At 47.4% G+C, this 70,265-nt stretch overlaps 2 protein-coding genes across 13 annotated transcripts in view; both read right to left on the bottom strand.

Annotated features, from left to right (window-relative positions):
- Nucleotides 1–8,940, bottom strand: part of LOC118092209 (uncharacterized) — an 11,918-nt gene extending 2,978 nt beyond the window's left edge. For 4 of the 8 annotated variants that reach the window (XM_060280522.2, XM_060280524.2, XM_088653960.1 and 1 more), the window contains exons 1-7: nt 8,860–8,940; nt 4,656–4,748; nt 3,520–3,570; nt 3,193–3,252; nt 2,129–2,209; nt 1,001–1,063; nt 668–733 (exon numbers count right to left, since the gene is read on the bottom strand). In XM_060280522.2, the coding sequence (XP_060136505.1) occupies nt 668–733; nt 1,001–1,063; nt 2,129–2,209; nt 3,193–3,252; nt 3,520–3,570; nt 4,656–4,748; nt 8,860–8,922 (477 nt within the window). In that variant the 5' untranslated portion in view covers nt 8,923–8,940. The remainder of the gene's footprint in view (nt 1–667; nt 734–1,000; nt 1,064–2,128; nt 2,210–3,192; nt 3,253–3,519; nt 3,571–4,655; nt 4,749–8,859) is intronic. The other 4 variants (XM_060280525.2, XM_060280526.2, XM_060280523.2 and 1 more) reach the window with 3 other exon arrangements.
- Nucleotides 8,941–18,513: 9,573 nt separating this feature from the next.
- Nucleotides 18,514–70,057, bottom strand: KRABD3 (KRAB domain containing 3). Of its 5 annotated transcripts, none has more exons than XM_060280458.2 (26): nt 69,658–70,053; nt 56,696–56,849; nt 55,258–55,362; nt 53,891–53,980; nt 53,019–53,171; nt 52,232–52,375; nt 51,453–51,632; nt 49,280–49,501; nt 48,267–48,440; nt 46,243–46,371; nt 42,646–42,801; nt 41,736–41,885; nt 41,509–41,592; nt 40,675–40,827; nt 39,564–39,728; nt 39,245–39,406; nt 37,947–38,120; nt 36,404–36,568; nt 30,772–31,002; nt 28,182–28,478; nt 26,814–26,990; nt 24,908–25,072; nt 23,341–23,523; nt 21,794–21,937; nt 21,353–21,511; nt 18,514–20,534 (listed from the first exon to the last, which is right to left on the bottom strand). In XM_060280458.2, exons 1-26 carry the CDS (start codon nt 69,739–69,741, stop codon nt 19,561–19,563), a joined length of 4,974 nt encoding a protein of 1,657 aa, XP_060136441.1. In that variant the 5' UTR covers nt 69,742–70,053; the 3' UTR covers nt 18,514–19,560. The 5 variants fall into 5 exon arrangements, with proteins under 5 accessions (XP_060136441.1, XP_088510078.1, XP_088510080.1 ...); XM_088653952.1 differs by having other exon boundaries at nt 49,280–49,444; XM_088653954.1 differs by lacking the exon at nt 23,341–23,523 and having other exon boundaries at nt 69,658–70,057.
- Between the last annotated feature and the right edge of the window lie 208 nt (nt 70,058–70,265).

The following is a 70,265-nucleotide window of genomic DNA, read 5'->3' as shown; positions in this document are numbered from 1 at the left end:
CTTCCCCTCTTTCTGCCCGCTGGTTTCTCTCTCCCTCCGAGTCTTTCCCCTCCCCCCGGCTACTTCAGACTGCTCCCCATGCTTGGCGAGGTGGACGTCAGGATGATGGGGGCTGGCTCCCTGTAGGGAGTCACCCTTACATAAGTGTTTCGGTTTGCGAACATTTTTCGGAAGCCGAGCATTCGCCGTTTTGACTGTTACACTGAGGTCTGTCTGTTTTTGCTATTTATTTTGTGTTTGCGCCTTTTCCTTTTCCTTTTTGTGACTGTGTGGAACGCAGTTCAACTACTGATTGATTGATTGATTATGTGACTACAGTACATTTTTTATTGCTTTCATTTGATGGATAAATGGTCTCGTTAGATAGTAACATTCATGTTAAATTGCTGTTTTAGGAGTGGTTTTTAAAAGCCTGGACCAGATTAATCCGTTTTGCGTTGCTTTCTATGGGAAAGCGTGCCTTGGTTTTGGAATGGACTTCCGGAACGGATCAAGTTTGAGAACCAAGGTACCACTGTTTTTCCATGACTGTTCCTTCATTTACCTTTTCACACCCACTAGCTGCCAATCCGTCTCTGTGTCCACAGAGGAGCAGCTCAGAGACAAGCTCAGCACCTCTCCTCCTCTTGGTGGAAAACTAAGCTCACGACATTCCCTTTGTGCTTACCGGTACCTGATGAAGAGGTGAGAAACAACTGGGACAGAACCTCTGCCTTCGGGATTCTCTTGAATCCTGTTCACGGAAGGAAAAGAGCATCAAAGTGCTGCTTTCACTGTTCACAGCCAGCCCAGGAACAGGCAGAGAGAAATCTCCGCGTTGGAGCCAAAACAGAGCCAGGGTCAGGGCAAGGTTTCCAGGCCTTCTCCTTGGGCTGCCGGATTGTGAAGCTGACCCAGTGGACATCGAGGGGGCTTTTTATGGCAAGGGAGTGAGGGGACTCCAGACAAGGCAGGGGAGCTCCCGCTGCCCACCTTCCAGCCCCCACAGCCCCAAACATACCTGGAGGCTTTGTTCCACACCTGGCAACTCCTCCACCGATCGGACATTTCTCTTGGCAGCCTCCTGCAGAAGGAATGAAATTTAGAGGGCCATACAGTTCCACAAGAGAGCATCGCATTTCAACCTTGCAAGATACTGAGACGAAGCTTGGTTGTGGGAGAAAAGAAAACTTTTCCCGAGCGGCTCCACCACTCCTCCATCTTCTCTCCTTTGAGGGACGGCCCTGCTGTGGATTCACAATCTCTTGAGACACAAACCCAGAAGCCACTGGCTCCCCCTGTGTCAAGGAGAATCTGGCAGCGCCAAGTGTGGATTGTCTAGCCTTGGTTGCCGTCAGACAAAGCTGTGTAGCATCCGAGGCAGGGATTTAGTCTAGGGGGAAGGTGCACCAACCTGCCCCCACATTTGAAAGCAGCACGGACCCCACAGAACTCCCTGCCTCTTGATGCCAACCAAGCACCTTCGCCATGCTCTTTTTGGCACCTGCTTAACATTCTGGCTTGGACAAGCCTGTCCGGATGCTTGGAAAATCAATGTTTGTTTCAGCCTGTTTTCGTATTAAACTTTTCCACTCCCATTGTGGATTTGTTGATTAATTGATTGTTCTATCTTTTGTAAAATGCTTTTTAGAAAATAATAATCGAGCAATATATAATTTCTACGAAACAAGCCCAAGCTCAGTAGTTTCATATGATTTATTAAATCATTGGTGGATTACTGGGGGGGGGGAGAGGACTAAGAGGCAAGGGGGTGGCACTGGGGCACAGGAGGTGTTGATGACCATTGGGCATTAAAAGAGGGTGGAGGAGAGGCCTGTCGACGGCCACTAGCCACAAAGACCATGCTTTGCCTCCAAAGAGGCAGAGATGCTTGTGAAATACCTGTGCCTAGGAAGTGTGCCACAAACAGAGGGCTGGATGAGTCCTTTCTCTCTCCTGCAGACTCTGGAAGGCTGAGATTTGCCATCACCTCAACCTGGAATAATCCCCTTCCTTGCCTCCATTCCCACAAGGACTCCTATTTCACCCGCGAATGAGAGCCTTGCCAAGCTGGGCAAACATCTCTTTCTTAGGCTGGGCTCCCCCCAAGACAGGGATTCCTTCTCCCACCCCCCAGGCCCAGACATACCTGTTGGCTTCGCTCCGGGGGTGGAAAGGTGGGAGCCTGAATCCACAAGCGAACTGGGCGCTGCTCTTCCAGTGGAGGGCGCTGCAATTCAGGATGGTATAATGATATAACGCTTAGGCCACGTGGATGGGTGGGGGGAAGAGAGTATTTTATGAGAGATACCCCCCTCCCCAGCTGTCCATCTTCTGTCCTCGGAGAGGCAAACCAGCCGTGGGTTAAGACGCAAAGCCAGAAGCCGCCGGTTCCTCGTTTGCCAAGGAGCAGCTGGCTGTGCAGAGCACTGATTGGCAAGCTTGGGTGGCAGTCACACAGCCATTCCCCGCCCACAGGGGATATTCTCCAACGCCCCATTTAAAACCCTGAAGAATTGGCATTTCAGAAAGAGGTATGAGCCCGTGCAAAAGAGCATCTGCACAGAATGGAATCTTTCCTCCCATTACAGTGGTAACTTGGTACTCAAACAACTTGGAACCCAAACACTGCAAACCTGGAAGTAAGTGTTTCGGTTTGCAAACATTTTTCGGAAGCCGAACATTCGCCGTTTTGAGTGTTACACTGAGGTCTGTATGTTTTTGCTATTTATTTTGTGTTTGCGCCTTTTTCTTTTCATTTTTGTGACTGTGTGGAACTCAGTTCAACTACGGATTGATTGATTGATTATGTGACTACAGTACATTTTCTTTTGCTTTCATTTGATGCATCAATGGTCTCGTTGGATAGTAGCAGATAAGTATAAGTATGTAGATAGTAAAATTCATGTGAAGTTGCTCTTTTAGGGGTGGTTTTTAAAAGCCTGGAACGGATTAATCCGTTTTGCATTGCTTTCTATGGGAAAGCGTGCCTTGGTTTTGGAACGCTTTGGTTTTGGAACGGACTTCCGGAACGGATCAAGTTTGCGAACCAAGGTACCACTGTTTTTCCGTGACTGTTCCTTCATTTACCTTTTCACACCCACTAGCTGCCAATCTATCTCTGTGTCCACAGAGGAGCAGCTCAGAGACAAGCTCAGCACCTCTCCTCCTCTTGGTGGAAAACTAAGCTCACGACATTCCCTTTGTGCTTACCTGCTCAAGAGATGTGTAACAACCAGGACAGAACCTCCGCCTTAGGGGTTCTCTCGGCACCTGTTCATGGAAGGAAAAGAGCATCAAAGTGCTGCTTTCACTCTTCACAGCCAGCCCAGGAACAGGCAGAGAGAAATCTCCGTGTTGGAGCCAAAACAGAGTCAGGGTCAGGGCAAGGTTACCAGGCCTTCTCCTTGGGCTGCCGGATTGTGAAGCTGACCCAGTGGATATCGAGGCTGCTTTTTCTGGCAAGGGAGTGAGGGGTCTCCGGACGAGGCAGGGGGGCTCCCTCTGCCCACCTTCCAGCCCCCACAGCCCCAAACATACCTGCAGGCCTGGCAACTCCTCCACCGATCGGACATTTCTTTTGGGAGCCTCCTGCAGAAGGAATGAAATTCAGAGGGCCGTACATTCGCACAACAGGACATCGCATTTCAACCTTGCACAATACTGAGAGTTTTCCCGAGCGGCTCCACCACTCCTCCATCTTCTCTCCTTTGAGGGACGGCCCTGCTGTGGATTCACAATCTCTTGAGACACAAACCCAGAAGCCACTGGCTCTTCTCGTGTCAAGGAGAATCTGGCAGCGCCAAGTGTTGATTGTCTAGCCTTGGTTGCCGTCAGACAAAGCTGTGTAGCATCCGAGGCAGGGATTTAGTCTAGGGGGAAGGCGCACCAACCTGCCCCCACATCTGAAAGCAGCACGGACCCCGCGGAACTCCCTGCCTCTTGATGCCAACCAAGCACCTTCGCCGTGCTCTTTTTGGCACCTGCTTAAAACATTCTTGCTTGGACAAGCCTGTCTGGATGCTTGGAAAGTAAGTGTTTGTTTCAGCCTGTTTTAGTATTAAACTTTTCAACTCCCATCGTGGATTTGTTGATTAATTGATTGCTCTATCTTTAGTAAACTGCTTTTTAGGAAATAATAATCGAGCAATATATAATTTCTACGAAACAAGCAAACAAACCCAGTGCGGAATTTGCTGAGACGATGAGCATGATGGGAAATATTAAAAGCCCAAGCTCAATAGTTTCATATGATTTATTAAATCATTGGGGGATCCCTGGGGGGGGACTAAGAGACAAGGGGGGCACAGGAGGTGTTAATGACCATTGGGCATTAAAAGAGGGTGGAGGAGAAGCCTATCGATGTCCACTAGCCACAAAGACCATGCTTTGCCTCCAGAGTCAGGCGCAGAGAATCTTCTGAAATACCTGTGGCTAGGAAGTGTGCCACAAACAGAGGGCTGGATGAGTCCTTACTCTCTCCTGCAGACTCTGGAAGGCTCAGATTTGCCATCACCTCAACCTGGAATAATCCCCTTCCTTGCCTCCATTCCCACAAGGACTCCTATTTCACCTGCGAATGAGAGCCTTGCCAAGCTGGGCAAATATCTCTTTCTTAGGCTGGGCTCCCCACAATACAGGGATTCCTTCTCCCACCCCCCCAGGCCCAAACATACCTGCTGGCTTCGCTCCAGGGGTGGAAAGGTGGGACTCTGAATCTGAAAGTGATCTGGGTCGTAGAAAAGCTGCTCTTCCTGCGGACGGCGCTGCTGCAATTCAGGATGGTATAATGCTTAGGCCAAGTGGGGGGAAGAGAGTATTTTATGAGACGTACCCACCCACCCCCCAGCTGTCCATCTTCTGTCCTCGGAGTGGCAAACCAGCCGTGGGTTAAGATGCAAAGCCAGAAGCCGCCGGTTCCTCGTTTGCCAAGGAGCAGCTGGCTGTGCAGAGCACTGATTGGCCAGCTTGGGCGGCTGTCACACAGCCATTCCCCGCCCACAGCCCCATTTAAAACCCTGAAGAATTGGCATTTCAGAAAGAGGTATGAGCCCATCAAAAAGAGCATCTGCACAGAATGGAATATTTCCTCCCATTACAGTGGTGATTTGGTACTCAAACAACTTGGAACCGAAAAACAGCATACCTGGAAGTAAGTTGTCAGAGGGTCGTCGTGGCTACTCTAGAGTAACTCCGCTTGAGTCCAGTTTGTCTATAAAGACTTTTATTGTGCATAGTATTTACAGTGCAGAGATAGCTTAAAACATGACCTCTCAGTCCGAACCAGAATCCGGCAATGGCGTACGTCTGTTTCTACGCCAGCAAAGTAGTCGGGGCGCCCCAAAACGCCTCCCCCTTGACCTGCGTCGTGGCGCTCTCCTTAACTCTTGCGCTGGAAGAAGCGATGTCCTCTCAGCCTCCTCCCGGTCAAGGCGGTGGAAGGGCTCTCCAGCATCCTTGAGCCCTTGCCCGCATCTCTCCTCCCCTGAGCCTTCCCCTCGTTCCGCCCGCTGGTTTCTCTCTCCCTCCGAGTCTTTCCCCTCCCCCCGGCTACTTCAGACCCACTGCTGCTCCCCATGCTTGGCGAGGTGGACGTCAGGATGATGGGGGCAGGCTCCCTGTAGGGAGTCACCCCTACACAAGTGTTTCCGTTTGCGAACGTTTTTCGGAAGCCGAGCATTCGCCGTTTTGACTGTTACACCGAGGTCTGTCTGTTTTTGCTACTTATTTTGTGTTTGCGCCTTTTCCTTTTCCTTTCTGTGACCAACCTGCCCCCACATTTGAAAGCAGCATGGACCCCACGGAACTCCCTGACTCTTGATGCCAACCAAGCACCTTCGCCGTACTCTTTTTGAGACCTGCTTAAAACATTCTTTATTGGACAGGCTTGTTTGTTTGTTTCAGCCTGTTTTAGTATTTAAATTTTCAACTCCCATCGTGGATTTGTTGATTAATTTATTGTTTTATTTATACCCCACCCTCCCTAGTCAAAACCGGGCTCAGGGCGGCTGACACCAGTAAAATTACAATAAGACGTAAAAGAAAGAAAAACAATTAATTAAAATACGGGTTAAAATACAATTGAAATTTAAAATTTTAAAATGCAGCATCATTTTGAAGTAGCCCAAATCAAAACCATAAGGGAGGAAAACATAGGGGTCAGACTGAGTCCAGCCCAAAGGCCAGGTGGAAGAGCTCCGTCTTGCAGGCCTTGAGGATAGATGTCAAATCCTGCAGGGCCCTGGTCTCCTGTGAGAGAGCGTTGCACCAAGTCGGGGCCAATACTGAAAAGGCCCCGGCCCTAGTTGAGACCAATCTAACCACCTTATGGCTCGGGATTTCCAAAATGTTGTTATTTGTGCGCCTTAAGGTCCTCCGTGGGGCATACCAGGAGAGGTGGTCTGTTTGCCTTTCATTGGGGCCGTGGCTATGGGTCTCCTTTGCGTCCGAATTTACCACGCTACTGCTGCTGCGTGCGGTTTAAGGCTCTCCTCCAGTAACTCTCTCTCCTGCATCTTCTGGGCAGCCCCCTATTCCCCAGCCCACTATCCTGGTAATACTACTTATAATAATTTTATTACTTTGACCCCGTCCATCTAGCTGGGTTTCCCCAGCCACTCTGGGCGGCTGTCCCTGCGCTGTCTCCATTCCTACAAAGACTCATTTTTTTCTGGGTCCAGGCAGCCTCCGCAGGCAAGCCTGAGCTCTAGCGCTGAGGTGCCGTCCCTTTCACGAATTGCTGTCCAGAGTCCCTGGAAGAAGGTGCGCGTGATTGCACAAGGCCTGCAGGCAGCGGCAGGGTCAGGTAAATATCAGAAGAGGTGCTGGACAGTCTGTCCTCTCCCTCCTGGCCCTGGGCTTTCTGGGGACCTGGCATGGTGAAGCAGGGGCCGGGTGTGGGAAACCAGAGTCGCCCAGCCAGAGGCAACATTCTGATGGATTCTTTCCTGTGGGTTAAGATGGGCTCAGACTAGCGGGTCATATTGGGGCTCTGTACCGAGGAAGAAGCGGTAACAATAAAGGACATCTGAGCATGCACAGAGTGCTTTCGCCTCTTCTTCGCTGAGAAACCACGACCGATGCCACTTCGTTTTCAGAACTGGAGAGCACAACTTCCATGACTGAGAACCCAGAATTTCTTTTGGTTAGGAGCTAAGAGAATAAGAAACGTCTGGCTGCTGGATCAGGCCAGTGACCCGTTGAGCCCAGTATCCTGTTCTCACAGTGGCCAGCCAGGTGCTTATGAGAAACCCACAAGCAGGATCCGAGCATGAGAGCCCTCTCCCCTCCTGTGGCTTCCAGCAACTGCCACCATGGCCAGAGGCCACTGTTAGCCTCCTCCTCCTCCTCCTCCTCCTCCTCCTCCTCCTCCTCCTCCTCCTCCATTAATTTAGCTAATCCTCATAGAATCATAGAATTGTAGAGTTGGAAGGGACCCAGAGGAGCATCTAGTCCAACCCCTTGCAATGCAGGCAGGGGCGTACCCAGGATCAAAACTGGGGGGGGGGGGACAAGAGAGGGGAAGAGAGAGGAAAGGAAGTGAAATATACTCGGTGTCGAGAGAAGGAAGGAAGGAAGGAAGGAAGGAAGGAAGGAAGGAAGGAAGGAAGGAAGGAAGGAAGGAAGGGGTGGGTGAGAGAGAGAGAAGGAAAAAGAAGGAAAGAAAGGAAGGAAGGAAGGAAGAAGGAAGGAAGGAAGGAAGGAAGGAAGGAAGGAAGGAAGGAAGGAAGGAAGGAAGGAAGGAAGGGGTGAGAGAGAGAGAAGGGAGGGAGAGAGGGAGAGAGAAAAAGGAAGAAAGAAAGAGGGGGGAAGGAAGGATGGAAGGAAGGAAGAATGGAGCTCCTGTCCGCCCCCCCCAGCTCAGGCTGCTCCTCCCCCCCTCCCATGTTCCTGTTGCTGGCTGCAGCTGCGGAGGTGGCGGAAACAGCCCAATTTCCATAACCCGCAGCGACTTTCCCCCTTCAGTTTTCGGAGGGGAAAAGTGTGGGTTATGGTCCGTAAAATAGGGTGATTTTTTTCCTTCGGGGGGGGGCAGCTGCCCCCCTGGCCCTTGTTGGTACGCCCATGAATGCAGGAATAAAAGCGTATTTTGTAAAATGCACTTTGCATATTATGTATTCTCATAGGTGTCTAAGATGAAATATTATCTGGAAGAAGCACCACGGACAGAATAAATGCCACACACAGGAAGACAAGGATACAGTTTGAGTGCCTCACTTGTAGTTTTATAAATCACTTAATGCGTCGATACGAAGGGAAGTTGTTAATGTTGCAGTTGTTGTATAAGGGATTATTATAATGACTGGAATGTAATTGAAATTAATAAGATTTTGGAACGCAGAAATAAAGAAAATTCCATCAATTCTAGCATGCGGAGGACCACCTTATCTAAATTATATAATTTGGTTGAACAATTGGTATTACTAATTGTATTATAAACAGGAATTGGTATAATGAGGCTATTATTGGATCATGGTTGAAAACTAATAAAAATGATTATAAAAAGACAAAATATTATATTGATTGTGGTCTTTTCTAGGTTCTTGTAAAGCCATCCAAGTTGATGGCCGTCGCTGCCTCTTGTGGGAGGGAGTTCCATAGTTTAAACTATCTGCTGCATGGGAAAGAATGTCCTTTAGTCCATTCTGAATCTCCCAACCTGGCATGACGTTCAACGCCTATGAGTTCTTGTCTTTTGAGAGAGGGAGGAGAGGTTTTCTCCATGACTTTACAAACTTCTCTCGTGTCGCCTCTTCCTTTCCTTATCTCTAAACTAAAAAAAGAGGGAGGGAAACTTTCCTCTGTCCATTTTCTGTTCTCTGTGCACATGCATTTAAAATACTAGAAGAGTAATAACAGCGTTGCAAAAAATAAGCTCACCTGCCCTGTGCCAACAGCTGCAAAGGCGAAGAGAGAGGCCAGGACCAGCCCAAACGTCTTCATGGTTGCCAGTTTGTCTCTGTTTTCAGAGCCTAAAGCTGGAGGGAAGTGGATGTCCCTCCCACTGTCTATGACCCTGGCCTTTGACTCTTCATTTCCAGTAAATTTGAGGGGGGTTGGACAAGCGGAAACTCTCTGCCATTTCGTTCTTTCTAAAAGTATTTGTATACTGCGAAAAGTTAAAGCGTTGAACAAAAACAAACATAAAACAAAACCCAAGTAAATAAAACACAGGCATGGAAGGTAGTGACTGGAGCTATTTATGATTAAACAAGACAGGGTTACAAAACATGGACCCTATAATACCAAGGGAAAGTACTGAAGGCCATCTATGTATCGCTTAAAGGTATATAATGAAGGAGCCAGACGAACCTCCCTGGGGAGAGTATTCCCAAAACGGGGAGCCACTGCAGGAAAGGCCCTGTTCTCATGCTGCCACACTCTGGACCTTTCATGGAGGAGACCCATGAAGAAGGGCCTCAGAGGATGATCTCAGGGTCTGGGGCGGTTCATATGGAAAGAGATGGTCCTTGATGCTCAAACCACCTCAGACCCTCCAAGTGCCCCTATTTTCCAGGGACATCCCTGATTTAAGGAAGCTGTCCCGTTTTCTGATTTGATCCCCGAATGTCCCGGTTTTCCTTTGTTGTTGTTGTTGTTTAGTCGTTTAGTCGTGTCCGACTCTTTGTGACCCCATGGACCATAGCACGCCAGGCACTCCTGTCTTCCACTGCCTCCCGCAGTTTGGTCAAACTCATGTTGGTAGCTTCGAGAACACTGTCCAACCATCTCGTCCTCTGTCGTCCCCTTCTCCTAGTGCCCTCCATCTTTCCCAACATCAAGGTCTTTTCCAGGGAGTCTTCTCTTCTCATGAGGTGGCCAAAGTATTGGCGCCTCAGCTTCAGGATCTGTCCTTCCAGTGAGCATTCAGGGCTGATTTCCTTCAGAATTGATAGGTTTGATCTTGCTTAGATTGGAGAGTATGGAGTTATCCGACCCCCGAGCTATCTGAAAGCAATCCTGTATAGGGAAGATTTTTTTTAAAAAAAAAAAGTTTGGTGTTTTATTGTGTTTTTATATATGTTGGAAGCTGCCCAGAGTGACCGGGGCAACCCAGTAAGATGTGTGGAGTATAAATAGTAAAATTATCATTATGGAATGCGACGTCCCTATTTTCATCGGATAAATGTTGGAGGGTATGGTTTCGTAAACAACTGTATATAAAACCAGTGCTTTTTTCTATTAAAAAATGTTTAGGGGTACTCTCATTTTCCTACTCATATTGAAATACTGCCCCTCAATGAGGCCAAACTCACATTCACCTGTGTACCCCCAGAAAAAAGCACTGCATAAAACCATGTGATAAAAACCATATTAAACAGTTAACTGACATACAAAACCAGCTTAAGCAATTTATGGAAAAATTGGGGCTCTTTGAAATGTTTTAGAATAATAAGTTTAATGATAATGTTCAACCTCAACAACAACAACAACAATAATTTCATTATTTATACTTCAACCATCTGGCTGTGTTGCCCCGGCCTTATGCTGATGTCAACTTGTTGAATCAATTCTGGGTATCGGTTCCGGTTTCCGCCTGCAGGAATGGCGGACCTGTTTTCCATCTCTCTGACCTTCGTAAGGAATTTGGCGGTTGCTAGGGGAGTAAATGGCAAACCCCTACCCTCTCCGGGGGTTACGGAGAGGGGCCGCTGGCCCGCGATGCCCCCAGACCCACTCCGACTGTTTTTGGAGTGGGGGGAGCTTGGGCTGAGCACTTACGAGGGCCAGGACTCCCGGACGCTAATCTGCATGGCGGGGATTTCCATGGTTAAAGAAGATAATTAGGCTTAAATCTATGGACATACTTCAGAAGGAGGGGAAGAAGCGCTGTTTACTGCTGAGAAATTTATGCTGCTGAGGGAGAGGAGTCAAAGATTGTACAGCATCTGGAAGAAGGATTGATGGGGACGGAGCGATAAGGGAAGTGAGTTTTTATTTTTTTTTCTTCATATTGTTGCCTCGTACCTTCCCGGACGCGATGTCCTGGCTTGTTTGGAGTGAAAGAGAAGCAAAAGACTGTGTGAGTTGAACTTTATAACTGTTGTTACTGAGCATATTTTTTAAAGATGTGGAGTTGCCGATGAGAAAAGCCCCCCCCTAGTCGGACGGAAGGAGTTCTGGACGCGTTCGGAGGATTTATGAGCTGTGACGCACTTTAAATTGGAGCAGCGACCTGAAGCTAAGTTCAGCTATAGGGCAAGGAGATCCATTAATTTACCAAGAGTTTATGGTTTGATGTTTGGGTCTCCTGCCTGGAAAAGCTGTAAATTCTATAATGATCGTAAATCTTCATGGCTATGAGAGGAAACGAAAGTGATTTGAGTTTTTTAAGATGGCGCTGCTTCGTGCTGCTTCGACGCAACAGGGAGCTCCATTAAGAAGATTTATGGGGAGGCTGGACTGATTAACTCACACAGGAGAAAGAACATCTGTGAAACTTTGTTTGATATTTATCTCAGCAGCTGGGAAACAATCGGATGAAAGTGGAAAACATCTATGTGACTGTAAGGGGAAGATCTGGATTATTATGAACTTGGAGGACGATTTGAACTTTAGAAAAAAGACGGCAGTGGACAGTTGCGAGGAATTCCCAATTTCTTGAAGCATGGGAACCCAAATAAAAAATTCTTTAGATGATTTGGCATAACATTCGGTTTGATTGATATATATATGTGTATAATTTGAAATATTGAATGTGATATAATTGGTTTTAATTGGAAAATTAATAAAAATATTTCTTAAAAAAAAAAGAATCAATTCTGGGTATCTCTTTATGGATTTTATTGAATCCAAATCTTTTTTTTTTTGAAAAAAAAGGTTAAAATCAGAAATCATATAACTATTGTGGAAAGTTGTGCCCTTCATTGCCTTCTTGAGCTTGAGGGAGTAGGAAGGCTTTCAGCCGGTGTTTAAAAGTTGGCACAGAAGGTACCTGCTGAATTTATAGTGGCAGAGAGTTCCACAGGATTGGGTCGATGACACTAAAGGCTCAGTCTCTTGTTGCCAATGACAGTGAGGCTGAGCATTGCACAATTCAGGAAAGATATGAAAGGCAGTTACAAAAGCTTGCTGGTTCAGCAACATATGGAGCATTGATTTAGTGGGGAAATGGACAAAGAAATTAAGAATGGCCGGGGGGCGGGGCAGGATGAAAGTCACATTTAGCTCTGAAAGGCTTTGATTTTGCTATGTACATCAAGAAATCTGACATTTTTTGGTAGGTTTAAAAGCAGAGGTGCGAAAACGCCATCGTTGCAATATGCTGATCTTTGGAACTTCGGACTGTTTGTTGATGCTGTAATATGTATAATGGCCTCAGTCATGCCAGATGCCAGAAACAGGTCAAATAAAACCACTGGGGGAAATCTTATAAGCAGAACGTCATCTAATGACGCACCTTGGTAGGCTTGGCCAGACAAAAATGTTATTAAGGAGGCGCCGAAAAAGAGTACAGTGAAAGCACCTGTCTGGATTCAATAGGCAGGGAGTTCCAAAGTGTTTTAGCGCTGCCACACTAAAATATTTGAGTTGCTCCAGTTGACAAATGGGGGTCATATGGAAACGGTAACAGTGCCAATTCCGTCGGTCGAAGGAACTGAATGGGTGGCCCTGGGATAAAGTGATCTTGCAGGTAAATTGGTCCCAAGTTGAAACAAAATAAAAAAATTCCTTCCAGCAGCACCTTAAAGACCAACTAAGTTTTTTATTTTGCTATGAGCTATCGTGTGCAAGCACACTTCTTCAGATACACTGAAATAGAAGTCTCCAGATGCTTATATGTAGAGAAAGGGTGGGGAGGGGTATCACTCAGAGGGTGGTGGAAATGGGTGATTGACCTGTAAACGACTGCAAATGGAATTGCATGAAAAAGCAGGTTGTGTACTAATAGCATACCCTCCAACATGTTGCAACAAAAAACTGGGACACCATCTTCCATGAGAACGCAACCCCCCCCAATGGTGCTTTTGGGGGCACAACACCGAAAAACACATGTTTCGGGGGGCGCTGTATGAAACCACGGCTCCGAAAAAAGCGTGAGATCACAGCATGAGATTGTGGCGGTCAAAATTCCAACATTTTTTTTAGGGGGGGGAATGGGTTGTCCCGGTTTTTCCTGGACAGTTGAGGGGTATGTAATAACAACAGCTTGAACTTGGCCCAGTAGCAAATAGGCAGCCAGTGCATTATCTCTGAGCACAGACCTCATCTGTTGACAAGGTCTTGATCATGTCAGCAATCGTGCTGCAGCATTCTGCAAAGGCTCCTCCGTGTCAGAACGTTCCCTCTCAGGATAATTGGTTCCTGGTAAATGGCAGGCCAAATGGCAGAGGTCTCATTGTGGAATCTAGTCTCCCTTGAACTGGGGAAGACATCATTTCCATCTTCTCTGTGGGTTCCACCCGGTACAGATTCTCTCCTGTTTCGGTTATGAACTTCTAACAGGTCACCTCATCCTCACCTTTTCTCTAAACTAAAAAGCCCCACATGCTGGTAACCGTCTCCTTCCTTCCTTCCTTCCTTCCTTCCTTCCTTCCTTCCTTCCTTCCTTCCTTCCTTCCTTCCTTCCTTCCTTCCTTCTTTCCTTCCTTCCCTCCCTAATTTCTTCCCTTCTTTTTCCAGCAACTGGTACAGTGGAACCTCGGTTCTCGAACGTCTCCATTGATGAATGTTTCGGAACCCAAATGCAGAAAACCTAGAAGTAAATGCTTCCATTTTCTAATGTACCTTGGAAGTTGAATGGCTTCCACAGCGTTTTTCAATTTTCTCAATTGAATTTTCCAACAGCCCTTGGTTTTCCAACATTTCGGAAGTCGAGCAGTCTTTCGGAACAGATTACGTTCAAAAACCAAGGTTCCACCGTATTCAGAATTTACTGCCTCCAAGACAATGTGGCATTTTCCCTAGTTCAAACAAAGAGGCGTTTGTTTGTTTTTACTCCTCCCCACGGTCTGAATGAGCCAACTTGTCTATCTCCAATTTTCATATCAAGGAATGCAGGAAGGGAAGACAGATCCGGTGGCATCAACCAAGCCCCGAGGAGGCAAAGCAAGTCATCCAGACAGCCAAAAAGCTTCCGATGAGTTGTGGCTTGCTGGAAAAGGTTACAGCTGTCGTTCCTCGGAGAAAGGAGGCAGGTGACAGGCTGAGGAAGTGATCCAGGCCTAGATATTTAACAGGGGTAATTGTTAGGAGAGCTTTATTCCCCACACCAAGCCACAATTCCCAGGGGGGATAATAAAATCATAGCATGGTAGAATTGGAAGAGGACCCCCCCAAGGGTCATCTAGTCCAACCCCCTGCAATGCAGGAGTCTCAACTAAAGTATATATGAGATTACATGGGCGGTTTAGATGCAGAGGAATGGGGAACCCCCCAGGGAAGAAGGCTCAGAGCCCAGGGAGGGGTAGTGGGACCATGATGGGTGGTCAGAGGGAGAAGACTGGGAAGAGGAGATGCTGGGATCTGAAGAGGCAACAGGGTTTAGTGAGAGGGGAGAGTCTGTGGCAGAGAGAAGTCCAGACTTCGCAGAGTCAACCTCTCTCTAAGAATCAGCGCCCCCCCCCCCGAATGAGATATTTGGTAGAGTCAAATGTTACAGCAGTCTTGTAACTGTCGGGTCAGCCAGGGGCAGGAATGATCCACAGGCATAATGCAGAGACGAATCCAGGCCGTCTCTCCCATCAGCGTCCAGCTCTAGAGAGTTCCAACAGCCCTTTCCCGACGATTTATTACGACCTGTGTCTTGGAGGCGCTGAGTACATATTCAGAGTCCAGCAGAGATAAAAGGCAGACAAAGCCAGGCTGAGGTTGTGTACTAAAAGCTACTTTATTAATCCTTAAGGCAGAACAAAAGAAAACATGTCTCCTCTCTCTGAGAGACGTCTGAAGGGGGGGAAAGCAAACAGAAACAGAATACAGCAAACTTCCGCTCCTGTGATTCTAACAAGCTTTGCTGGAATGCATAACACAGGCATGTGACCTGCACAGTGAGAGGAATAGAAACTTAACAGTAACTCCATCCATAAAAACACGGCCGCCCCTGTGTCTGCACAGGCCTCTTAGTAAACTGAGAAACAGGGGCGAGCTGTCAAGGAGCAGCAGAGAAGAGCCATCTCTCTTCAGCTGTAGCTCAGGAGTAGAGTATCTGCTTTGCATGCAGATTCAAATCCTGCTGGAATCTCCCGGTAGGGTTGGGAAAGGCTCGTGTCTGAAATCCTGGGGAGCTGCTGCCAGTCAGTCTAGACAACAGTGAGCTTGGGGGACCGGTGGTCTGACTTGGTACAGTCATACCTCGGTTTAAGTACGCCTCGGTTGGAGTATTTCCAGTTGAAGTACTCCGCGGACCCATCTGGAACGGATTAATCCACTTTCCATTACTTTCAATGGGAAAGTTTGCTTCAGGTCAAGTACGGACTTCCGGAACCAATTACACTCATACCTCGGGTTAAGTACGCTTCAGGTTGAGTACTCCACGGACCCGTCTGGAACAGATTAATCCACTTTTCATTACTTTCAATGGGAAAGTTCACTTCAGATTAAGTACGCTTCAGTTTAAGTACTCCACGGACCGTCTGGAACGGATTAATCCACTTTCCATTACTTTCAATAGGAAAGTTACAGGTAGGTAGCCGTGTTGGTCTGAGTCGAAGCAAAATAAAAAAATCCCTTCAGTAGCACCTTAAAGACCAACTAAGTTTTTATTTTGGTATGAGCTTTCCTGTGCATGCACACGAATTTTTTAATTTTGTTTCAATAGGAAAGTTTGCTTCAGGTTAAGTATGCTTCAGGTTAAGTACAGACTTCCGGAACCAATTGTGTTTGTAAACCGAGGTACCACTGTATAAGGCAGATCCCCATATTCCTTAATATGGGTTCCAGGATCAGTTCCCAGCTTACCTGGAGAAGAGAGTCTCAGGTGGGAGGTGAAAAGTATATACCGGGTGACATGGCCTGGTTGGACACAATGGTGAAAGGAACCAGCTGGGGGGAACCCCCAGGGGGGGAAGAAGGCTCAGAGCCCAGAGATTATTGGTGGGATGACAGTGTGGTCAGAGGGAGAAGATGGAGAAGAGGTGTTGGAAGCTGAAGAGGTACTGAGCTTAGTGAGCGGGGAGAGTCTGTGGCAGAGAGAAGTCCAGAATTGGAGGCTGAGGCAGGAGAGGAGGGAGGCCAAGAGGCAGAGATGGGTCTGGCTGGTGCAGAGTCACGGGTGTCTCCTCCTGCTGCTGCTGCTGCTGTGACAAGCTCTCCTCCTGCCTTGTCTCCCAGAACTAGGAGAGGCATGAACAGGGCGGAGGAGAGGTTGGCACATGCAGGCGCAGTCTCCCCTGGAGAGGAGGAGACTTGGGCAGCTGTGTGGCGGCAGGGTCTTCCAACCTCAGCAGCTGCTTCACGGGGGCAAGACCTGCCGGAGTTGCTGTGCTCATTAGGCCTGACGCTCCTGTCCAGATCCTGCTTATGCTCATAAAGAGTCAACTCCCAGGTCTGGGAAGGGAATAGGGGTCTCCTGGCCACTCTCAGAACCCACAATTCTTTGGGAGAAGCCATTCATGGTGGAGGACAGGGCTATCAACTCCTAGCCAGGATAGCTTTGCTCTGTCCCCAGAGTCAGAGGCAGCGTTGCTTCTGAATCCCAGTTGCTGGAAACCGTAGGAAGGGAGAGGACTCTTGTGTTCGAATCCTGCTTGTGTGTTTCCTACAGGTATCTGGTTGGTCATTGTGAAGACAAGAGGCTGGACGGAGTGAGCCATTGGCCTGATCCTTTTTAATATATATATATAATTTGTTATTAAATTTTATTTTACAACACAAACACACACACACTCACTCACTCACACAAGTAAATATAAAAATAATAATAAACAAAGAAAAACGAAAAATGAAAATGAAAAGAAAAACAGTATCAAAGTAATATACAGAAAATTATACAAAACGAATAATAAACAATATATATATACCATATTTCAGTTCTTATTTTCTTCCAGTTGACTTCCTTCATCCTCAGCACAATTCTATTTTTATTTTTGGTAAACAGTTTCCATCTCATTTCTTTCTTACCCCTTTTTTCCGTTTTTAACTTTTACACCATAATTTGCTTTGCAGAAGTTAATTGAAACAAGTCCAAGTATTAATTTGAGGGCACTACTTTTTAAGGTATTCTATTTTTCTCATTCTTTTGGAATTTTTGCTTGGGCTGCCCCCTAATAGCCTCTGTCAATTTAGCCAATTCAATATAATAAAATAATTTGTCTTGCCATTCTTTTTTTTTTTGGTCGGTATTCTTTTTTCCAGTTTTTGGCAATTAGTGTTCTTGCAGCCCTGATCCTTACGTTCTTATGATGGTTTAAAGTTGTATCCTAACGTAGAACTTTAAATATATGGTGTGAATGTGGCCTAAGATGAAGCAATAAGGTTTTTCTGAAGAACTCTCGTCATTTGTATCCGTCAATATGGCACAGGCCGATCATCTGTTGGGGTGATCTTTGCCTGGTGGGGATGGGAATTCTGGGGTTCCGTTTCCCCCCTCAAACAGCACCATGGAGGTGATCTCTGGTTTGCAGGACTGCTTCAGGGGAACACAAGGGTGTCCAAAACGCCTCTCCAATGATGTGACCAAGCCAGGAAATTGCCTGGCACAGTAGGCAGAGATGGGGGTCTGTGTCTGCTCCTATTTCTTCACGGCACTTGAGGCTAAAGACCAGCAGAAACCCACTTTAGTTCCACTTGAGGGAACCGGGGGCCTGGGGAGAAGATCGCGGGGCTGGCTGCCAACATGTTTTCCTTGGCAATCGTCCTGCACTTTTAACAAACTTCAGACAGGATGCAGTAAGCAAAGGGGGCTGTCAGAACTCCAGGGCTGTGAGGGTTTTTTAAATTGTCTTTTGGTTTTGCCTGCTGTAATAGGAAGCTGATGTTTGAGACGGAAGAATCAGGCGAAAAGGTTGAGGCCTCCACCAGAGCCACTGCTCATTCCCTCCATCAACTGCGCTGCTCGGAGGGGGCAATGCTGACGGCACCTCATGCCCCAGAGGTGCCCTTCGTTTAGGTGGGATTCCTGCGTTGCAGGGGGTTGGACTAGATGACTCTTGGGGTCCCTTCCAACTCTAAAATTCTAGGATGCTACCGTACTAGAAATCGGGCTTCTAGTGTTGCTGCTTGAGCCCTCTGGAATCAGTTCCCAGCTGAAATCAAGTGGAACGCCCAGGAAGAGAAGTTCTCTGTGTGGTGAACCTAGGGCCCTCCAGATGTTGCTGAACTACATATTCCCTACTTGCCAGGTCTGATGGGAGTTGTTGTTCAGCAACATCTGGAGGGCCAAAGGTTCCCCACACCTGACCCAAAACACCTATGAGCCTCGTGACTCCCCCCCCCATCCCCTACATGGGTTCTTAAAACTACATATGAGTACATTCTCATATGTAGTTCTCATGAGTACAGGACAATGTCAATAAAGATATCTTATATCTTATCTTATCTTATCTTCTCCACAGTTTTCATTCAGAGAATCTCACAAAATGGTTACACAAACTGTTTGCATGTAAATTTTTAATGAAAATAAATAAAATATGTCAACAACAAACAAACAAACAAACACCTATGAGCCACCCAGAAGCTGCACACACCCTCTGAAAATAACCCTTCCGAGAGGCACAGATATTTTCCCAACTTCATTTCTTTGTTACAGGTAGGTAGCCGTGTTGGTCTGCCATTGAAACAAAATAAAAATAAAATAGAAAAATTCCTTCCAGTAGCAGCTTAGAGGCCAACTAAGTTTGTCATTGGTATGAGCTTTCGTGTGCATGCACACTTCTCTGAAGAAGTGTCTGAAGAAGTGTGCATGTACACGAAAGCTCATACCAATGACAAACTTAGTGCTACTGGAAGGAATTTTTCTATTTTATTTCATTTCTTTAATGTTCATATTTATAGCCAAAGACTCTGGGCGGGCACGTTGACAACCACACCTAGAAGCAAAATACCCATATAAAATATTGGTTCTTTAAAAAATATAAAAGCAACACGTTTTAAAAACACACGTTGACCCTGAATTGTCGCCAGCCAGCCGAGGCTTGCCTAGACCAAAAGGTCTTTAATATAAACACAAACAAAGGGCTTCACTGTGCCTTAAGAGGAAGAGAGCTCCGCCTCCACAGCAAGGGGGTGCCCCCCCAAACCCTCCTTGGTGTGTCTGGGCTGCCGTATCTTGGATGGATGGTGCATTTAAGGGGGGGGGGCATTCTCAGCCTGAGAGACCATGACGAGGCACCCTCAAGACGGCGGACCTACCCTCGAATGGTGTCCAAAAGATTTTGCCAAGCAGCTCCGGAGAAATGACAAAGAAGCTGGGGCAGAAATGTGGGGAAGGACCCCGGAGGCAAAATGGCGGCCACAGCAGCCAACTGGGCTGGCAGCCGAGCCTGACCAGCTGGAGGGGTGAAGGGCAAGATACATGGCCACCAATAGTTTGCCGCCTGCTCCTGCAGCACCCGCCGCCTGAGGACAGGCCCTACCCAGAGCAAAGGGCAGGAGGAGCAAGCCAACCGTCACCACCCTCTGCCAAGAACCCTCTTTCCCGCATCAGGGGTTGTTGTTGTGTTGCTCGCAGCTCCCTGCGGAGTGGCACCCCCCACAATGCACTGGGCCGGGTGACGTTTCCGTGCCCCAGTTCCCCATCCCCGGTCCTCTGGGAAGCCGGCTTTCTCTCTCGCCCCTCAGGGCCCCCGAGCTGGCCAGAGGCTCCCGTAGGCCTGGCGCCCAGGCGTAGCAGCAGGAGGGGTGCCGGGAGCCAAAGCAGAGGTCCGCCGGCCATCGGGTCCTCCGGAACGTCCCAAAGGGAACCCTCCTTCGCTGTGAGAGCGAGGAGCAGAAGTCCGGCAAGATGGTGACCTGCGCGCCGGCATAGCTGAGAGGCCGCCCACGGGCCGCCTGCAAAATGGCCGCCCTGTCTCCCGAGCGCAGGAGCTGGAGCACCAAGGGTCGGGGCCTGCCGCTGGGGTCCCAGGACGTGCCCCCTTGCACCCGGCGGGCGCTCTCAATCTCCAGGGGCGGGGCTTCCGGGGGCAGGCCCAGCAGGGTAGGCAAAGTCTTCTGCAAGAAGGCGACCGTGTCACTGCCTTCGCTCCCCTCCGGCAGGCCGAGGACGCGCAGGTTGTTGCGGCGGGAGCGGTTCTCCAGAGCGCGGAAGCGCCTCTCCATGCGCCGCACACACTCGCTCAGGCTGTGGTTCTCCATGCGCAGCGCCGCCAGCTCGAGGACCCAACCCCGGGCATCCTGCTCCAAGCGGTCCACGTGGCTCTGCAGGCGAGAGACGTCCCTACAGACAGCGCTCATGTCCGCAGAAAGGCGGTCCAGCTTCTTCGACAGGGCTGGACCCATGCCGTCTTCAACCTCAGGGCGGCATTCCTGAGGCTTCCCGTCCCCCCAGGTGCGGAGGGCCGGATTTGGGTCTACATTGAGACACCTTTTCTTGCGCAGATTTCCTGACTCGGCATCGCCTTGCAGTTTGCAGCTGTAGGACGAGGTGCCTGGAGTTTGGTCCTCACCTCCCTGTGCTGCAAATGAAGGATTTTTTAAAAAGCATGTAAGAAACGGCCCTTCTTCGTAGATCTTTCCCCCCGCTATGTTCTGGAGTGGTTGGGTGTAACCCCGATTGTGAAATATGCATCCAGAACTCATCTTCTTCCCCCCAAGTACCGCACTTAACATCCAGCCTAACTGAGAGTTCTGGAAATTCTGCTCAACATCTTGTGATGTTTTAGATCAGGGATGCTTTTATATGTAGAATCTTCATAACGGTGTGCATTGCTGATATTTTCACTGTTTGGTTGCTCTGAGATGATTTGCAGCAGTGTTTCCCAAACTTGGGTCTCTGGCTGTTTGGGGACTACAATTCACATCACCCCTGACCACTGGTCCCATTAGCTAGGGAGTTGTAGTCCAAAAACAGCTGGAGGGCCAAATTTGGGAAACACTGGTTTACGGGAAGTAATTCATAAATAATAATACTGGGTGGGGGGTGCTATTGTTTTGCTGGTTTCATTTCAACTATCTTTCGATGAAGGATGGTATAAAAATAAATAATAATAATAATAATAATAATAGAAGAAGAAGAAAATAAACAGAAGTTGCTTGCTTGTCTCCTGACCTAACTATGTGTGCACACTCTGCATATATCCCAAACCCCCAGATTTTTTAATTTACAGTTCCCATCAACCTCAGCCAGCCCTCCTTGCTTTTCCATCCAAGATGGGCAATATCCTACCAGCAGACACAACTAAGAAATGATCGACAGGATTGAGATATTTGCCGAGACTACAAAGGCTGCAGCTTCTCAAGCTTCCCGATTCACGGCTGTCCTTTGGGGATTTACCTGCCCCCAGCAACCTTTTCACCCCACTCTTGGGGGAGCTGGAATTGCTCAGCCTCTGAGCACCGAACTTGAGCGCGGCGGATCTCCCTCTCGAGAGGCAGAAATGCCCATTTCTCTTGGGGCAGCTGCCCCGGGCCAGAGTGCTTGAGGGGGCGGCTCCTGAAAAGAACGACAAGAGACATGGGCCGGCGTGAGCTGGAGATGCTGCTGTGGCTAAAGGGTCTTTTATAAAATAAAAGAGGACTGGATAAATTTAAGGAGGAGAAAGCTATCGCTGTCTGCCAGCTCCACAGTCTGAGGCAGCAATGCTTCTGAATCCCAGGATACGACACAGAAGTGTGTGCTCTTGTGCTCAGATGCTGAGCCCGTCCAATGGACCCGTGAGAATGGGAAGCTGGATTTTAAGACTCTGCGGCTGCTGCACCCCTTCTGTTGACTCACCTTGATGCTCCCTGCCAGCCTCGGGGGTCGGGCTCCTGTCCCCAGCCTCTATCTGTGGGAGAGAGTCACTCAAGGGCGTGGTGGCCGGACCGTCACTGCCCAGCGACCTTTCCTTCAGGCGGTTCCTCTGACCTGTTTGAAGCTCTGCAGGGGGAGAATATTAGGCTCAGACTTTTTGGCACCCCAAGATACGTTTCAGCAGTGGGCTATCATTGATTTAAATCAGGGGGTCACCAACCTTTTTTGACCTACGGGCACGTACAGGTTTTTAGTGTGTGCCACTGAAACATGGTTATTTCTATCCCTCCTACCAGGGATTGACCCCCTCCCTGCACCACAGAGAGAGAGAGAGAGAGTCAGAGAGAGAGAGAAAGAGAAAGAGAGACGGACGGACGGAAGGAAGGAAGGAAAACATAACACCGGTGCTTAAAGACATACATTGGCTCCCAGTATGTTTCCAAGCAAAGTTCAAAGTGTTGGTGCTGACCTTGAAAGCCCTAAACGGCCTCGGCCCAGTATACCTGAAGGAGCATCCCTACCCCCATTGTTCAGCCCAGACACTGAGGTCCAGCTCTTAGGGCCTTCTGGCAGTTCCTTCCCTGCGAGATGTGAAGTTACAGGAAACCAGGCAGAGGGCCTTCTCGGTGGTGGCACCTGCCCTGTAGAACGCCCTCCCATCAGATGTCAAGGAAATAAATAACTACAGGTATATGACTTCTTGAAGACATCTGAAAGCAGCCCTGTTTAAGGAAGTTTTTAATGTTTGATATTTTATTGTGTTTTTAATGTTCTGTTAGGAACTGCCCAGAGGGGCTGGGGAAACCCAGCCAGATGGGCGGGGTATAAATAATATTTTTTTTAATATTATCATTATATAATATTATTATTATCATCATCAATATTATCATCATCACCACCACGACCACCACCACCTCCCAAACTTTGCTTTTCCAAGGGATCTGGGTCAAAGTCAGATCCGATAGAATCTGCGCCTTGAAAACCACACACAGAAAAGAACAGAATGTGGGAAAGAATGTCTCTCTTCCCCACTTCCTCCTTCACCTCTATGTACTTTCCTCAGCCCTTCACAAATAAAGGGGCGATGTAGGTGCTCAGGGGCTTTCTGGGCACCAGCGGGAGATGCCCAGGGTGCCACAGCACCTACTGGTGCCATGTTAGTAACCTCTGATTTAAGTGTACACCTGCCCTACGCAGAATCCACAGGACAGAAGAAGAAGAGTTTGGATTTGATATCCCTCTTTATCACTACCCGAAGGAGTCTCAAAGCGGCTAACAATCTCCTTTCCCCTCCTCCCCCACAACAGACACTCTGTGAGGTGAGTGGGGCTGAGAGACTTCAAAGAAGTGTGACTAGCCCAAGGTCACCCAGCAGCTGCATGTGGAGGAGCAGAGACACGAACCCGGCTTCCCAGATTACGAGACTACCGCTCTTAACCACTACACCACACTGGCTCTGACACCACACTGACACTACCATTGCCTGCCCTTGCCACTGCCTTGCCAGAGGTGCAGCCCCAGAGGCTCACCTTCCTGGGCTGCCCTCCTGGCCTCCGCCTCCTCTTCCTTGGGACGTTTGCACCTTGGTTCTCCCCGCGTGCTTCTGGCCGGGGAATTGCTGGATGACAGGCTGCACGGACTGGGGCCCCGGGCAGTGATCTCCTTCAGGCACCTGAGCAGGCCCTGGAGAGGGCTGCTCTCACTCGCCCCTTCTGCGCAGAGAAAGGCAAAAAAAACCCATTACAAGGTGGATCTCAAAATTCAGTAAATCAGAGGGCCTTTGTTACTGAAGGCCGGCAGCTCCTGAGCGGCAAATTATTTCAGTGTATGCCACTTTCTTCCCTAGCATCCTTCTCCAGAATCTGGCTTTCCTACATGGCCTGTGGACAGATCTTTTCCCCAGCTGTGATGACCACAAATCTTATAGCAGGAGTAGAGGAGGCTTTCATAGGGACACGGGTGGCACTGTTAAACCACAGAGACTAGGGCTTGCTGATCAGAAGGTCGGCGGTTCGAATCCCCACGACGGGGTGAGCTCCCGTTGCTCGGTCCCAGCTCCTGCCAACCTAGCAGTTCGAAAGCACGTCAAAGTGCAAGTAGATAAATAGGTACCGCTCCAAGCGGGAAGGTGAACACCATTTCCGTGTGCTGCTCTGGTTCGCCAGAAGCGGCTTTGTCATGCTGGCCACATGACCTGGAAGCTGTACGCCGGCTCCCTCGGCCAATAACGCGAGATTAGTGCCACAACCCCAGAGTTGGTCACGACTGGACCTAAGGGTCAGGTCCTTTAGAAGAGGCTTTCAGGGCTGCTAGCCGGCATCACTATGCTCTGCCCAGGGCTGGATGAAGACCTTTAGAGGTCATAAGCAAACTAAAGATTTTGGTGCCCCCATATATATCAAATTCAAAATATAAACCATAATAGACCGTCAAATAAAATGTTGCTTTTCGAGATGAAGTGGAAATTTGGAAGAAGGAATACAAAAATCAATGTCAGAGCTAAAAAGCTAATCTACCCTGTTTCTTCGAAAATAAGACGTAGCCATAAAATAAGCCATAGCAGGATTTTTAAGCATTCAAGGAATATAAGGCATACCCCAAAAATAAGCAATAGTGATAGGCGCAGTAGAAATGCCGGCCGCGGCAGCAGAAGTAGGAAAAAAATAAGACATCCCCTGAAAATAAGCCATAGTGTGGGTTTTTTTGAGGAAAAATAAATATAAGATGGTGTCTTATTTTTGGAGAAACACGGTAACTAAAAACACAGGCCAGAAAAGGAAAGAAAGAGATAGGAAGATAGAGAAAGGATAAAGGGGAAAAGAAAAGAAACAGAAAAAAGAGAACTTCTGATTTCTTCATCTGTCTGCTATATATAAAAATCCAAAAACAAACCCACTTTCTATAGACCAGCATTATATTCAGTCCTCAAAACCAAATATCACAAGTTCATTTTCTCTTTCACGCAAAAAGTCTATGTTTCCAATCTTGACCATGACTTCTTTCCGATTAAACATGTCAACTTGGATGTGCCACTTTGGAAGCTTACAAAAGCTGCCCTGGCCTCTGGCGCCAGGACGCTCCTGCAGAGACCCTCACCTTCCTCAGCTGAAGAGACGCTCGCCTGCACTTCCCTTTGCTCCGAGCTGCCCTGGGCCTTGCTGGGGAGCGGCTGAAAGTGACCAGGAGAGTTGACGGGCCTTTCCGCCAGGAGATTCGCCAGGCCTTGGAGGCAGGAGCCGCTTGGTGCCCGTTTCCTCGCAGCTGCAGGAGCAAAAACAGGGGAAAAGGAGGGGAGTCACGTTTGAGCATTTGGCGGCAGAATGTCCCTCTCTCCACCCTCTGCCGATCCGGAGACAAGGGAAGGGCCAGCACAAGACATTTTGCCGCCTAAGGCAAATCAGAAAATGGCATCCCCCCCAGGAATTGCAATTTGTTAAAGGCGGCAAAAATCACAGCGTTTGAGGCCTGCCAGTCCCACTTCTGCTGCCTCCTCCTCTGCTCTATAGCAGCCTCTGCGGGGAAGCTGCAGACTGAGGTGGATGGAAGCAAACCAGGTAACCAGCAGGCACAGAACCCTGCAAATGTTCATGAGGATTGGCCCCACTTTCCTTGCTAGGTTTGCTGCCAGGCTAATGGGTGGGCTGAATGAAGGAGACAGCCGAGTTGCAGAACTGACCAAGGCTCTCTTGGGTATTGCAAGATCTGGCCTGCTATGGAATATGGAGTCTGTGTAGACGCAGACTTGCGTGTTTCAATATTCCCCTTATTACATTATCATTAAATGTATGACCTGCTTTTCACCAGCAGGTCCCAGGGAGGGATAAAACCATTTTTTCTGTTTCACCATTTAGAATGCTCATTTAAACATCCTTAAAATATCAAAGTCTTCCCTTCCTCTCTTTACATGGTTCATTTTGCATATCATAAATTCCTGCATATTTTACATAAACAGGGGTGGCCAACTCCCAATAGATTGCAAAATGAGTTAAAAACTGAGTTAAAAACTGGCGGTGATCTATCACCCACCACCCCTTTGGGGGGTTCAGGTCAAAATTGTTGAGCTTTTTTCAGGAAAGAAAGCCCTGTTTTTTTAGGGAGGAGGAAGGCCAGTTTTTTTTGGTTCAGATCATAGTTGTTGAGCTTTTTTCAGGGGTGGAATCCTCGTTTTTTGAGGGGGTCAGAGCTGTTTTTAGGGGAGCCAAAGTTGTTGAGCTTCTTTGAGGGGAGCCAGCGATCTGCCAGTGTTCTACCACAGATGTCCAGTGATCTACCAGTAGATCACAATCTACCTGTTGGACGTGCCTGAACTAAACCATTCAGTAATCCATTATTATATCCATCAAAACTTATTTACACTGTTTATCTTAATGCTGCCAGCATTTTCAAGTGTACACAATCACCCCATAAACATTTCCCAATCTTCTCTAAACATATGTGCTTCTTGTTCTTTTATTCTATATGTTAAGTTTGCGAGCTGCGCATATTCCATCAGCTTGAGTTGCCATTCTTCCTTAGTTGCGACCTCACTGGTTTTCCATTGGACTAAAACCATTTTAAGTTAAGAACAGTTAAAACAGATTGTATACACATGTGGATAATATATATTATTATTTGACTTCGCTGCTCCATTGTCTCCCGAGAGAGATGGATGCCAACCAACCAGATCTTACTAATAATAACAGTGATAGGAGAGCCATCTTCAAATATCTGAAGGGCTGTCGCCTGGAGGACAAAAAAGGAGATTCTAGCTAAAGATTCTGACTAAACCCCAGGAAGAATCTTCTGGTGGCAAGAAGGTCAGTGGAACGGTCTCCCTTGTGAGATGATGGACTCTCCCTCATTGAAGGTTTTTAAGCAGAGGTTCGATGGCCATCTGTCAGGGATGATTTAGCTGAGATTCCTGCAGCTCTCTGATTTACTGCACTGTTCTGTTTTTACTGCTACCAGGCATTGTTTTCAGTCATGCTAAGTATTATTTCAGACTGTGTTGCTGTTCTCTCACCTTCTGCCTGGGGATGCTGAACCCGACTTTCCCGGAGGCCCTGATCCGCGTTTCTCTCAGGCATCCTACCGAAGGAGTCCTGGGCTGGCGTGCTGGAAGGCCTGGGGGTACCAGCTGCCGCTGGATCTTTTGGACCAATCTGTGGGTCGTGGGAGAGGATGTCATCTGCTGGAGGATCTGCAAAAGTCGCACATTCTCATCAAGCCCAGGAATGGGATCCTGCCTGTGTGTATGTGTTTTAACTGATGGTTTTTCATCATTTTATTCTTTTTGCAAATAGCTTTGAGGTTTTGTAACAATAAAGCAGTATATAAATCTTGTGAAATGAAAAGAGAGCTTCACTGCACCATTAGAGTGTCAGACTAGGACCTGGGAGACCAGGAAAAAGCAGCCATCTTTGAGGTCAAGTTCTCTCCCTCCCACTCTCCCTGCCCCAGACTCCCAAGAACTGAAGCTCAATCCACATAAGACTGAGGCCCTGTTAGTGGGTTGTTCCCTAGACCAGATGGCTGGGAGGGAGGTCACCTGCTCTTGATGGGATTACATTTCCTCTGAAGGAGCAGGTTCGTAGCTCGGGGGTCCTCCTGGATCTTTTGCTGTCGCTCGAGACTCGGAGTGCCTTCCATCAGCTTTGTCTGGTGGCCCAGCTATGCCCCTATCTGGACAGGGATAGTCTAACTACTGTTGTCTATGCTCTGGTAACCTCAAGGTTAGATTACTGCAATGGGTTATACGTAGGGCTGCCTCTGCAGATGGTTCAGAAACTTCAGCTGATGCAGAATTCAGCGGCCGGTTTGCTCACCGGAGCAAGATGGTTTGAGCATATTACACCGATCCTGGTCCAACTGCACTGGCTACCAATTAGTTTCCGGGCCCAATTCAAAGCGCTGGTTTTGACCTATAAAGCCTTAAAGGGCTCAGAACCGCAAGACCTCAAGGACCACCTCTTTCCATTTGAACTGACCCAGACCCTGAGATCATCTTCTGAGGCCCTTCTTTGTGTGCCTCCTCGAGAGCTCTGGAGGTTAGCAACACAAGAATGGGGATTTCTCTGCAGTGGCTCCCCTTCTGTGGAATGCTCTCCCCAGGGCGCCTTCATTATACACCTTTAGGTGCCAGGCAAAAATGTTCCTTTTTAACCAGCCCTTTGGTTAATGGCCTCCTATGTCCTTTCAAATATGTTTGTGGGGTGGGGGGTGGGGGTTATTGGTTTGGATGCATTTTGGGTTTATCTTGTATTTTATTCTGAGAACCCCACAGAGATCGATAGAAGATGAACAGCATACAAATTAATTAATTAATTAATGGCAAGGTCCAGGTCCCGGGTCAAATCCACCGCCATAAAAGGCTACCCACAGCCTCACTTACTTGTGGGATATGATCCAACCATCCTTTGCTGGAATCCCCTGGGTGCCACGTCGCCCGGATTCTTGGCATCGCCAGGTGGGATGTTGGAGGGGAGGGGCTGGCTCATGGCGATGTGGCCTAAGCATCTCTCCAGGCCACCGAGCGGGGAGGCCGACGGCACTCGGCTGCCCATGGTGACAAGCTCTGGTTCTCGGGCAGAAGGAGGCCCCTTTTCCTCCTCTGGAGCGAGCAACGCACTCTGCCGCCTGGACTCCGCCCCCTTCTGCTGCAAAGTCCCTTCCATCTCCGATCCAGTGTCTAGGAAGAACAAAAACACACCAACTGAAATCAATTCTTTAAAAAGATGGTTGAAAAGACTCCTCTTAAAAACCTAAAAACTCCCTTAAGAGAATCAAGTCTTCAAAAAAGTTATACGATCTAAGAAAGTCTTTAAAAGAATCCTCCCAAAACAATTTAAAAATTATAATATAGCACCTTAGAGACCAGCCGAGTAGTTTTAGGTATAAGCTTTCGTGTGCACGCACACTTCTTCAGATACACTGAAACAGAAGTCATCAGGCCCTTATATATAGTGAGAGGGAGGAGGGGGGATGGGTGATTGGCTAATGGGTATGGTAAGTCTGTTAGTGACCGTTAATGACAGTTGGTCCCACAATTGAAAGAAAAGCAAAGGGTCAGTATGCAGATGAACAAGAATAGTTTTAACCTGAGTAATGGGATAAGGATCCAATATCGCTGTTCAGACCAGGTATCTCCATAGTTTTCAGTTTAGTGATGAGTTTTAATTCAGCAACTTCTCTTTCCAGTCTATTTCTGAAATTCTTTTGTAATAAGACAGCCGCTTTGAGATCTTGTATTGAATGGGAAACTGAAGTGTCCTCCTACTGGTTTCTCTGTCTTGTGATTCCTGATGTCAGATTTGTGTCCATTTATCCTTTGGCGTAGGGTTTGGCCTGTTTGTCCAATATAGAGAGCTGAAGGGCACTGTTGGCATTTGATGGCATACACAATGTTAGAAGATAAGCAATTAAATAGGCCTGAGATGGTATGTTGGATGTCGCTGGGGCCAGCAATGGTGTTGTCAGAGTGTATGCGGTGGCAAAGTTGGCATCTGGGTTTATTACAGGCTCTGGTACCAGTGTCAATGTTAAGTTTGGTTGCTGTATTATTCTGGGTGAGGAGTTGTTTAAGATTGGGTGCGTGTCTGTAGGCAATGAAAGGTCTTCCTCCCACAGCTTGAGAAAGAGAACTGTCATTGTTTAGGAGATGTTGCAAATCTCTGATGATGCGTTGAACTTTTTAAACTTGAGGGCTGATAAATCATTTTTTAAAATAAAGTATTTTAAAATAGCAGCCTTGCTACATCCTGAAATGAAAGCTGGCCTTTTCTCCGAGTCCAAGCTGGTTCTCTCTCTCTTTTATTTTATTTATACTTTTCAGGTTTATACATTTCATTAATTTTACAATCATTTTAACATTTCAAAACTTGACTTCCTTGCCCCTCTTTCTGCCGTTCCTTAAAGTTATTTTTAAGATCTTCTGCATTTCCAGATTCATTTAATTTGCTCATTTATTTATCTTCTTTAAATATATACTCTTATGAAACTGCAGGTTATTACAATAATCCTGCCAATGTTTGTATCTGTCTGCAATTTATCTGTAAATATTCAATAAACCACTTCCATTCTTTTATTAAAAGTTTGTTCTCTTGATTTCTTATTCTTCCAGTTAAGTTGAGCCATTTCTGCATATTCCATAAGTTTTTGCATCGATTCTTCCTTTGCTGGGACTTCGGCTTCTTTCCACTTTGGGCCGAGTAGCATTCTTGCCGCTGTAGTAGCATACATGAATAAATTTCTATACCAATTAGGTAGTTCTGTCCCTATAATTCCCAAACGAAAAGCTTCTGGTGGTGTTGTTTTTTACAAAGGTTATTTTGCACATCCCTTTCAATTCATTATATATCATTTCCCAGTAAGCTTTGACCTTGCTACAAGACCACCACATATGACAAAAAGAACCTTCTTTCTCTTTACATTTCCAACACTTATTTGATTAAGATTTATGAGTCATTTATGAGGGCAACCAAAATGGTCAAAGGCCTGGAAACGATGCCTTATGAGGAACGGCTTAGGGAGCTGGGTATGTTTAGCCTGGAGAAGAGAAGGTTAAGGGGTGATATGATAGCCATGTTCAAATATATAAAAGGATGTCATATAGAGGAGGGTGAAAGGTTGTTTTCTGCTGCGCCAGAGAAGCGGACACGGAGCAATGGATTCAAGCTACAAGAAAGAAGATTCCAGATAAACTTTAGGAAGAACTTCCTGACAGTAAGAGCTGTTCGGCAGTGGAATTTGCTACCAAGGAGTGTGGTGGAGTCTCCTTCTTTGGAGGTCTTTAAGCAGAGGCTTGACAGCCATCTGTCAGGAATGCTTTGATGGTGTTTCCTGCTTGGCAGGGGGTTGGACTGGATGGCCCTTGTGGTCTCTTCCAACTCGTATTATTCTATGATTCTATGAGTCCAAGCTGGTCCTCAGCCCCACTGCTCAGAATGGATTCCCTCCCCTCCCCCCCCGTCTCCATCACCCACCTTGAGCGCAGTCCCACCAGAGGCTGCTCCCGGGACTCTGGCGCTCGCTCTCGCTGCAGCTGGAGGCGGACGAGGAGACGCTGGGCGTGTCGAGGTAACTTGGCCTCTGAATGGGGATCTCCTTCAGGCAGCTCATCAGTCGGTCGAGGGGGGAAGCTTCCGCTGCGGCCTCTGCTGCCACGGATCCAGAGGTGCTCGTGGGACGTGGTTGGATGCTGTTTGTGGCGCCGCCTGGAGGGAAGAAAAAGGCGTCTGGAGCAGAGGACCCTTGGCCTACCCAGCTCAGTACTGTCTTTTTAAATAAATAATCCATATTCAATTTTCTGTTTTGCAATTTAATATACTCATTTAAACATCCTTGAAATATCAATGACTTCCCTTCTTCTCTTTCCATGGTTCATTTTTCATTTCATAAATCCCTGCATATTTTACCATTCAGCATTCCATTATTACTTCCATCAAAACTTGTTTACACTGACGAATTTGTCTTAATGCTGCCAACCTTTTCAAGTTTCCCCATATATTCAATATACGTCTTCCAATCTTCTCTAAACGTATGTACTTCTTGTTCTCTTATTCTATATGTTAAGTCTGCAAGCTGTGCATATTCCGTCAACTTGAGTTGCCATTCTTCTTTAGTTCTCGCTCGTTTTCCATTTTGGAGCTAACAAAACATGGTCTGCACTAGTGGCATACATAAATAACCTTTTTTGACATCTGGGAATTTCCGTCTGAATTATCCCCAACCAAAAGGACTCTGCTTTTTTTGGGGGGGGGGGGAGTACTTTTAAACATTTTTTTCAATTCATTATGGATTATTTCCCAATATTCTTTTACCCTTTTACATGGCCACCAGCTCAGTATTGATTGGCAACCATCAGTCTTTCTCAACCTTGGGTCCCCGGCTGTTTTTGGGACTACAATTCCCATCATCCCTGACCACTGGCCCTGCTACCTAGCGATGATGGGATTTGCAGTCCAACAACAGCTGGGGGCCCAAGGTTGAGAAAGACTACATCAGCTGGCAGCAATGGCTCTCCAGCGCACTGTCTCGCCAGGGTGGCGCATGCTCTGGTTATCTCCCGCTTGGACTACTGTTGTGTGCTCTACCTGGGACTACCTTTGAAGGTGACCCGGAAACTGCAACTAAACCAGAATGCGGCAGCTAGACTGGTGAACGGGAGCGGCCGCCGAGACCGTATAACACCGGTCTTGAAAGACCTACATTGGCTCCTGTGATGGAAAAGTTTGATTTTGCATCTCCACCTCCATCATTCTGCCCGGACACTGAGGTCCAGCACCGAGGGCCTTCTGGCGGTTCCCTCGTTGCGAGAAGCCAAGTTGCAGGGAACTAGGCAGAGGGCCTTCTCGGTGGTGGCGCCTGCCCTGTGGAACGCCCTCCCAGCAGATGTCAAAGAGGAAAACAACTACCAGACTTTTAGAAGACATCTGAAGGCAGCCCTGTTTAGGAAGGCTTTTAATGTTTAACAGATTACTGTGTTTTATTTTTCTGTTGGAAGCTGCCCAGAGTGGCTGGGGAAACCCAGCCAGATGGGCGGGGTATAAATAATAAATTATTATTATTATTATTATTATTATTATTATTATTATTATTATTGCCGGGCAGGTTGGGTCCCCAAGTGTTTTCTCTAGTTGGGGACAACATGTTCTGGTGTGACCCTTGTGAGATATATTGGGCCGTCTGCCCCAAGACAGAAGTCCGCCCAGAGACAATAGTCTGCCTAGAGACAGCCTGTTGATTGGTTAACAGTAGGTGTAAGATAAGGATTGGTTGAGCTCAGCCAATCAGAGCAGCTATAACCTATATGCCTGTGTTCTGAGAGTCTGTCTCTGTCTGCAGTAGTTAGAGAAAGAAGGATTAGAAATGGCAGTTAGATGAGAGAGAGTACAAGCTGTTAACTCTCTTCATCTGTATATAGTAATCTATGTGTTTATTACTGCTTACAACTTTCTCTCTGGGTTCCCAATCATTACTTTTCTTGAAGGGACCGGGTATTGCTGGTACCCCTAAGTCTCCTTCAATTTCATCCATCAAGGTAGAGACTTCAGTCACTGTTTTCCGTTTTTCATCCTTAAGGAACCAGCGTAAATATGCAGGAACCAGTCTATAAAATTGCTCTAAACTGATCCAACTGTTTAAGCTCATCAGCGGTTTTAATTTTACCGGTACTTCCTTCCACCCATCTGTCCAGAGCTTTATCAATACGGCTACCCAGTTGGGCATAAGCCTCTCCTGGTTTCCTCTTAACGTCACGAAAGGATTTTCGGCTTTGCAGTCAGACCAAAGCGCCCTTTCCCTCTCTCTTTAAACGTGATCAGAGGTTTCATCTTCTCTTAAATCTGAGTACGGTATATTTCACTCAAAAGTTCCACATATCTGTGGGCGTAAATACAGCATCCAGTTTTCCTCAGGAATACTGAAGTCTTTACAGGTCCATTCAAAACTAAACAGACCTGGAACTTTACCACGACGCGGCAGCATTATACTGGATGAAGGAATGGGTGGAGCTTAAAAATGATGAAATACTTGATTTGGAAGGATTAGGCTTCGGTTGGCATTTTTATTTATTGCAAGAGAAATTAAAGCCACAAAATATCTTCTTTAATAATATCATAAGAAAGTCTATATATAGAACATGGAAAAAACATCGCGGCATTTTAGAAACAAAAACCCCCGGGTGGATATTGCCACTGGAAGCAGTGGCAGTTAAAAGACGCAATATGGCTTCAAACTGGCCATCATATAAGAACCTGTTGGAGGATGTTGAGAGTGAATTAAAATTAAGAAATTACAATGAAAACATCATTTAACCAGCGGGCTGCAGTATTTTCAAATAAATCAAAGGTTCCAAAAAGATTTTAAAAAGTAGGATTTAATAAGGAAGTTTCTAAATTTGATAAAATTTTAACAATTGGCAAGAATAAGTATATAAAAAAATTATATAGTCTATTATTGGAATGGGAAACAAAAGAAGAATTAACAAAAATATCAATGATTCGTTGGGGACAAGATCTGGGGAAAGCAATTATGATGGAAAGCTGGGAAAGATTATGGAATAGAGATATGAATTATACAGCAAGTTATGATTTGAAAGAAAATTTAATTAAGGTGCAGCATAGGTGGCATTTAACCCCGGAAAAGCTAGCAAAGATGTATAAAGGAAGTGATGAGAAATGTTGGAGGTGCCAAAATGAGATTGGCAGCTATATTCATATTTGGTGGAAATGCAGCGAAATTAAACCCTATTGGGATATGGTGTATAAAGAAATGAAAAAAATACTTAAGCATTCCTTCAAAAAGAACCCTGAATTATTTCTCCTTGGGATGCTCCATGATGAAATTCGGCCAAAAGATAGGAATATCGTAATGTATGCAGCGACAGCAGCCAGGATATTAATTGGGAAAAAATGGAAGAGCAAAAAGATACTGAGCAAAGAGGACTGGCAAAATAAAATGCTAATATATTATAATTCAGCGACAAAAATGGAAGAAGTTAAAGGGATAAATGAGGATAAAAGAGATAAAGATTGGGGGTAATTTAGAAATTATTTAGCTACAATGGTGGAAAGGCATATAAAGACTCAGAAATAAAAGGTTTTTTTTTTCAATTGAGAAAATAAGAAATCAGGTATACAGACACATGACAGAAAATGAAAGGCGCGGGACAAAAATGGCTAGAAGTTTGTAATCACTTAGGGTGGGTGGAGGGATGCTGAAAAGGTGTATATTTTGACTTGATTTGATGTTATTAGAGGAGATTTTATTTCATTTTTTCTTTTTCTCTTTTTTGTGCGTGTATCCTTATTTTTTTGTTTGCGTTTTTATGATTTGTAATGTTTTTATTTAATTTTTATTCTTTTTTTGTTTGCGATGATATGATTTGTAATGTTTGAAAGTAAACAAATAAAGAATTTTATTCGCAAAGAAACAAAAACGAAAAAAACAAACGTGAGGTAATCAGAGGTTTCATCTTCTCTCAAATCTGAGTACGGTGTATTTCCCTCAAAAGTTCCACATATCTGTGGGCGTAAATGCAGCAGCCAGTTTTCCTCAGGAATACTGAAGTCTTTACAGGTCCATTCAAAACTAAACAGGAATGCCTGCAAATACTTTGGAAATCTCTTTATATTAGCTGTGGTAAAATCTCCACCCCACCCCCACCCCCAGCTATGGTTGCAGCAGTTCTGCCCTCAGCTTGATTTCCTCCATTTTTAAAAGAAACATGTCTTTTTCATGGGCCATCTTGGCCTCCCTTTCTCTGTATTCTTGGGCTAATCTGGCATCTCTTTCCCATTTTTCCTCATGAGCTAATCTGCTCTCTCTCTCTCTCTCTGCCATATCTCCATCAATGTCAGCTGCGATTCTGGCCTTTTCTCTTTTTGCTTTATGTTTTTATGTTTTTCTATCTCTGCTTCAACTTTAACCAATTCCAATCTTTTCCTCATCATTTCTTATTCAGTAATAAGATTCTCCTCAGATGCAGCAGCAGCTCTCTGCACTGGGTCACCCCGAGTCTCTTTGGCTTGGCGCTTGCTGCTCATTTTCTGACAGAAAGTTTTTAAATATAGTGCCCCCACCTCACAGAACACCAATTCCACTAATTCCCCAAAACTACCCCATATTATCTTGTGTGAGGGCAAACTTAATAATTTGGAGTCTCAGGCAGGATTTGATCAAATAAACAACAAAGGTTTTATTTAACAAAGGTAGTTTACGACACAAGTGGGTAAAACCTAGTCCAGGATCCTGTCCTCAGGTGAGCGACCAGATGCTGGACCACATGGAAGACTGACCGGATCCAGCAGGCAAACTTAATAATTTGGAGTCTCAGGCAGGATTTGATCAAATAAACAACAAAGGTTTAATTTAACAAAGATAGTTTATGATACAACTGGGTAAAACCTAGACCAGGATCCTGTCCTCAGGTGAGCGACCAGATGCTGGACCACATGGAAGACTGACTGGGTCCAGCAGGCCAGGCTCTGATTCTGAACAAATCTGGAGAGATTAGGGTGGGTGATGGATAGAGGACCATGTCATGGAAGGATGTGTCATTTTAGAGGGTGAAACTTAACTCTTGCAAATTTCTTCAGCGAGGGGCCTTTAAAATATGTTTCTGGGTGTGAGGAATTCAACTCTGTTATTATTTTTGGGATTAGACGACATTTAGCTTGGTAAGTCTACATTGGATGGAGAAGCACATAAACAGCTTTTTGGAAAACCAAAGAATTTTAGTTTTACCTTCTGAGAATGCAATATAATAATAATAATAATAATAATAATAATAATAATAATAATAATAATAATACTGCAATTACTTGGCAATCATTTTAATAGCTTCTATGCAATTTTACACACATTTTACTCAGCAAGCAGAACTAAAATATATTAAATTGTATTAATATGAATTCCCAAGTCCTATGCCAACTTTTTAGCACGCCTCCTTTTTGGAGGAACTGAAGAAAGAGGGGAAAGGAAGTCAGGTTTTGAAATGTTAAAATGATTGAAACGTACAAAACTAAAAATCATAAATAATATATATATATAAATGTCACATTCCCCCTAATGTTCTCTGCAGCCCCGCAGATTCCTCCCTGATCCATTCCTTACCTCTGTCCCACAGCCCCTGCAAAGACGCCTCCGCCGTCCTCAGCTTCTGGGCAGAGAAGTCGCTTCCCGTAGGAATGGCGTTTGGGCAAGAAACCCCACCCAGCGGGATCTCTTTCAAGCACTTCTCCAGGCCTTGAAGGGGTGGGATCCCTGAGGGAAGAGCTCCTGTTTGGGAATGGCGAGCAGCAGGTGAAAACCAGGTAAAATCTGTTATAGACACAAATCCCGCACATAAAATCATAAAATGGCAGAGTTGGAAGGGTCCCCCAGGGGCCATCTAGTCCAACCCTGTTGCAACGCAGGAATCACGATGGGGGGAAAGGCCCGGCAAGCTGCATTTGGAATAAATAGTGCAAAACCATTTAGGGGTGGGCATGGGTGGGGATGACCGAGGAGCTGAGCCTCGTCTTGCCCGTGTTTCTCCGAAAATAAGACACTGTCTTATATTTATTTTTCCTCCAAAAAAACCCACGGTGGCTTATTTTCAGGGAATGTCTTATTTTTTATTACATGTCCAGCCTAGCCTCTTCCTTGGCGCCCTCCAGAACTGCACCTATCACTATGTCTGATTTTCGGGGGCATGGCTTATATTGCGCAAATGCTTAGAAATCCTGCTACGGCTTATTTTATGGGAATGTCTTATTTTAGGAGAAACAGGGTACCTGCCTCCTTCGCGGGACTTTCTCCCGCACCCAGTTTCCCTTGACTGTCGGAAGAGCTGCTGGCCACAGAGCGGGAAAAGTGGCCGCTCGGGGTGTTAGGGAGTTCCTTCGAGTAGCCCTCCAGCGCCATTTGCAAGGGGGTGCCGTTTCGGCTGAGACCTATGGCGACAGAGGAAGGAAAGAGGTATTCTTTTGGGTTCGCTCTCTAGCTCCCAACAAACCCCTCTCTCAACTTCGCTGCGCTCGACTTGCAAAAGGAGAGCAGACAGCAACCTTCTATTTTTGGGATTGCAGATCAAGTCCAAGCGGGCTACAGATGCGAAACAGAACCGTTTTCCATCAGGGGCATGGGGGGGGGGGCACATTTAGAAAAACAAGAGAAACATCTTGATTCTTTTGGTTTTATGACTTATTTTTTTTATTCTCTGTGTGGCTTATTTAACATATGCCACTTAGAAAGGGTAATAATTTGTTGTATTGTGAATCTCTCAGCACATAATCGGCGCATAGTTGAACTGTGGAACTCCCTCCCACTGGAGGCAGGGATTGGCCACCAACTTCAATGGCTTTAAAGGGCGATTGGACAAATTCACAGAGGAGAGGAGAGGGCTATGGAGGGCTCCTAGCCACAATGGCTACTGCTCAGCCTCCGGAGAGAGCAATGCTTCTGAATACCAGCTGCTGGAAACCATAGAAAGGGGAGAGTTGCTCTTTTGCTCGGATCCTGCTTGCGGGTTTCCCACTGGCATCTGGTCGGACGCCATGAGTATGCACAGCCCTCTTTTAAAGCTATCCAGGTCTCTGCCTCCTGTGGCAAGGAGTTCCACAGTTTAACTCTGCGCTGCACAAAGAAGGAACTTTCTGTTCTTTTACCGCCTCACCTTCCTCCTTCCGGGTCCACCTCCCTGGCTCCGGGGTCCACCTGTGCAGCCTGTCCGGGGAGCTACTGACAGAGGAGCTGATGGCTGGTGACCACGGCTGGCTGGGAGGGTTCTGGGGCAGCTCCCTCAGGCACCGCTCCAGGCCTTGCAAGGGGGTACTGTTGCGGCTGGGTCCTACCGAGAAAGGGCATGCAAAGCTGTTGGCTACACAACTGTACCATGCTGCTATTAATTTATTATCTAGGTACCAACTTTCATTCCAAGAAGAAACACCAAAATGGTCACGGAATCATGGAATCACAGAGTTGGAAGGGACTCATAGAGTCATCTAAACCAACCCCATGCAAGGCAAAAATAGTATCTTAAGAAAGGACAACAGCAAAATGAAACATGCATAATTAAAATATATAATGTACATTAAAACAGCGTAACAAAACAGTTAGACTACCGTAGCAGTTCCCTAAAACATCAAACATTGAAAATTATTATTACTTCTGAAGGCAGCCCCGTATAGGGAAGTTTTTAATGTCTGATGTTCTATTATTGGGGGGTGTTATTAGGTTGTTTTTATTGATTATATATGTTGTGATTTTTTCTGTGAACTGCTCTGAGACCTCAGGGTATAGGGCAGTATATAAACAACAACAATGCTCTTCTATTTGTTGGAAGCCAACCAGAGTGGCTGGGGCAACCCAGTCAGATGGGAGGGGAACAAATAATAAAATTATTATTACTAAGAAAACTCTTCCCTATGCAGGGCTACCTCCTTCAGATGTCTTATAATAGTCATATAGTTGTTTACCCTGGGGTGGGCGGGATTGCCTAGGAGGTATTGGGGCACTGAGATGTAAATGACTATCGGACTTTAAAAAAGCTGGCATTGCTTGATCAAGTGCACTTAATTTTGCTGAATTAAAGAAACTAAACAGTTTTAATTGGATTCTGAATAAATGTGCAATTAATTGCTCCCATTTCTGTGTATTATTGTCGCCCTTAGTGGGGGTCGTGCAAGCCACTGTTCTGAACAATGCTTTTTTGTAGGACAGGGAAGGAGTTGCTGGGGATGAGCTGATGGAACCAAGGAGAAAGCCCCGCCCCGGAAAAAGTTTGGGAACCACTGAAATAGAACAACGATCAAAGAAAGAGAGTCGACATGAGGGGAATGCTTGAGTCTTCAGAAGCAGAAAGAATGCCAAAACTGATGGGGCTCCCAGTGTTTCAGCAGCAAAGGTATTCTTCGACATTTCAGGCTGGAGATTTCCGTCCGCCCCCCCCCAACCTTGATGCTCACCACTCACCTTCCTCCCTCCTCATCCACCTCCCTGCCTCTGGGGTCCACCTGTGGAACCTGTCTGGGGAGCTGCTGACAGCTGGTGAAGAGGGCTGGCTGGGGGAGCTCAGGGGGAGCTCCTTCAGACACCTTTCGAGCCCCTGCAGAGGGGTACCGTTCCGACTGAGCCCTGCGGAAACGAGAGGAAGCAAAGCTGGGTCAGGACAGAGATCAAATATTCTGCCCAAGGGAAACGATGGCGTTGTTGGTTGGCGGGTGGATGTGGGCTGCGACCACAACTGCCCAGCCTCACTGGCTCCCGGCAACACCACCCAGCTGAGTCTCACCTGCCTCCTTCCTCGCCCACTTCCCGGTCGCGGGGGTCCGCCGGGGGAGCCTGTCTGGGGAGCTGCCAATGGAGGAGCTGATGGTTGGAGAACAGGGCTGGCTGTGGGCACCAGTGGGGACCTCCTTCAGACACCTCTCCAGGCCTTGCAAGGGGGTGCCGAGTCCTGGGGGTGGGGAAGGAGGGAGAGAACAGTAAGCCGGCTCCTAAACCACAAGGCCTGAAGCTCAATAAGAACATCAAAAGAGTCTGCTGGACCAGGCCAGTGGCCTGTCTAGTCCGGCACCCTGTTCTTACAGTGGTCAGCCAGATAGTTATTATTTATTCAATTCAGCCTTTCATCCATAGATCTCAGGGCAGGCTTACAACATAAAATTACAATATAAGAAGCACAAAATGTTCTGAAGAAAATTAAGAACAAAAACCAAAGGATGCCTGCGGGAAATCTGCAAGTAGGATTTGAATACAAAAGCAACACTCTCCTCTCCTGGGGTTTTCAGCAACCAGCACTTGGAAGCATTGTCCAACCGTGGCCACAGAGAACGGCCACCCTGGCTAGTAGCCATTGAGAGCCCTCTCCTCCTCCATGAATTGGTCTAATCCTCTTTGGAAGCCATCCGAGCTGGTGGCCGTCACTGCCTCCTATGGCAGGGAGTTCCACAGTTTAACTCTGCTTCTTTCACCTGTCCCGAATCTTTCAACGTTTGCTTCATGGGACGTCCACAAGTTTTATTGTTTATGAGAGAGGGAGAAAACTCTGCTTTGCTCTCTCCAAGCTATGCCTAATTTTATAAACTTCCATCGTGCCTCCTCTCTCTTGACTTTCCGCTAAACTAAAAAGTCCCAAATGCTGCACCCTTTCTTTTTGCCACCCCTTTCCTGAAACTTCCCAACCCTTCCATATCTCTTTTGAGAGGAGGCGCCCAGAACGGCACACAGGTTTCCAAACGTGATCGCACCATAGACTTGAGACATTGGCAGCTCTATTTTCAATCCCTTTCCAAATGACCCACAGAGTGGAATCTGCCTTTTTTTCCACGGCTGCCAGTTAGGAGAGGCTCAGTAAATTCAAGGAGGGAATGGCAAACCAATGGAGCAAGCCGCCCCCTGACCTTGTCGTGACATCCCTAACTTAGATTTCCGCCATTCTGTGTCTGGACCCCCGTGGCTGCTGGTGCACATGGTGGACAGGCGAGGCTGTTTGGCAGGTGATTCACCAAGGAAGGTCTCCGGCCCTCGAGGGAGAAAACTCTCTGGAAGAGGGTCTGTCGGAAGAAATAAAAACAGGAGGCCATCGGTCCCTGTTTGGGCGGCCATCACTGACCCTCACCAAATGAGTGGTGGTGCCTTTCCCTAACCTGGCGGTCTCTAGAAGTTCTGGACTACAAGTCCCATCAGCCACAGCACCGTATTAGTACATATACTATTGGTTTATAAAGACCTTAATAACTTGGGACCGGTTTGCCTACAATATCCCTTTACCCCATAGAAACACCCACGCAGCAGCTTCAAGTGGAGGAAATTTTGGTCTTCCTGATTTCCGATTCTTCCGGTCATTTTTTGCCGTTTCGGCATAATCCATCAATTTAACTGGCGGAAACATTCTGGTTAATCAACCCTGTCCAGATTTTTTAGAAAGATGGCATGAGTTCTAATCTATTTTTAGCCTGCTGTTATTTAACTTTCCGAAAATCTGAAACTACTCTTGTCAATCTGGCTAAGGGATCATTTTTTCATTTTCTTTTGTAAACCACTTCGAGACAGTTGGTTTTCTCGCAGCTGAGGAATGTACAACCTTTACGAAATAAAAATAAATAAAAGTGACCGTGTTGGTTGGGGCTGATGGGAGTTGTAGTCCAGAATGGCCAGGGGGCTGATGGGAGTTGTAGTCCCCTAGCAACTCCAGACCGCAAAGAGAAAGCACAAACCAAATCCCACCCCCTTACCACAGAGGGCAAGCGATGGAGGGGTGTTGCACTGGGAGTTGCCTTGCTCTGCCCTCTCTGCTGCAGCCACATCGCTGCGTGGATCTGCAGGGAAGCAAGAAAACAAGAGTCAATCTGGTGCTTTTAAAAATGGGTGTCAGGCCACCCAGGCCCATTTCTAAGGCTTGAGAGGCTCCCTGCCGCCTCCCAAGTCTCTCCCACCCTCGCCCGCCACCCAGAGAGCGTACCTAATCTTCCTCTCCTTCCTCCTTTCCTTCGCTCTTTTGGTCCTCCTCCTCTTTTTGCAGCCACGGCTTGGGAGGCCTGAGGCCTGGGGTCAGGGATGTCCTTCAAGCAGTTCAGGAGCCCATGGAGAGGGCTGGTCACTGGGCTCCAGGCTGCGTTGGAAACGAGGGGAAAATTGCAGGATTGGAGAATCGGGAGGGACCCCCAGGGGTCATCTAGCCCAACCCCCTGCAATGCTCACCATGCAGCAGAGGCAGGAGTCCCCGTCCCCCAATGGGAAGCAACAGGGTACCTGGAGGCCCTTCCCATCGCCCCGCATCCTGGGAAGAATCTGGCATGAAAGCTGAGGATCCGACACACCCGCCTTTAACCCACCTGCTCCAGGTAACTGGGGAGAGAGCTCCCCAGGCAGGCCAGGATCAGGGGCGTAGCAAGGGGTGCATTGGGGGTGGTCCGCCCCGAGTGCCACCCTGGAGGGGGGTGACACTCCCCCCCCCCCGCGACTCCCAAGCCGAGTCCCGCCGCCTGGTAAAAAGCTTCTTCCTTCCTGCTGCCCAGCAGGAAGAAGCAAAGTGCACACCGGCCGAGCAGGTGAGCAAGCAAGCCAGCCGCGCCGAGCGAGGTTTTTTACCGGGAGGCTGGAGGCTGGTGGGGAGAAGCATCCCCTCCTGCCCACCCATCGCTCCCAGCTCCGTGAGCAACGCCCGAGCGGCTTCCTACGCCAGTGGCCAGGATCAGCCCCCTTGGTGGAAAATAGGACCTGGCTAAGTGTGGACAAGCGTAGATCTCTTCTGCCTTCTCCAGTTGCTGTGAGTGCATCATTCCTCTCTTCAAATGCCCTCCCACCCCATGTTTTCCGAACCAACCAGTCCATTCATCCCACCGCCCCACCCTGTCTGGACTCTGTCTCACCCTCCGAATATGGGACCCACATTCCCAGGTCCATCCCTGTCTCTGGGCTGCTGTTAGAGACGGATCCATCAGGGAGGCTAGGTGCCAGGTCTCGCTCCTCCTCGGGGACTTCCTTCAGGTCTCGCACAAGGTCCTCAGATGGTTCTTCCATTTTAACTGTTGCAAAGAACCGGGGGGCGGGCGGGAACCAAGGTTAAAGTGGAGCCAGCCCTCATCTCCCCCCACCTCCTACCCTGTCTGAGAATTCCCAGTACTCCAAGGCAAACCATATACAGTACAGATCAATTCCTTTGGGAGGAACAGAATCCAAACATACATTCACACCCCTGAAGGCCCTTTGAGAAGGGCCATAGCTCAGTGGCAGAATATCTGCTTTGACAGAGTTAAGCTTGGTGGATCAGGGGAATGCTCTGGATGTAGTGTATCTTGAGTTCAGTAAGGCTTCTGACAAAGTCCCTCGCAATATTTTCATGAGGAAGCTGGTAAAATGTGTGTGGGAACGTTTATATAATTTAGCAGAGTTTAAACGATCCCCTGTTTGAGTTTATGCAGCGACAAGTGGGTTGCTAACTCGTTTGAGTCCTGTCAATAATTATACTTTCCAGGTTGATAATCCCTTTCTGTCCCTCTCATAGAAAACACACATGAATCTGAATCTTATTAACATAAACTACTTTGCTTTCAGATTCATTCAGGTTTACAGAGTTGTTCCTGAAGGCAGGCTTAGCTTACATAACAGATAAACTATATACTAGACAGTCATGAGTCATGAGAAGACTGCATCCGAGCAGTTGCCAGTTAACACTCCTAGCAGCAACCGACCAACCGACAAAACTGCCTGCCACATAGAGGCAGTTGGTCCTCTCGGAATGTTGGACTTGACTGACAGCTTTATATCCCACAAAATGTGGGTTGAACGAGGTAACTGTTAGGTGGATTTGTAGCTGGTTGACTGACCGAACCCAAAGAGGACTCATTCATGATTTGTCGTCATCCTGGGAAAAAGTGACAAGTGGGGTGCCGCAGGGTTCTGTCCTGGGCAAGTTGTTGTTTAACATTTTTATAAATGACAAGGATGAAGGAATTGAGAGTGTAGCAGGGGCCCAAAGGGCCCCAATTAAGGTAATAATGTAAATCCCTATAAATCCTAGAATATGCTTATAATAGTGAATTATGGGAGCTTGTTGCTTTAAGAAACTGATGATTTAGCAAGATGCCGTTCTTTTACCAGAACAGAAGGTCAGCTAACACACAAATCACAAAGATATAATTCATAAACTAGAACACAAATTGTTACATAGTACACGTAACACTGGTTCCCAACACGCATACTATCTCACAATGTAACATATTATTGAGAATCAAAGGCCTAGTTAGCAATCCTTGGCCCAGTTAGCAATGCTTATTGCGCTTGCGTATTAGATAAGGTAATGACATACATATTAAATATGAAATGAGATAATGATGAATATTAAAATATTAAATGATGTAATGCTTTATGTGATTGGTTAAATCAAAATCCTTTGTCTGAAATGTTATAAATTCCTGCCCGACCTTTGGGCGGGGTTGCAGTTTTGCGAAAAGATTCGACTGTAACCTTATTGCTTTGCAATAAACAAAATGGACTCCTAACTCCTCTTGTCTCTGAGTTTTATTGGCTAACTCAGAAGATAAGCCATTTTTGGCTTACAACACTGGGAAAAAGTGAGAAGTTGGGTGCCGCAGGGTTCTGTCCTGGGCAAGTTGTTGTTTAACATTTTTATAAATGACAAGGATGAAGGAATTGAGGGGATGCTCGCCAAATCTGCAGATGACACCAAACTGGGAGGGGTAGCTAAGGCCACAGAAGACAGAATCAGAATTCAAGATGACATTAACAGATTGCAGAACTGGGCCCAAACTAACAGAATGAATTTCAGTAGGGACAAATGTAAAGTCCTGCACTTAGGCAGGAAGAACCAGATGCACAAATATAGGATGGGGGACACCTGGAAAATGATCTCGGGGCCTTGGTAGACCACAAGCTTGACATGAGTCAACTGTGTGACACAGCAGCAGCAGCAGCAGCAGCAGCAGCAGCAGCAGCAGCAGCAATTTTTTTAAAAAAAGCTAAGGTTATTCTAGGCTGCATCAACAGAGGTCTAGTGCCCCGATCCAAGGAAGTCATACTTCCACTCCGTTCTGCCTTGACCAGCCTTAGGAGGAAGGGTTGAGGAAGCTGGGGGTGTTTAGCCTAGAGGAGACTGAGATGTGATACAATAGCCACCTTCAAATATCTGAAAGACTGCCGCATGGAAGATGGAGCAAGCTTGTTTTCTGCTGCTCCAGAGGGGGGTCAGCCCAACCAATGAATTCAAATGACAAGGAAGGGGATTCTGGAAGAGACACCAGGAAGAACTTTATGATAGCGTGAACTGTTTGGCAGTGGAAGGGGCTGTAACGGATTGACACGGTTTTGAAATATTTATTCCTACCTGGCTGGCTGGAAAAGAGTTAATCCACCTCCAGCCTGACTGACATAACATTCTGATGGGGGCGGGACTGTTCCCAGTTTAAAAGGAGGGAGCAGCGGTTTTGTCAGTTGAGGAGAGGGAGAGGGAGTGGATAGATGTGAGGAAGAAAGTTGAGAGGCCAGGATAGTGGGGATCTGGATGAGGTTCAGGAAGGCTCGATGTTAAGGGTTTGACGGAGATTACCTACAATCGAAATGCTTCTTATAAACTCATGAAACGTTAATTAAATAACTTATGTTCTAAGGTTAATAAAATTCTTCTCTTTTGTGCCAAGAAGTATCGTCATTATTTTTCCAGCAAGGTATCAGGACTCACAGAAGTGGTAACTCATTAGAGGACAAAATTCACCTCAGGAAAGGAGGCAAAAGTCCGTGTCTTAGAGTAACACTGAGGAGGCTTAGAAAGATAACCTGGGGTGCCAACAAGTTGCCAGCGTGGAAAGGGGCAAACTTTTACAGTAAGAGGAATCAGGCCGAGAGGGACCCTTTACTGGTGACAGGAGGTTATTCTTTCAAACAGCCTAGAGTTTTTCTTTGATACCAGGCCACGTGAGCTGGAGGGAGAGTCTCTTTACTTATAAACTCCCAAGAATAAAGTGGTTTATTTGGGAGACGGAGGGAAAAGAGTGTGTGTGGCTTCACCTCTGGATTCCTGTGTCGCATTTAGTAATAGAGAGGAGGACATTCGTCACAGGGGCTTCCTTCAGAAATTGGTGGACTCTCTTTCTGTGGAGGTTTTGAGAACAGAGGCTGGATGGCCATCTGTCATGGATGCTTCAGTTGAGATTCCTGCATTGCAGGGGGTTGGACTAGAGGACCCTTACAGTCCCCTTCAAACTCTGCAGGTCTATCATTCTATAATTAGGCATAAGGTTGCTTCCTACTGGAGAAATACACTTCCTCTGAGCTATGACCCTCTTCCTAATTTCATCGGACACATCAAGTCTGTTATCAATAGTTGGCTGATCTCATCCAAAGTCTTCTGAATGCCTCAAACTGCCAGAAGGCGCTAGATAAAGACAACCCCCTCACCTTTGCCCCCCCCACCTCACCCCGCCCTGCAAAGTCAGCAAGAGGAGTCTTACTTTTGATGCCCAGGACTCGGGTCTCCTCGGCCGCCCCCTCCTTGCCTGGGGCTCCACATGGACTGAGAGGATGATCAGGTCTGTCCGGGTACTGAAGTGAGGGGCTGCTGCTCCTCGCTTCCACTTTAACTTTTCCCCAAAAAAAGGAAAACACAAAGGCTAAACCAGAAGCTTGAAACACACCCGCAGCAGAAACTATCAGCAAATCCTCATGGCTGGCAATGGCTCTCACATGGATGTGGCAAAAACTGGGAATTTGTCGCCATTTAAAGGTACTGTACAATCGCATCTTGCACGCATCCAACTATTGCAATTTCAAAGCTGGCTGGTTGAAATTGCATTTTAAAAAAAATGCTTCTCAGGTTTATACATTTCACTAATTTTCAATCATTTTAACATTTCAAAACTCGACTTCCTTCCCCCTTGTCCAGCGGTTCCTTAAGTTCATTTTTAATATCTTTCTTGCATATCCAAATTAACTTAATTTGCTCATTTATTCATCTTCTTTAAATATATACTCTTATGAAACTGCAGATTATTACAATAATCCTGCCAATGTTTTTATCTGTTTATAATTTGTCTGTAAATATTCAATAAAACATTTTCATTCTTTCATTTAAAAAAATGTTATCTCGATTTCTTCTTCTTCCAGTAAGTTTCGCCATTTCTGCATATTCCATAAAAAAATTATCCATTCTTCCTTTGCTGGGACTTTTGCTTCTTTCCATTTCGGGGCAAGTAACATTCTTGCTGCTGTAGTAGCATACATAAATAAATTTCTATACATTTTAGGTAGTTCTGTCCCTATAATTCCCTCTTAACTCATGGATAGGCAACCTAAGGCCCAGGGGCTGGATCCGGCCCAATCGCCTTCTTAATCCGGCCCTCGGACGGTCCAGGAATCAGCGTGTTCTTACATGAGTAGAATGTGTCCTTTTATTTAAAATGCACCTCTGGGTTATTTGTGGGGTGTAGGAATTCGTTCATTGTTTTTTTCAAAATATAGTCCGGCCCCCCACAAGGTCCGAGGGACAGTGGACCGGCCCCCTGCTGAAAAAGTTTGCTGACCCCTGCTAATTTGAGATTTCAACCTTGAAGGGTGACCAGTTGAAATTGTACGAATTGGATGCATGCAAGGTTTTCCCACCAGGGCAAGAGCTTTTAAGCGCCCAGCCTTCCTTCCCGGGAGAAGCCAGCTCGTGAAGGGGAGGTTCAACAGATGCATGCTTGTCTGTATAGGCAGAACCCTTAGAACCAAGCCTCCACATACGATCTGATCATACTGTACTCCAGAATCGACCCCCTATACCCCACTTAAGGGAAGGGGTGCCCCTAAACCCGTGTACCAACTTCAGGCATGGCAAACCTCTCTGCCTGGGCATTTCAACTGCTCTTACAAACTTAAATGGAAATTCTTAAAACCATTGCCAAGCTTAAAATGTCTTCCAGGACAAATGCATGTACAGATGATGCGAAGTCCTGCATGCATCCACAGAGCATGGAAACGGCCTTGGAAAATCTTTTAAATTACAGATTAAGCTCGCATCCATACTTCAAGCCAAAGCGTTCAGATAATTTCTCCATAGCGGCTGCTGCCCGAACTTCAGTGAGGTTATCTCCACTGGGGGAGTCCTGTGGCATGAGCCCCCTACCCCGGTGGTGATCTAGTCTCCTGCCTGTAAGAGACCGGGACGCTCAGGGAGTGTGGGCTGCTGGTCACTCGAAAACCTGAATGCTGCGCCCGGTTTCCCCCTCGCCCCCCTCCTTTCCCACACTTTAGCACTAAATCAGAGCGGACGTCAACCCAGATAAAACCAAAATTGCTGTTTGCACCAACTGAGCACTAAAGAGCAGTTTCCCTCGGGGGAAAGAAGAAGCACGAGTGTGGATAAACCCAGAGCTAACCACATTAGAGCTATGAGCCCATTTAACCTCGTCCCCTTTCACCAGGCGCAGGATTTGGCCAGAGGAAACGTGTCCTCCATGCAGTGGGAGGGATCAGTAAACAAACCCCCACAGCTTACCCACTGCAAAGATGTTCCTGTTCTTTGCCTCTGACCGGCTCCTTCTCCTGCCTCCTTCAGCCTGGCAGGTGGAAACGCGACAGGAGGGAGCAACTGGAGGGCTGGATCCTCCTCGTGCAGCAGCGTTTTCCAGGCTAGCGGCAGGCAGCTCCTCATCCACGGCTTCAGTTTTAACTGTGCACAGAAATAAGGAATCAGGGCCGTCTCAGACTACCAGTACCACCCCCCAAAAAACCACCAAGGTGAAATTGGGTCCCTAACACCTCGAGGGTTTGAGACCCATCGGCTACCCTCACCTGGTTATGCCGGCCAGTCGAGGTTTTGCTTATTTGCTCATTAGTGGGCCAGACTACTGTTTCATTCATTATTTGAGTATTGATAATGTTGTTCGCTCCTATTTATACGGCTGGTATGCTTTCTCCACCCTACGGATGTTACCTTATACGTTTCCCCCCATTCCTCCATCCCCCATGGTGTTATGTATTGTACATTTTGCTTTCCTGTAAGTCACATGGCAAATCATCTCCTGAGGCCCTCATTCGTGTGCCTCCTCCTTGAGAGGTCCGGAAGGTGGCAAAATGAGAACGGGGCTTTTTCTGCACTAGCTCCCCATTTGTGGGAATGCTCTTCCCAGGGAGGTTCGCCTGGCGCCTTCATTATAACCTTTAGGCGCTTGGCAAAAATGTTCCTCTTTAAGCAGGCCTTTGGTTGACCTAATGGACATCCTATACCCTTTTAAAATGTGGCTCTTTGGGGGGGGGCGTGTTATTGGGTTATTGTTCTTATTTTGATTTTATATATTGTGATCTTTTCCGTGAACTGCCCTGAGACCTCCGGGTATCGGGCGGTATATAAATTCAATCAATCAATCAATCAAGGCATTGTAGAGCTGGAAGTGACCCCTGAGAGCCATCTAGTCCAACCCCTGCAACGCAAGGAAGTCCAAGCAAGGTGCCAGAACAGACCGGAAGGAACCGCTGGGCATCCTTAAACCTGAGTGTGTTCAGACCCACCTTGGCCAGGGTGAGACCCACAGGTCCCTTCCCTCATCTTCTGCCGCAGGGCTGGCTGCCGGCCGCTGCTGGGGTTCCTGCGGGATGTGTGAGGAGGCTGGTGTACGATCAGTTCCTTCAGGCTCTTCAGAAGCCCTTGCAGGGGCTTCTCCTCTGCTGCCGTTTCTGAGAGAGAAGAAGAACAAGCTGCGTCGTTGTTTGGGGAAGGGCCGCCAAGCCAGGCTGGGAAAGGAAGGTGAATATTATTATTATTATTATTATTATTATTATTATTATTATTAATAATAATAATACCCTGCCTAACTGGCTGGGTTTTCCTAGCCACTCTGGGCAGCTCCCAACAGAATATTAATAATAATAATAAAAAGCGACAAAACATCAAACATCAAACATTGAAAACTTCCCTAAACAGGGCTGCCTTCAGATGTCTTGGGAGCTGCCGCCGAGACCACATAACACCGGTCCTGAAAGACCTACATTGGCTCCCAGTACAATTCAAGCACAATTCAAAGTGTTGGTGCTGACCTTTAAAGCCCTAAATGGCCTCGGTCCAGTATACCTGAAGGAGCGTCTCCACCCCCACCATTCTGCTCGGACACTGAGGTCCAGTGCCGAGGGCCTTCTGGTGGTTCCCTCGTTGAGAGAAGCCAAGTTGCAGGGAACCAGGCAGAGGGCCTTCTCGGTAGTGGCACCCGCCCTGTGGAATGCCCTCCCATCAGATGTCAAAGAGAAAAACAGCTACCAGACTTTTAGAAGACATCTGAAGGCAGCCCTGTTTAGGGAAGCTTTTAATGTTTAATAGATTACTGTATTTTAATATTCTGTTGGAAGCCGCACAGAGTGGCTGGGGAAACCCAGCGAGATGGGCGGGGTATAAATATGTTGTTGTTGTTGTTGTTGTTGTTGTTGTTGTTGTTGTTGTTGTTACAACAGCAGCATTTGGCCTGTTCTGCTGGAAGTTTAGGTGTAACTCTTTCCATTAGATGGAAAGAAGATGAAGTCCCGACCAGAGAAGAATGGCAGAACAAGTTGATGGACTATGCTGAAATGGCTAAAATGACCCGGAAGAATCGAAAATCAGGAAGACCAAAATTTTAATAAGGAATGGGGAAATGTAAATAAGGAATGGGGAAATGAAATTTTAATAAGGAATGGGGAAATTAAGGGTGAATTTTGGACACAATGGAGAAGTAAAAGATTTAGATTATCATAAAAGATGCAGGAGGAACCTATTAATAATAGGACCCACAAAGGGGGGGGGGAGGGAAGTCTAGGAGATTCCTTGAAATCTTGTGTCTATGTCGTATGTTTGATATGCGACTGTAAAGTTTTAATGTGAAAAACCAAATAAATAAATGCATTGGGGGGGGGGGGAAGCCTGGGTGCCACAGCTCGCTCAGAGCGGTTTGCATGGCGTAACAGATAGCGTCATTTTAGGAGGTGAAACTTAATCATTCTTCGTTTCTTCGGTGAAGGGTCTTAAAAATATGTTTCTGGGTGTGAGGAATTCAAATCTGCTATTATTTTTGTGGTTGGACAACGTTTAGCTTGGCAACTCTACATACCCTAATGGGCTAATGGAGTGGGGGACCCCCAGCTCCCCTGGAGCTTTTTTCTCTATGCTGACATCTCTCTTCTCTCCTTGATGTTTAGAGGGATGAACCTTAGGTTGCATCCAGCTTTACGATTCCCTGCTCCTCTTCCTTTAATAAACGTCAGTACAGAAGAGGAGTTTGCTGGGTCTGGCCAATGGCCTTTCTAGTCCAGCACCCTCTTTTCATGGTGGTCCAAGAGATGCCTGCAGGGAACCCACAAGTAGGACCTGAACACAAGACCATGGAGGCAGAGCATAGGCCTCTTGGTTAGCAGCCCCCGACAGCCTCTCCTCCTCCATGAATTCGTCTAACCCTCTTTAAAAGCCATCCAAGTCGCTGGCCACCACTGCCTCCTGTGGCAGGGAGTTCCACAGTTCAGCTCTGTGCCACGGGAAGGACTTCGTTTTATCTCTCCTGAGCCTTCCAACCTTCAGCTTCACGGGATATCACGAACAGGGTAGGAAAAAGGAAAGAAATCTCTATCCCCTCTCTCCATGCCACTTTATCCATTTCTGCCACGTTGCCTCTTTGAATTGGACTGTGGCAAAAAACAGAAGGGTTCCCTCTCTCCTTCATACCTCCATGGAGGGGTTCTCCGGGGCCTCCTCTGTTTGGCTCCGTCTCTCCTGCGGCAGGGCCGTCCAGAGGGTCGGTGGGCGTGGCTTGAGGAGCGGTAGCCCCGCCCACAGCCCCGCCCTCCCGCCCTCCATCATTTGTACCAACATCAAGGGCGGGGGACCCTCCTGCCGTTGTGTCTGCTGTAACAACAGGAACACCAAACACTGATTTGTTTCCGGATTTGCGCCAGTTTTCCCTCTCGCTACAAACATGTTAGATCCCCGGCCGTGTTAGGGCCCTAAGACAGGTATCCTCGCGACATAGGCCCCCCGATAACAGCAGGTGGACCCATCCTTTGGTTGCTCTCTGGTGGAGCTGCCGTCCACAGATACCTCGATTCCTTCCCCGAACTAGGGTGGGTTTGATTTAAATCGAATCGATTTAAATTACGATTTAAATCACTAGTCAGTAAGACTTGATTTAAATCTCCTTTTTTTACAGAAAGACTCATTCTTTCTGGTATAATCTTTATTTACAACCAGGGGAAGGTTTCATTCTTAGAATAATAATTTTTCAGAGGAGTTTTTACAGTTATATAATAAATCACTGCTTCGGTTATAGTATTAGAAATACATAGACAGATAATTATGAAATTATTGTGAGGTTTAATAAGTTAACTATATTTGGACAACTTTTCTGCTGTACTTTATTGGAAGGAGGGGAAAATCATTTCCTTAACAACAATTGAAACAATTTATTTAACCAAAGTAGTAACAAGACCCTTTCTGCTCATACCTACCTGGGGTTTGGGAATCCTGCCCGTCTCCCTCGGTGGAACTGGCCGGTGTGCCAGGATGGCTGGGCACGCCCAGGGTGAGGGGCTCCGCCATATCTCCCTGCCGGCCAAAAGGTTGCAAGCTCTCCAGCGGAACTTCTCTTTTAACTGCAAGAACAAAGCAAATAGACGGATCAGGATCTTGCCCAAGGGCCCCCTTGGATGGTTTGCGGATCACGAGGGGATCCTTCCCTGGAACATGACAGGGAGAGCTGATCGCAGGGTCCGATTCTGCCTTGGTCAGACCACCCCGGGAGTCCTGTGTCCAGTTCTGGGCACCACAATTTAAGAAGGATGTTGGCAAGTTGGAAAGGTGTGCAGAAGAGGGCGACCAAGTTGATGAAGGGTCTGGAAACCGAGCCTGATGAGGAACGGTTGAAGGAGCTGGGCATGTTTAGCCTGGAGAAGAGGAGATACGAGAGCCATCTTCCAATATCTCAAAGGATGTCCCCTGGAAGAGGGAGCAAGCTTGTTGTCCTCTGCTCTGGAGGGTAGGACTCGAACCCATGGCTTCAAGTTACAAGAAAGTTGCAACCAAACACCAGGAAGAACTTTCCGTCAGTTAGATGGTGGAACAGACTCCCTGGGAAGGGGGTGAACTCTCCTTCCTTGGAGGTGTTTTAGCAGAGGCTGGATGGCCATCTGTCCTGGATGCTTTAGCTGAGATTCCTGCCTTGCGGGGGGTTGGGCTAGATGACCCCTGGGGGTCCCTTCCAGCTATACCATTCTAGGAATCCGTGAATTCACTCACCACTGCTGGTCGGCGCCTCCTTGGCAGGAACCTCGGCTTCCACGGCGTCTGGGGTGAGGTCTCCGGCGGCCTTCGTGTGTCCGTAGAGAAACTCTGGGATTTCCTCAACCAGCTTCATGAGAGCGCAAAGGTGGAGGCTGCTGGGGTGCTCACCTGTTTGGGAAGCAGGGAGAAAAAAATTCCGCCTTTTATTTCCACGGACAGGGAAGATGCAGTCCTCTTCGATCACGTACACACAGCTGTGACCGGCTAGCAGCAAATTTTGATGCTGGATCTGAAAATGAGAGCTGCCTTACAATCAAGCTCTATTTATTGGGGGGTGAAAAGGGGATTTTCCACCAAGCTGGCCGAGATAGGGATCATTTTCCCATGCAGCATGGCTCACTCACACGAGCTGCCTACAGCACTTTCTCCATCAAGATAATGTAACCTGTTCTGGGCACCCCAGTTTAAGAAGGATGTTGACAAGCTGGAGCGTCAACCAAGATGATCAAGCTGCCGAGAGTGGCTGGGGAACCCCAGTCAGATGCGCGGGGTATAAATTAATTGTTATTATTATTATGGAAACCGAGCCTTATGAGGAACGGTTGAAGGAGCTGGGTATGTTTAGCCTGGAAAAGAGGAGATATGAGAGCCATCTTCAAATATCTCAAGGGCTGTCACACGGAAGATGGAGCAAGCTTGTTTTCTCCTGCTATGAAGGGTAGGACTCGAACTCGTGGCTTCAAGTTACAAGAAAGGAAATCCCAACTAAACATGAGGAAAAACCGATTCCTGCATTGCAAGGGTGTTGGACTAGATGACCCTGGGGGAACCCTTCCCAAGTCCACGCTTCTGTGATTCCAACACTCCCTCCCTCTTCCCACTCTTACCGTCCCGGTTGCTAGCTGGGGTCAGACACCTCTCTCCCTCCTCATTCAGGTCTTCCAGGTCCCAGGGTCCCTCCAGCTCGGATGCGTCCTCTGAAAAAAGGAACGGTTCCCGAAAGAAGAAAACAGAGCCTAAGGGAGCTTCCCTCAATCTGGTGGGCTTCAAATGTTTTGGATTGCAGTTCCCGTGGCGCCAATCTGGGAGGCCCCTCTACAGGTGAAACTCGGAAAATTAGAATATCGTCGAAAAGTGCATTTATTTCAGTAATGCAACTTATTTTTTATTTTTCTTTTATTTTTTACAAATGCTTTCTTTTGGAAATTCCACAGTAATAAAACAAATAGTTACAGTAATACAAAATAAACAAAAATAAACATCGTTATTGTTTCATTAATTACATTCCATTTATAATTGACCCGCCTAACGACAAATAATTACAATTACAACAAATAAAGGCTTGACATATCTTGCTTTGTATGTCATGCATCTACTTCATAGATTGGTTTCACCTTTTAAGTTGCGTTACTGAAATAAATGCACTTTTCGACGATATTCTGATTTTCCAAGTTTCACCTGTACGTCTGTCCTTTCTACCGGGTGGAGGTGTGGGGGAGGGGGGAGGCTTTAAAAATAATCCTAGAACCAATTTGCTTTTTTTGCTTTTTAAGTAATAAAAGAAACATATAATGAGGGGATATATTTGTAAATCGAGTCTCCCTGGCTGCCACCCGGCTTGGCAAAGAACCTGGCTCTGGTAGGGGCTGGTTCCGAGAAAAAGCTCTTGAAAGGGAAACTACCCACAAATCCCCTCTCCAGGGTGGAGTGAATTAGAGTTAGACTACGGAACTCGCTGCCACTGGAGGCAGCGATGACCAACACGGATGGTTTTAAAATACGACGGGACAGATCCATGGAGGGGAGGGCTATTGGCGGCTGCTAACCAGGATGTCTCTGCTCTGTCTCCACAGTCAGAAGGAACAATGCCTTTGAATACCAGTGGCTGGAAACCACAGGAGGGGAGAGGGCTCCTGCGTTCGAATCCTGCTTGCTGGTTTCCCACAGGGATCTGGCTGGTTGCTGTAAGAACAGGATGCTGGATTAGAGGGGCCTGATTCCAGCAGGACACTTCCTATGTTCTTATGTTAACCTGCAAACTATGGGGTTTTTCATTATTTGAGGCTGAAACGGACCTTTGCTCTCTGGGGCTTACTTGCGAGGAGGCATTATAGACGGACCTTGGAATAGCTTGTTGAAATAATGCTATTTTAAGTGACGTAGGTTTTTAATCCCTTGCCAAAAAATAGTGGAAGGACAATGTCCTGGCACTGTTAAAGGGTTCCGATATCCACCACAGAAAATGATTTCTTACCGCTGGTTCTGTCTCCCCCACCAGCCCCGCCAAGTTTCTGGTCCTCAATATTTCCTTCTGGCTGATTGATGAAGGACGGCAACTCCACCAGAGGAACGGAACGGCCTGTTTGCAAAGCAGAAAGTGGGGGGGGGGGCTAAGTTTGAAACTGGGAGCTCAAAGCCAAGTTATACCTGAGAGTGCCAATAAAGTTTTCTGGGACCAGGAACAATGTATGTCCACTGAGGGCTCTCTGACCAACGGGACATTGCAGGGGGTTGCAATAATAGAATAATAGAATAGAATAATAATTTATTGGCCAAGTACTAACATGCATGGAATTTTGTTTCGGCTACATTGCAATGCAAAAGAACTTTATACAAAGTGTGCAGAACCCTATTTCAAGATCACCAGCGGAGTGACTTCAGAACAGGTTGAGGTGGTGGTTGGTGCCTCTGGCGCCGACTGAATGGCACTAAGTTGAGAATGCTTGACTTTCGAACCTGCTATAAAAGTGATTCGGGTCGTTTGCCAATTTTCACGATAACACTCCCATATGCAGGAGAGTGTCCAGCCAGATACCTGGGAAAAACTCTGGAAAAGTGACTTGAAGTTCACAGCATGCTATTCTTTGAAGGAGAACTACCTGAAAATGATTTACAGGTGGTATTTAACTCCGAGTAGGCTTGCAAAGATGTACAAGACAGAATCAGATAAGTGCTGGAGATGCAAAGAGGTGGAGGGAATGTGGTTTCCTACGTGGTGGACTTGTAAAAGGATAAAAGATCATTGAGAAATGATCTATAATGAATTGAAAAAAATGTTTAACAGTTTTTTTTATTAAAAAAAACCAGAGTCTTTTCTGTTGGGGATACAGTAATTCAGACTGAAATTCCCAGGTGTCAAAAAAGGTTATTTGTATGTGCCACTACTGCGGCCCGTGTTTTGTTAGCCCAAAAATGGAAAACGAGTGAAGTCCCAACTAAAGAAGAATGGCAACTTAAGCTGAACGTTTATTGACTAAATGGGAAATAACTGTGTACAGCTGAAAACACTGGCAGCATTAAGATAAATTTAGCAGTGTAAATAAGTTTCGATGGATGTACTAATGGAATGCTGAATGGTATCATTTGTGTAAAATATGCAGGGATTTATGATACGCATAATGAACCATGGAAATAGAAGAAGGGAAGTCATTAAGGTTGTAAAAATGAGTATTTTAAATTGTAAAACAGAAAATTTAATAAAAAGAGAGAGAGAGAGAGAGAATGTCCAGCTGGATTGGGCCCTCTGCACCTCTCCCACAAAACCAGCCTCAATGGGTCCCAAATCCATTGTATGATGGCCGGGGGGTGGGGTTCTGCTTGTCTCTGTATCCTGCGGAATACAGGGACCACCCCAAAACAAGGGGGCAGGGTGACCCTTTCTGCAAGGGCGATGGCAGCGCACAAGGCCTTACCCACGGAAAGAAGCAACGTGAAATTCTCCAGCATCACTTCCTGGTGCAGATCCTTCTGCCACCCGTCCAGCATGGACCACTCCTCGCGGGAAAAGCTGATGGCGACATCCTCAAAGGTCACCTCCTGACACTGCGCATCAACGTGGGTGGAGGTCTGTGGGATAAAGCAGCCTCATATAACCAAGATGCGTAAGTTGAATGGATGCATGAAGGGGTTAAAACCATAGAGTAAGGTGTCCTGCCAGGCTTAGCAAATAAACCCACTTCCCCTCACCTGGGAAGGAACCAGGTAATCAGGTCTTTGCTCCCTCCTCAGTCTCCCAGAGCACCTCAACCTGGGAAGTGGTTCGAGCTGGTTGCTCCAAGCTCAGACCGCATGGCTCTCACAAGCCACTCTTGAGTCTCTACACCAATAACTTAGGCATCTGATTGGCCACTGTGAGGACAAGTTCCTATCGTGGGAAACCCAAAATCAGGATTGCTTCCTCCAACTGTGGTGGCAGGGCAGGGCATGGCCATCATGGCTAGCAGCCATCAATAGCCCTTCTCCTCCATCAATTTATCTAATCCAAAAGCTATCTAGCTTGGTGGCCATCACTGCCTCCTATGGGAGGGAGTTCCGCAGTTTAACAATGAAGAAGGAGGTCCTTTTATCCGTCCTGACTCTTCCAACAGTCAGCTTCATCGGCTGCCCACATGTTCTAGTGCTAAGAGAGAGCACGAAAAACTTATCTCTGTCCATTTTCTCTATTCCAGACATCTGAGCATCCAGTGTAGGCACACGCAGATTAGTACAGATACAAACTTATATCCTGTGCACAAGAACATCCCTCCCCTATTCCCCATTGGTCGGGGAGCACCCCTGTGTAATTATTTGCTAAGCCAAGCAAAAGAAAAGACCCGGAAAGAAATGTCTCTATTCTTTATTTTTGAGCCACTGATAAGTGCCAGCAAGCTCTCTATCTGCTGATGCTTGCTGATTCAACTTTCCTTTTAAAACTATCTGGTATTACAACCAGCCTTATAGCGCATGGAAGAAGTAAAGTTACATTTTGCCGGAGTCTCCTGTGGAGATCTTCCATGGGCCGGACCAGTGTAGCGCAATGCCGAAAATCGCTTCTGCGCATGCCCAGACGCCGAAAATGGTTCCTGCAAAGAAGTTATTTTGGCGTCTGGGCATGCGCAGAAGCAATTTTTGGAGCTGCAGAAGAGAGTCCCTGTGCCGCGCTGTGCCAGTTTAGCGCAGCGTGCAGGGACTTGCCAAGCGGGCAGCTCAGGGGCGGCCAGTTAAATGGCCTCCGTGGGCTGCTTCCGGCCCATGGGCCTTAGGTTGCTGACCCCTGATCTATGGCAAGGGAACATCCTGCCCCATAGCAACATTATGCCTTAGAACAATCTAATAACTGCCGCCTTGTGGATTTTTTACTACGTTCACATTTCCCACAGTCCATGTTTCTTATTTATTCAAGCGATAAAGCCTGATGTGAATGATCTCGCACATCAGTCAATGCATGCAATAGAAGCATTCTGATTCGCATTTACCTCACAGTTTGCAATCCTTCTACTCAGATTCAACTTTTTCCGAGACCCTTTGCTTTTATGAAAAAAAAGCGACATGTCCCTTTCTTACAATTTCTACCGTGTCGCCTCCTTGAATTGGGCGCCGCATGGCTACTCCTGTGTAATCGTGGAGCTTTTTGGCCTGCGGCTTATTGCAAGTCCCCTCCCTCCCTAGTTGCCACCCTTCATCCGAAGGTCCCAGTTTGGGATACAGCATTAAAACGCAGTGTTAAAACAACTGTTATAAGAATTTTAAGGTCTTATATATAAAAAATAAATGTTCATAAATGTACCAAGCAAGCACATGCATAAATGTATAAACTGCATGTCTGAAGCCCCACAGAAAAAAGTCCTGGAACCATTTTGTCTCTCCCAAATGACCTCAAATATTTCTCTGCAAGGTCGAAGGAAATGGGGAGCCTCCCCATTGTCTCTTTGCTCACAAATCCCATCTCAAGGGCACAGTTAAGATATGAAAAGGGTGAGCCTGTGACCTGGAGTCAGGAATTGAGTAGTTATCATAACAAAAGAGTGGCCAGGATGCCCAGGTAATCCAAGCAGGTAACCTGGCAGAAAGGATAAAAACAAGGCACTCAGATTTCTGTTGTAGTCCACCCCTTCTGTGATGTACGTATGATGTATGGAGGGGTGGTCTTGGGCTCCAGGGTGGGCAGTTCAAAAGTCTATTTAAGAGCTTGCACATGGTTTGGGGTTCTCTCCCTGCCTCCTGCATGTGGGGGGAGCACCCTGTTGCAACAGTTTAATAAAGATCAGGTGCAAAGTCTAGCTGCTTTGCTTCTCAATATTCTCTGGTTTGCCTTTGTTATTTTCTCCTACCGATTTATTGTTGTTGTTGTTGTTTAGTCGTGTCCGACTCTTCGTGACCCCATGGACCATAGCACGCCAGGCACTCCTGTCTTGCCCTGCCTCCCGCAGTTTGGTCAAACTCATGTTCGTGGCTTCGAGAACACTGTCCAACCATCTTGTCCTCTGTCGTCCCCTTCTCCTAGTGCCCTCAATCTTTCCCAAAATCTTATGGGTCTTTTCCAGGGAGTCTTCTCTTCTCCTGAGGTGACCAAAGTATTGGAGCCTCAGCTTCACGATCTGTCCTTCCAGTGAGCACTCAGGGCTGATTTCCTTCAGAATGGATAGGTTTGATCTTCTTGCAGTCCATGGGACTCTCAAGAGTCTCCTCCAGCACCATAATTCAAAAGCATCCATTCTTCAGCAATCAGCCTTCTTTATGGTCCAGCTCTCACTTCCATACATCACTACTGGGAAAACCATAGCTTTAACTATACAGACCTTTGTCGGCAAGGAGATGTCTCTGCTTTTTAAGATGCTGTCTAGGTTTGTCATTGCTTTTCTCCTACCGATAGAGAACCTAATAAAGGACTCTGTACGGGCTCTTGGGTACCCCACAAGAAAAAAGGAGCAGTTTTTTCTTATAACACAACCTACAACCACAATAAACGAGCTGAGTCCTAAAAACACGCACCTCAGGGATCAGAAGCCGGGTTCTAGAGGTGTGTCTTAAGTATCCTCTGGAAGCTGTGCAAGGAAGGTGCCAGGTGTATCTCTCTTGGGAGGGAGTAACACAGTTTAGGGGCCGCCACAGAGAAGGCCCTGCCCTGGGGAGGGAGGAGAAATTACCAAGAGGCAGCACCCAAGAGGATCTGTAAGGAAGGGAGATTCTGGAGGACAATGCCTGCATCACTTTGCTTCAGGGAATGAAGCCGACCTGAGCATTCCATTCTCACACAGTTCCATAACTGCCACCTTGGGGAGAGTGTCATTTAATTGGTTCCACAGCAGCAGGGCAAGGCAAAGGAGGCCAGAATGTTTTGCCACGTGAATCAAATCTCTCTCTCTCTCTCTCTTTTAATTCCCTCTCTCTTTTTTTAAAAAAACTTATTTATTTGGTTTTTCAAATTAAAATTTTACAATCACAAACATACAACATAAAAACAAGGTTCCAAAGAATCTCCTGTACTTCCGTCCTCCCCATTGTGGCTCCTATTATTCATCATTTCCTCCTGCATCTTTTATGATAATCCAAATCTTTTACATCTCCTTTGTATCCAAAATTCACCATGAAACTACAAGCGTTATTCAAAGATGACCCAAAGCAACTGTTTAAGGATGAACAAGGAAGAATGACTGGTATGCAGATAACATCACAGGGCTAGAAGATATTAATAATTGGAATATATGCACTGAATGAAATAAAACGTGAATCAAATCTCGATGCAATAATGAGTTGGGCTGGATGACCTATGGGTATCCCTTCCAAGGCAGCTCTGAAATTTCTTTCTCAAATGATGGACTGACTGTGATTGGTTACTAGTTAAACATCTGGCTAGTTCAGAGGACAACCTTGAGCTCGGTTAAGAGCTTTGAGAACTTAAAGAAGGAAAGCCACTTGATCCATGAACAGACCACATCTATTTTGGCCCATTCCAACCTTTTTCTTAAGGCTGACATGGACCATTCATAAGGTAGGGATATTCTTCACAACCGTGAGCAGGGGAGGGCAGTGGGGGAAGTGAAAACAAGTGACAATAATTAACTACAACCTTGTTCACTGTTCCTGCTCAGGCAGCACAGAAAAAGCATTTTGCTTCCTGAAATTCATTTTGATCGTGCAGATCAGGATACAGAATGCAGAATACAGTAACCCAGAGCTTTCCAAACTGTGTGTCACACGACACGTCAGTGCAGTGGTTTTCAGCCAGTGTGCCGGGGCACCCTGGAGTGCCTTGAAATATGGTCAGGGGTGCGGCGGGCAACTCTGGGCTCTGTCCCTCTTTCCTTCCCTCCCTCCTCTAATGCCCTCTCGCGTCTCTGCCTCCCAAAGGCTCGTGTGGCTGTTTGTTGCAGCAGCCCTGGCTACAAACTCCCCAGGCAAATGGTGCCTCTGGGACTGGCTAGGGGGTGCTTCCCAGGCCCCTGTGGGGCAGTGTGAGGAGGCACCTCTCAGGGGGGCAGCTCAGAGACCAGGGGTGGCAGCAGAGGCTGCCCAGAGGACTCCCAAGGAGAGGGGAGAGGAGGCTGAGGGAACCCTCCACAAGGGAGGGTGTTTGAAAAGGGGTGAGAGGCTGCCACCTCTGCAGGCAAGGGGTGGCATAACTGGGCTCCTGAGCCCCACAGGGTGGCACAGAAAGATTGTACTTGGTCAAGGGAGCTATGGACCCCAAAAGGTTGAAAACCTCTGCATTAGTGTGTCGGCTGCAGCATTTCAGTTTGTTGCGGGGCTGGAAAGGGGTTAGTTTAACCTCCGGTTTGCTAGTGAAACTGAATGACTGTGTCATGAAATGATGCATGCTTAAAAAGGCGATCAGCCTTCTTTATGGTCCAGCTCTCACTTCCATACATCACTACTGGGAAAACCATAGCTTGAACTATACGGACCTTTGTCGGCAAGGTGATGTCTCTGCTTTTTAAGATGCTGTCTAGGTTTGTCATTGCTTTTCTCCCAAGAAGCAGGCATCTTTTAATTTTGTGACTGCTGTCACCATCTGCACTGATCAAGGAGCCCAAGAAAGTAAAATCTCTCACTGCCTCCATTTCTTCCCCTTCTATTTGCCAGGAGGTGATGGGACCAGTGACCATGATCTTAGTTTTTTTGATAACCGATAGCCAGGTGAAAAATGTTCCTGGCTCCTGGCTAATTTCGAACACTGCTCCTGTATGGATTTAACCAATGTCTGAGTGGGAGTTTCTTTCACCTGTCCTGAATCTCCCAGCCTTTGGCTTCGCGAGATGTCCACGAGTCACGAGAGGAACTGTCGTCCTGTGAACTTCTATCATGTCACCTGAGCGAGAGCCCCAAAGCCAGGGGGCAAGGCGACAAGATCCGAGCAGACGGGTTCTGCCTTCCTGGCGTGATTAGAGAAGGCAACCTGTTATCAATCAAAATAACAAATGTGTCCTCAAGGACGGAAGGCAGTCGTTGGCAGGCCAATTCTTCCGCGGGCGGTTCTATCCCCACATCATCCCTCCTGACAGGTTCTTAAAGATGCCAGTCAAAATCAGAAGCTTCCCCTGCAGGAAACAATTGCTGGCCCAGATGCTCTGCAGTCCAGGAATTAAGCCAATGGTTGGGAACGTTTCACCGCCCCCTCCCTTCCTGCCCACCTGCATCGGCTGCAGGAAATGGCAGAGCTTTGCCAGGTAAAAGACCACCTGTTGGAAATGTCAGCCCTTTCATAGAGCATCCATCCTTTGAGTGGCAAAGACAGCGGCATTTGGAGGGGCCAGGAGGGAAACAAATTCATCTAATTTATATCATGACAATTGGTTATGGTATCCCCAATTGTCTCGGGGTTATCCTTTTTAAACGGTCTGCAAAGCTTCACCCCAATGTTAGATCCTTTAACAGGGGTCCATAGATCCTGGCACGGCTTGGTAGACACAGGAAGAGCCTGCCGGGTCAGGGCAATGGCCCACCTAGTCCAGTATCCTTTTCTTGGGTCCAGATACACATGGGAAACCTGCAAGATTTGAGCAAATGAGCAGCTCTCCCCTCCTGGGGTTTCTATCCACTGGCTTTCAGAAGCATCGCCTAGGAGCCTTCGACAGCCCTCTCTTCCATGCAGTGTTCGAAATTAGCCAGGCGCGTTTTGCTACTGGCGCAGGTGCCATTGCAACTACGTGGAGATTTCTGGGCGCCAGGCTGGCGAGCACAGTTTAAAAACTTCCGCCTTACTCCATAGATAATTCCGTTTCCATTTCCTCTGTGTGTGTTTCTCCTTCTTGTATACTGGGACAAGTGAACTGCTATAAGAGGAAGCTGGAGACAAGCAGTGTAGTTGCGATTGTAGTGTTGGAAGGGACCCCAAGGGTCATTTAGTCCAACCCCCTGGCAAACAAGACAATCCGTTGTGGTGACTGCAACCTAGATTCAAGCTGACATTGGGTCCCTGGCTTATATACCTGAGTTTCTAACACTGCCTCCATGAATTTGTCTAATCCTTTTTTTTAAGCCATCCATCTTGGTGGCCACCCCTGCCTCCTGTGGGAGGGAGTTCCACAGTTTAACTATTTATTTTATGTCCTGAATCCTCCAGTATTCAGATTCATCCGATGCCCATGCAGGCTAGTGTTAGGAGAGAGGGAGAAAGATTTTCGCTGTTCCACTTTTGCCATACAGAATTCTACAAATTTCTATCGTGTCGCCTCTTACCCGTCATTTCTCTAAACCAGGCATCCCCAAACTGCGGCCCTCCAGATGTTTTGGCCTGCAACTCCCATGATCCCTAGCTAACAGGACCAGTGGTCAGAGATGACGGGAATTGTAGTCCAAAACATCTGGAGGGCCGAAGTTTGGGGGTGCCTGCTCTAAACAGAAAAGCCCCAGTTGCTGAAACCTTTCCTCCCTAGGACAGCCCCCTCCATCCCCTCGATCGTTTTAGTACCCGCCTGCGAGACAGGCAACGCACCGCGATAGCCATGCGCTTCTTAAGACAGCTGCTGCTTGTTTACCATTGCATGTGCCCCCTTCTACAAAAATAAGAATAATACCCCAATTCTACCTTGGAGCCTCTGCAAGCACTCAAGACGCAGCCGGGAGTTTGCTCTATAGCCTAGCGATCGCTTCCCTGGGTGATGCCTGCTGACGTCTCCTTGCCAAGCTCATTTCCCGTCTCCCTGGGGACGGCACACGGCTGATTTGAGAGCTGACGCATCCTGGCACAGCACAGGTAGCATTCTCAGTTCCGAGGAGTCACTTTGCCGAGGTCTTAATTCCAGGAACCTCTTTGGCTCGGCTCCCGGAGCAGCACGTGACAACCGCCAAGGGTGCCCTCGTCACCTAAGGGTGACACCTACCATGCGAAAGATCAGCCAAGGAAATGCGTGTTTTGGTTGCAAGGGGCATAGGATGACAGCCTTTTCTCTCTCCCCCGAGGATCTTAGAAAACCGGGGAGAAATATGCCCCTAAGCCCAGCCCCGCTCTTTGGGGGCAGCGGTGGTCAACAAGTGAGGAAGAGGAGAAATGTCTAGCAGCGGAGTGAACTGTCCACCTCTTTGCAATAATTCAGCAGCAATTCAAGAATGGCTGGATCTGGTCAATAGCCCATCTAGTCCAGCATCCTGTTCTCATAGGGGCCACAGAGAACCCTGCAAACATCTAAGCCCAAGAGATCTCTACCCCACTGGGATTTCCCCACTGGGATTTACAAGAAAGAAGATTCCACCTAAACATTAGGAAGAACTTCCTGACAGTAAGAGCTGTTCGGCAGTGGAATTTGCTACCAAGGAGTGTGGTGGAGTCTCCTTCTTTGGAGGTCTTTAAGGAGAGGCTTGGCAGACATATGTCAAGAATGCTTTGATGGTGTTTCCTTCTCGGCAGGGGGTTGGACTGGATGGCCCTTGTGGTCTCTTCCAACTCTACGATTCTATGATTGCAGAAACAGGTTTCCAGGAACATCACTGCTTCTGTCCGTGGAGCCATCCTGGCTAGTTGCCATCCATAGCCATCTCTTCCTCCACGAATCTGTCTAATCCTCTTTTAAAGCCGTCCAAGTTAGTGGCCATCCCGGCATCCTGTGGGAGGGAGTTCCATAGGCTGCCTGCATGAAGAAGTGCTTTCTCTTATATTGAGTTTTGAATTCAGTTGCACCAGCCATTTATTTATTGCATCTATATCCCAACCTTTCTTCCATAAAGCCCAAAGGTGACACACAGGGTTCCTCTTCCTCCCCATTTTATCCTCACAACAACCCTGTGAGGTAGGCTGGGTTGACAGTGAGTGACTGGCCCATGGCTTCATGGCCGAGTGGGGAATTCGAACTCTGCTCTCCCAGGCCCTAGTCCAACACTCTGACCACTGCACCGCACTGTCCCGTAATTTAACCATTCCAAACCACTCCCAACTCTGAAAAGATCCGCTACAGGCCGCAGGTGATCTCGACAGAAACCTGGGCAGATCTGTTGCTAGCCGTTTCTCGCAAATCAGGAACAGTTACAAGGTGGGGCATAAATAGTTTGCATCAGTCCGGCAGCTGGCAATCTTGAGCCTGGTTAGTCAAAAAGCTGAGCCTTTTGTACACAAACACGCCACAGCCAAGTTTCCCCCATCTGTCGCTCCCCCTTTTTAACAAGCGATTTGTTTTAACAAGAGTAATAAGTTGCGGGGGCAGATCACAAAAGCATCCTGTGAAATTCCCGCGAAATTGTGGATCTGTAATGCCCATTTTAAAGCAACCTTGGAAAAGCTCCAGAATTCAGGTTTTGCAAAGAAGCCAAATGTCCATCACACAAAAACAACTAGGGAAAACTAGCCTCTGTCTTGGTGGGATTCTTTTTTAAAAAAGCAATTTATTAGATTTTTCAAATAAACACATTAAACAAAACAAAACATTCCACAACAAACACCACACACACAGATTTTCTGCCGAGCTTTGACTTCCGTCCCTCCCCTCATCTGGTTTTCTTATCAACTCTTGTCTCGCAGTTCCTTTACTCCTCCTACTTAAAGTCATTTCGTAGGATTTATTTCAATCCTGCAAGTGTCTTTTAAACTTCTACAGTTCCTCTCCATATAGTCCACAAATTTACTCCAGTCTTTTTGGAACCTTGCCTCTCCCTGGTTTCGTATCCTGCTAGTCAGTCTTGCTAATTCCGCATAGTCTATCATTTTTGTCTGCCACTCTTCGATCGTAGGTAACTCCTGAGTTTTCCATTTTTGGGCTAACAAAGTCCTTGCTGTGGTTGTCGCATACATAAATAATACTTGATCTTCTTTTACAATCTCTTGTCCTATATGACCCAATAAAAAAGCCTCCGGTTTTTTGGGAAAGGTATATTTTAAAATCTTTTTCAGTTCATTATATGTCATTTCCCAAAATCTTTTACTTTTTTCGCATGTCCACCACATATGATAAAATTCACCATCCTTCTCTTTACATTTCCAGCATGTTTTACTACTCATCCTATACATCTTGGCTAATTTTACTGGTGTTAAATACCATCTGTACATCATCTTCAAGATATTCTCTTTCAGGGCAGTACATGCAGTAAATTTCAATGTTTGATTCCATTATTTCAACCACGCATCATATTCAATATTATACCCAAAATCTTTTGCCCATTTTATCATCACATCTTTGTCTTGGTGGGATTCTTGCAATCGGAGACACATATTTTGCAGAACCCAACTACTTATGTATGGGAACTGCGGAGAGTCGGGCAACAAAGGAATCAACCCTCCCTGGGGTGAAAGGCTGGAGGTCACCGAGAGGTGACCTGCCTTATTTTTTAACCTAAGAGGGGCTAGGGGTCAAATCTCTCTGGAAGCTGTTTTCTTTGATGGGAGAAAGCGTTTCCTGCAAACTCAAGTGCACAGGCAATGGCTGCGATGAGGCAAAGACTCTCTGTACATGCTCAGACACGCTCTGGCATGTGCTGTAACTGCACATGTTTGCTGATGAAATTGGCTCCCAGGCTACGTTTGGTGGAGTCCAGAACAGGTCAAGGCTTTGACAGCAGGCCTTGGCGTAGCTCAGCCATCCTGCCAAGAAAATGCATGGCGAACCCCAAGAAAACTGTGGTTGCAATTGCTGCACGACACGGGGTTGGACTAGACAACCTAAAGATCCCAATATGCGATGGACTCCTGACTGCAAACATCGTCTGGAAGCCCCAGTAAGTTGTTTTAACCGAGGCTCAAAGCGCTTCCACAGTGAACACGCAAACACTTTTTATCACAAGCACAGGCTTCCATCGTGCGCACTATTGCCTGCCCAGTTGTAGGGCCATCCTCTTCACAGAGGTGAGGTCTGCAATTGTAGCAAACATTCACACAGCCCATTGAACGCTGTTGTTGCGTTTCGAACCTCTTTTGAAAACAAGTAGCTTCCACATGAATCACAAGAACCAGCCCCTTACAGAATCAGAATACTTTTAAAAATGGTATTTAAAATGCCCAGGGCTGTACCCCAGCGCTTCAGGGGCACAAACAAACAGCCCAACCAGTGGAGAAGAGAGCCTATGCCATCTTTCAGAATTACACAGAACTCCTTGTCAGAATCTGCATTCTTCCCAACAACTAATTCTATCCAACTGGGAAACTTGCAAATTCCTACATGCCTAGAATTTGGGTCATTTTTTTAAAAAAAGAAGAAGAAGCAAACACTCCTATACAGTTTGACTGTACCTATTAAAGAGATTCGGCGTTTTCTTCTTAGTTGTACAGTACTGAATCCACACATACGAACAGCATATATTTTAATATATATGCTGCATATATTTTAATATATTTAAATTTGTTCATTGCATTTACTGTGTTTCCCCCTTTTTTTAAAGACGCAGTCATAAAATAAGCCATGGCAGGATTTTAAAGCATTTGCGACATATAAGACATATGGTGCTGGAGGAGACTCTTGAGAGTCCCATGGGGACTGCAAGAAGATCAGACCTCTCCATTCTGAAGGAAATCAGCCCTGAGTGCTCACTGGAAGGACAGATCCTGAAGCTGAGGCTCCAATACTTTGGCCACCTCATGAGAAGAGAAGACTCCCTGGAAAAGACCCTGATGTTGGGAAAGATTGAGGGCACTAGGAGAAGGGGACGTCAGAAGACAAGATGGTTGGACAGTGTTCTCGAAGCTACGAACGTGAGTTTGACCAAACTGCGGGAGGCAGTGCAAGACAGGAGTGCCTGGTGTGCTCAGGTCCATGGGGTCACCAAGAGTCGGACACGAATAAACGACAACAAGACATACCCCGAAAATAAGACATACCTCCATGCCATGAGCAAGGCCGCCAAGTGCCCCAGCCAGCCAGCCAGCCAGCCAGCGGGACCCAGCATGCCGGCTGCGGCCTGCCAGCTCGGGGCCTGGAACCGGCTGTTGCTGCAGTGGCAACGCCCGAGCCAGTGGCCTTGCCTCTGCCTGGCCCAGCCAAGGAAGCCTGCCACCTTGCCACCCAGAACCGGCTGCTGCTGCAGCGCTGAGCAGAACACCTGAGCCAACGGCCTCGCTTCCGCCTGGCCTGGCCAAGGAGGCCATAAGGTAATAAAAATCAAATAAAAAAATAAGACATCCCCTGAAAATAAGACACCGTATGTTTTTTTGAGGAAAAAAGATATAAGACGGTGACTTTAAAAAGGGGAAACACGGTATATGACACGTTTTCCTCCTCAAGAGGTAGTTATTCCCCTCATCAGTTAATCTCCAGAACAACCCTGTGAGGTAGGTTAGGCTGACAGACAGAGGGAATGACTGCCCAAGCTCACCTAGTGAACTTCATCATGGAGTCAGGATTCGAACCCTGGTCTCCCAGGTCCCAGTCTGACATGCTTACCATTATGCCACATGTACTGACTGCGGTGCCAACTGGGGTTTAATCCTTTGGAGACATCCTATACCAAAGAGGCAGTATAGTACAGTGGTTAGAGTGTCAGACTGGGAACTGGGAGCCCAGGGTTCAAATCTCGACTCAGCTGTTAAGCTCACCTGGCCGCTGTCTCTCCGCCTAACCTACTTCCCAGGGTTCTTGTGAGGATAACATGGGGGGGGGGACACATCAGGAGCTATCTATTAGGGATAGCTCAGTTGGCAGAGCATGAGATTCTTAATCTCAAGGTCATGGGTTCGAGCCCCATGTTGGGCAGAAGATTCCTGAATTACAGGGGGTTGGACTGGATGACCCTTGGGGTCCCTTCCAACTCTATGATTCCAGGTCGGTAGTGAAGCATCTCTACCTGGCATGCAGAAGGTCAAACCTTCAATCTCTGAGGGCATCCCCAGGTAAAACTAAGACTCTGAAAAGCTGGCGAACACTTGTTGCCAGCTGGATATGCCTTGCGGTGCTGTTGTGGGGGGCTAATGAGGACTAAGACCTGGCAGGGAGCAGGGTTCAAATCCTACCCCACTTGGCCAGAACGCTCCCTGGGTGCTCCCTTGGGCCACTCGCCTGACCCACATCGCAGGGTTGCGCATCCCCGGCAGCTCCTCGGAAGGAGAAAGCAATGCACGAAATACAGAAGAGGCGACGGAGGTTTTGCAAGGGAAGGAAGGGAGACCCTCTGCAGGTGAGGGATCCCCGTCAGTCTACGGCTTCCAAGCCGGCGCAACAACGCCGAAGTTTCCCCCAGGGCTCGGCTCGGGGAGCAGCGCTGCTCCTCCCGCGGCTCCCCTTCGCCCTCCCGGGTCGCTCTGCCCCCCTATTGGGGACACCCCTCATCTCCCAAGTCCGGAGCGCCGGTGGAAGTTGCATGCATGCATGCATGGCACCGCGTTGCAATTGCATTGCATGGCACTCCATGCAACGTCTTCACGCATGCATTGCCTTGCATGCCTGCAAAGGGGTCTCCCACCCCCGCGGTCAGAAGATGCGTCCCCTCCGGCACGGATGCAGCACTGCAAAATAAAAAATAAAAAAACCCGACGCAGCCATACCTGGGGGGCAGCCTCCGCTTCCGCCGCCGGCGCTCCTCCGCGGGGATCCCCGGGCGGCGACGCGGCTCCGTCGCCGGGCTCCATCCTGCTCGCCGATCTCCGCGGGGGCGCAGGCAGGCTGCGCGGGGTCTGCGCGGAAGAGCCCCTGCCCAGCCACCCGCTCGCCGCTCGTCGCCGCTGCGCTCATTCCATCGCAGCGAGAGCTTCAAACAAAACGCCCGGCGCAAGCCCGGCCCGCCAGGCGACGCTGGGAAACGTAGTTCCGCGCACCCCGCGCGGCCGCGGGAGCCTAAGGGCAAGGGGACTACGGATCCCGGCAGCCCCCGCGCCGCCGCCTCCTCCCGGGGATAGAGGGGGAGAGGCCGGGTGGATGGATGGATGGACGGGTGGGTGAGTGAGTGGCAGTCGTTCAGGCGGCCGCCAAGCCTTGGCCCAGAGCCCGGGATGCGCAGGCAGGAAGGGCCTCCCCGAAGGAGGAGGGAGGCGCAGAGCGGGAGGGATCCCCAGGGGTCATCTAGTCCAACCTCCCCAATGCAAGAGTCAAAGTCAGTGCAGGATTTACGTATAAACCAAACAAGCTATAGCTTAGGGGTCCCCAAAAAACTTGG

The sequence above is a fragment of the Zootoca vivipara genome, chromosome 11 (assembly GCF_965207765.1).
Source record: "Zootoca vivipara chromosome 11, rZooViv2.hap1.1, whole genome shotgun sequence".
NCBI lineage: Eukaryota > Metazoa > Chordata > Lepidosauria > Squamata > Lacertidae > Zootoca > Zootoca vivipara.
The sequence above is the reverse complement of the archived record's forward strand: the minus strand, read 5'-3'. Positions and strand labels throughout refer to the sequence as shown.

Bases quoted from the DNA above. Each gene is read 5' to 3' on its own strand.
- KRABD3 (XM_060280458.2), bottom strand. From the start codon at position 69,741: ATGGAGCCCGGCGACGGAGCCGCGTCGCCGCCCGGGGATCCCCGCGGA. The intron at 49,502-51,452 runs GTATGAAGGAGA...TTCCTTTCCCAG, and splicing joins CGGAGAACCCCTCCATGGAG to CCTGGCTTGGCGGCCCTTCC. The intron at 26,991-28,181 runs GTAAGTGAGGCT...CGACTTTTGCAG, and splicing joins GGTTGGATCATATCCCACAA to ATCCTCCAGCAGATGACATC.